This window comes from Enhydra lutris, unplaced genomic scaffold (assembly GCF_002288905.1).
Source record: "Enhydra lutris kenyoni isolate GAN:26980312 unplaced genomic scaffold, ASM228890v2 scaffoldscaffold15, whole genome shotgun sequence".
Lineage (NCBI taxonomy): Eukaryota > Metazoa > Chordata > Mammalia > Carnivora > Mustelidae > Enhydra > Enhydra lutris.
Genome location: NW_019154099.1, coordinates 19,065,346 through 19,137,434, shown reverse-complemented (window position 1 = coordinate 19,137,434; position 72,089 = coordinate 19,065,346).

The window sequence follows — 72,089 nt, the reverse complement described above, 5'->3', positions numbered from 1 at the left end:
AGGTATATGAGAAGTATCTGTACCTTCCTCTCAATATAGTTGAAAACCTAAAACTTCTCTAAAAAGTTAAAGTGTTAAGAAAAATCTATTCATTCCACTGAGTATCTTAATCTCTGGTAGGTAGTAGTTTTAGTCAAGAAAGAACGCATAAATAATTCAGAAGTAACAAAAACTATGAAGTTAAACTTTAGACCTCCCCACAAGCAGAGAGTATCTGATTTTCATCACATTGGAGAGAAACTTTTATTTAAAAATTGGCTGAATAAGTCATTTCTAGTTCATAGTCAGTAATCTAAAATACAATTCAAAACTAAACATGATGCAAAACTCTAAAAATAAAATCAAAATCACAACAGTATGGTACTAGTACAGAAAGATCAGGGGAGCAGAATAGAGAGTCCAGAAATAAACCCATGTTTATATGGTCAATGAATTTACAATGAAGGAGACAAGAATAGACAATGGGGAAAAGACAGTCTTTTCAACAAATGGTGTTAGGAAACTTGACAGCTACCTGTAAAAGAATGAAACTGAATCACTTTCTTATAGCATACAGAGAAATAATATCAAAATGGATTAAAAACTTAAAGGTGAGACTTAAAATCATAAAACTTCTAGAAGAAATCATAGGCAGTAACTTCTTTGACATCATGTGTAAGAATGTTTTTCTAGATAGGTCTCCTCAGGCAAAAGAAGCAAAAGCAAAATTCAATGCTTAGGATTACACCAAAATCAACAGCTTTTGCATAGTAAAGGACCCATCAACAAAACAAAAAGGCAACCTAATGAATGGGAGAAGATATTTGTAAATGATGTATCTGATAAGGAGTTAATATCCAAAAAATACAAAGAACTTATAAAACTTGGCACCAAAACCACTACTAATCTGACCAAAAATGGGGAGAGGACCTAAGTAGACATTTCTCCAAAGAAGACATAAAGATGTTTTAACAGATACATAAAAAAATGCTTAACATCCCTAATAATCAGGGAAATGCAAATTAAAACCATAATGAGACATCACTTCACAACTGTCAGAATGGCTAAAATAAAAAAGACAAAAAATAAGTGTTTGTGAGGATATGGAGAAAAAGGAACCCTAGTACACTGTTAATGGGAAGGCCAATTAGTGCAGCCACTGTGAAAAATATTAGGGAAGATCCTCAAAACATTAAGAATAGAATTACCATATGATCCAATAATTCTACTACTGGGTATTTACCTCCTCAAAACAAAAACACTAATTCTAAAAGATATACATACCCCTATGTTTATTGTACTATTGTATTATTATTTATAATGGCCAAGATACAGAAGAAACCCAAGTGTCCATGATAGATATATGTATCTCACATGTATATTTATTTTAATTTATATAAAGATGTGGTACACACACACACACACACACACAGTAGACTATTAGCCAGAAAAAAATAATGAAATCTTGCCATTTGCAACAACATAGATGACCTAGTACATATAATGCTAAGTGAAATAAGTCAATCAGAGAAAGACAGATACTATATAATTTCACTCATGTGTGGAATTTAAGAAACAAAGCTAATGAACAAATGAAAAGAGAGAGACAAAAATCCAGACTCAAATACCGAGAACAAACTGGTGGTTTCCAGAGAGGAGGTAGGTGAGGGAATGGGTAAAATAAAGCAGATTAAGAAGATATTTATCAGGGCAACCTGGGTGGCTCAGTGGGTTAAAGCCTCTGCCTTCGGCTCAGGTCATGATCCCAGTGTCCTGGGATCGAGTTCCGCATCAGGCTGTCTGCTCTGTGGAGAGCCTGCTTCCTCCTCTCTCTCTCTCAGCTTGCTTCTCTGACTACTTGTGATCTCTGTCTGTCAAATAAATAAATAAAATTAAAAAAAAAAAAAAAGAAGAAGATATTTATCCTGATGAGCACGAGAAATGTATAGAATTCTTGAACCATTCGTTATATTGTACACTTGAAACTAACATAACACTTTATATTAATTATATTTATAAAAAATATCAAAATCATAAAGATTTTCATTTGAAATAAATAGTATGTATTTTAAATTAACATTACCAACAACATAGGAAGAAAAGTAAATGGGAGTGCCTGGGTGACTGTTGTTTGAGTGGCTGACTCTTGATTTTGGCTCAGGTCATGATCTCAGGGTTGTGAGATCAAGCCCAATTTGGCGGGGCGGCGGGGCGAGGGGGGTGGAGGTTCGCACTCAGCAGGGAGTCTGTTTGAGATTCTCTCTCTCCTCCCTTTGCCCCTTCCTGCCCTGATCTCTCTCTCTTTCTAAATTAAATAAATAAATCCTTCTTTTTTAAAAGTAAATATAACAGAATTTTATTTTTCCAATTTCATAAGCTTTCAAATTGTTTTTGATACTATAGTGATTTTCCAAGTAAGTCACATTTTGTTTATTGAGGTATAATTGACATGTAACATTATGTTAATTTCAGGTATATGACATAAATGATTTGATATTTGTATACATTGTGAAATGGTCACAATTAAAACACTGGCAAAGAATTTCTAGAACTTCCTGTCAGAAAATACAATGAAACTCTTAAATAGCAATTGTCCCTGAGAGAAAATATCTGGATAAAATGCATTAGAGAAATTTTATATCATTCAGTAGACCAATTATAGTTTGATGTGTAGCTAGTCTAACTAAAACTGCATTACTTCATATACTGTTTCTGTTTCAAATTTAGTGACAGATAAGAGAACTTAGAGAATGGATAAAAAAAAATTAGAGGAATGTGACCCAGGGTGTACTGCAATGTGCAAAAATATGTTTTGTTCAACATTGTCACAACAATTTTGTGTATTAACCTCACAGCCAATTAATTTAATTCCTCTGAATGGCATACTGGACATGCTGCAAAAATTTTTTCATTATCTTGTGAATGCTCTAATTAGCTTTTACATTGTTTTATAAATCATTAGAATACTAAACAAGCCAAAGATTCTTTATTATTAGCCTATATGCTTCATCAACAACATAGTTCTGTCTCTGATCACAACCTACCTACACCACACATCACAACCCAAATGACTGCTAGCACCAGCCTGCCTTTTTATATTGTAATGTCACTTGCTTTTCTAAATCCCCAGCCTCATAATTACCTTTTTTTCAGTTAGCTCTTAGTTCTGTCTCTAGTGGCATTATAACCTACACTATATTCTTTCCTCCATGCTGTGTGAATATCAAGACTCATCCACTGATATTATCCCAATATATGCATATACGCCCTTAAACACTCAAGTACCCAACATTTCTGGAAGAAGACAGGGTATATTTGTTTTCGGTAGCTTTACGTGTGTGCTTTGCTTCCTCTGGTTAACTCTTATCATTCTCTACACTAATCATTCTCTTACATACTTCAGAATTGTATGTACTCCTCAGCCATCTTTAAGAGTCAAACAAACAAGAAAAAGTTCTCAATATGGGCTACACCTTACTTTGTAACCACCTCTGCTCTTCGGCAAATAATTGGCCGTCCTTCTCCAATTCCTGAAACTGAATGATTATTCTCTTTTCTTGTTTAATTAACTGTTGCAAATGCTTGACTTTTTCGTAAGGGCCATTTCTGTCATATCACCAGTGACTTCCCTGAAGGTGGGAGAAGATATTGTCAAGTTTTTGTTACCACAGCCAAAACATTCACTCATTTCTACAAGTCATTACTACAAGTTCTCAGTTAGCTTTCCCACAGGATGAATGCATTCCAAAATCATCCTTTTGCATATATTTTTCAATGCCAGTGCATAGGATTATACGCTTTACCTCCCCAAAGAACTTTGAGTAGCTTTCAATCACATTCCATAGCAAGAAAATATCAGGCTAGTCTATCTCATAATAACTAATACAGTAATCATATATTCTGGCTTATACTAATCATTTTTAACACAAGCACTTAATTTTAATTTCATTAATTTTTACTTCATTTCTGAATGTATGTACTCTATTTGTGAAATGTGTTTTTTGACTGTATTTTATGGGGTCTTTAACCTATTTGTTTAAGGGCTACCTCAGATGATATTTCTTTCATAACCCTGGCCTAATTTATAGGCAGTGACATTTTTACCCTTTATTTAGTTATTCCTGTTACCGTACACATTGATGTTTTATCCAGAGCATAATGTATGTTCATTTTTTAACAATTCCTCTTACATGTTAATCCTGGTTTGCCCAATTCTTCTTTTATAAAGCTCAATATGATACTTCTTTTGACATGTTTATGTATTTATCTTTTTATTCCTTTGTTTAGGACGTAAGGTCCCAGATGGCAAACATGGAATCTACAAAATTTCTTTTGCATAACACCTGCAAATAAACTCAGATTTTTGTCCTAGTTTCAGTTAGTTAATATAGAACTATAAGTAATCTCTTGTTATTTTTAATTTTAACCTCTGATTTTTACCTCTGAAAAATCCATTATTTTTTACCACCTTTCAGTAAAAATAATCCTCCCAATTGTTACTTTTCCACAGGCAGTGATGGGTCAAAGGATTAACTATGCTCATTACTTCAGTACTTTACATGATTCTAAACACAAAATGAGCTTTTATTAAGCATTTGTTAGATGCACTAATAAAACAGATTACAAAGACTCCAGGATACCAAGTAAAATTGGTTATACAGAACGACTTCACCAATTTTATTGAGGTCATTTTTTTCTTCACTGAGAATGACAAGCTTTGTATTTTTTTTTTTTCATCCTAGATGTACAAGCAAAGGGCTTTGTCTCAAGTAGGACCAATATGATCTTAAAATACCACCTTTAGAAACATACTTTTTTTTTCTGCCTGAAATACAGCACTTATTGAAAGTCTAAATTAAATACAAGTAGAATGGCTTTTATAAAATTCTATTATGGCTCAAAATTGAAGTCTGATAAGAAAGCCCATCACAGGACACTACTAGATGGTAATTGATGAGCTACTGACATTTCAGGTTTTCGTCCTTAATGCATAGGAAACCAATTATTATCCAAATGACAACATATTTCTAAGTCTCTAAAGGCTGAGAACCACATATTCAATCATTCAGCTTTTGATGGTTCTGTAGCTTTCTTTTCATCCCTATTTATTGTTGTACATTTGTGTGTATCTAAACTGTCCTTTGTGCACATGGAACAAATGAATCATTCATTCTTGATTTCTTGTTTTAAGAAATATACTTGGCTTAAAAAAAAAAGAAAAGAACTTGACTTTTCTAAAAAATGCTAATTTACCTCCAAATGGTAGTAAGAAAGCAGCAAAATGGTATCTTTTAGAAATGTTATTCTTAAGCAAAAATAGGTATGCTTTAAGGAACATTTTATTGATACAATAGAGATCTAGAAGAAAACCAAAAATGAATAGCACAGACAGTTTAGAACTATGTTTTTCAAAATTTACCCAAGGAACTCCTTCCTTAGGTTATTTAAAATGTAGATTTCTGGTCTTCATCTCCACTGACTCCTCGGTATCATTTTCTTAAAATGTGGACTCAATTTATTAACCAATTTTTAAATGAAAGATTAGGACAAGTGATTTATGCCATATCTGTGGTTTGTTTTTTTGCTTGTGTTTTCTCTATGGAAGTGGTGATAGTGTGCTTTGGAAAATGATTTTCAATATAACCAGTTTTGCAGTATAGACTTAGGAATATTCTGGAGTATTTTTCTACATGGTATTTTATACACCTTGGAAAGATCATAGTCAGAGTCTACAAAATTACCTGGGAAGGCCAAAATGTTTAGGAAGACTTCCTAATAATAGGATGGTACATTTTAATGTTGGTATCAGGATAATCTATGTCATTGTGTGACATAAAAAAAAGTTCACAAAAATGTCTTTACATTTGTTTACATGGCTGTAAAAGTAAATATTCTGTAGCATAAGGCAAAACCACTCCTATAAAGAAAGGCTAAAATTAAACATGACTAAAGTGAGATCATAAAGAAAGCTTCCCCAATATTCTATGAATTTTCTGTATATCAAAATACATATACGTGTGTGTACTTAATGTGTCAATGTTGCAATAGTTTAATAATTAACCTTAAAATAGAGTCAGGTTTTTAAAAAGGTAATGAGGTGTTTGCTAGATTAATTAGGACTCAAACAGGAAATAGCACAGATTATACAAATATAGCATATGACAAATGGCATAGCACATGGTCTTTTAATGCACTATTAAATTGCAACTGTCCTGGGTAAAAGAAATATACATAAAGACTGTCAGGAGAACTTGAAGTAATATATCATCTTCTCATAAATAATAGTTAGCTGTCAACATGGAACTGCTTTGTGTGCAGTAATTCAAGTTAAAGAGTTGTGTTTCGATTGCCTATGTACATGCGCTGTTCCCATATATATTTTTTGAATTCAGTTTCAGAAGCACTTAAGCCACCACTTATGACTAACAATAAAAGCATATACATGGTTTAGACAGGGAAGTTTAACTATCATATAGTTAAAAAAAAGTCATTCCCCAGTTTCAAAGCATTCTAGTCAAATACTTCATAGCCACCTGGCAGATACCATGAAAATTAGAATCGAATTACCAACATTTAATTTTATTTATTCTCACCTTCATTTAATAAGACTGCTTTTATAATATCATCATTTATTACACATATATAATTCTCACAATGACCTTTGTATGAAATTCAGTTTTATGATATACTACAATGAAGTCTATGTGGATGATAATGATACCTATAAAGGTTCAACAACTTATATAATGTAACAGATGAAATATGATTTCAAAGGGTGGATTCAAACCCATTTCTGTTGCAATCCAAAGGCTTAGGTATTTCCAAAACATCACATATTCCTTTTGTTTTTGATGTTGAGTGACGAGGTAATAATTCTCTGTGAAAGTGAGCCGAACATACTACTTGCAAAGAAAGATGGATTTTTTTTAATTAAAAAAATTTCCAAAAATTATTCTGATTAGATACTTCATTCGCTAAATGAAACTTGGATTAAAGAGAAACATGGGATAAATAAGGTTTTGAAACCTCTTGATGTAAATACAAACTAAAAATTACTTTGATGGAAATGTTGAGTAAATTTGTCAAATGCATTCTTACTAATCCTAAATTTGTTCCACAAGAGAGTACATATCCTTTGTACTGCAATATTGAAGTATATATTGGGGGGAATTTATTTTGAGTAATAAACTTACTGGAAATAATTTTAGTATCTGTGTTCTCTAGGTCACTGAGAAAGAACTGTATTTCCATTGTAAAGCACTCTCTGATTTCAATGAGGGTGATGAAGTCTCAGAGTACTACATAACGTACAGCACACAGCAACCAGGGACATTGTAGTGGTCACAATAAACAGCAGAGCCAATACAGTTATCAGAATGGTAGAACAATATGTATATACAAAAATGACCTAATGGTCATGGTATCCAAAGACAAAAATAGATGTATCATCCATACTGGAATAATAAAAAAACTTCCTTCTCAATATTTTTGTCAGCCAAAAAATTTTTAGAACAAGATAAGCAAGACAATTAATAACAACAAAATCCTTGAATCATCCCAAAGACTTATGGTCCCTACTAAATTTACCAATTTTGTGTCAGTTCTCAGACCCAGAAATCCTTGAATAATGGGAAAATATCCTGGAACAGTGACTCATGTTTTTTTGCTAACATTTTTAGCAAAATTTTATATTATAAATTTATATTATAAATATCCCAGGCATTTTCTGAAAGGACTTATACAAGGTACCAGATACCTACACAACCAGGGTAACTACATTAAGGAAAGGAAAATAGTTAATCATTTTAGTAATTGAAGATCAAAGCAAATATTGAATTTGGTCTATTTTAAACTTTTAGTGAATCCAGTAATTCTGTAAACACAATCTGTCATTATTTTTCTAGTTTCTGAATACATAGTTGGGATGGATTTATAAAGCCACTGGCACAGTCCTCCTACTTGCTCTCTTGACACAAAAGAATCTGGCATATCTTGCTTACCTGAAGAAATGCTTCATCAAAGATTTGAAAGAAGCAAAGATCATGAACTTCTTATCACATACCCATTTAAAATACCTAACTGAATTTACTGTAACCAAATAGTGACTCCATTTACAGTGGCTGTTTGAGATGTGGTTTCTGAAAAAAGTATTAAAAATATTACTGTCCCAGCATTTTGTATGTCAGCAGTTGGTCTGGATTTATTAAACCCAATAAATAGTACTAGCAAGGATAACAAGCCACCTTCCACATTTTGCCTCGGGGCCAATCACCTTTCTGGATTAGTGACTTATTTACACCACAGTGTTTAATCATCTCTTCATTCCATAGACCCTCACTCATATCCACTACATTGGGACATTTTGTGAAGATAATATGTTGATACATACTGTTATTGGGAAAACACTGGTACTCAAATGAACAATAAATCCCACCCAAAATGATGGATCTGTCATTTCAACAAAGTTACTTAGTGTCTTATGCTCTGTAGTATATTAGGATATACTTTCCAAAGGGAAAGGCAAATTTCTTCATTTGAATCACTTGCCCAAAGAAAGTGTCATAATGCTTAAACTTCTTATATTTGGAAGAAATGTGTAACTCTAATCTATGTATTGCCTTGCACGTTAGGCTACTAGGTTTGAATAGGGACACCAAAAAGAATAGTTGGCTGGCTTGTATTCACTGAGAGAATCCAGTGGTACACAAAGCATCAGCCACCAACACGTTTTGATAAGAAAAATAGAACAGTTGGCTACATATAGTGCAAGGATTTGTAGGAACAAGATTAGAAAATAAAGAACTAGACTAGGAGATTGAAAAGAATGAATTCTGAAGAAAATTATATGGGTAAGTTTAATATAAGTTGTAAATAGCGAGACCATCTGTGTTCCACGTAAGTATTCAAAAAGGCCTAAACACTCTCGATAATTACCTAAGATATCTTACCTGATAGATATTAATTGACTTTTTTTCCCCAGTCACAGCAATATTCACATGATAGTTGTATGAAAAAAAGATGGCACAGAGGTGGAAAAATTGTGCATGCAAAAAAAACACATGAACTGTTTCTCACCAAGACTGTCTTGGCTACCTACCACTACTGAGTGCCTTACTTGCCTATAATAGTAACTAACCAACTACAGGCCCCCAAATGACTGTACTGGTGGCAGGGTGATTACACTGAACCCATGTTATTATGTAAATGGAAGTGGTTTATCTCGCTGGAGTAGAATATTGATTTGTCTTCCTTGCCATCTATGATTCTGCCAGAACCATCATTTGGAAATTCAGTGAAAGCTTTATCCATCACCATCTTGTCCTGTTAGCATTGTTTCTGACAATGGGAAGTTTTCTGGTAGTAACTCAAATAAGTCACTCAGTAAGCTGAAGATTTTATAATTCATTGATTTTAAGCTCTCCCATCATCAGAAATATCTGACCAGGAAAAATGCTCCCCATTATTTTTGGTCTATGAAGATTCAATTTAGGGGCACGCGGGTGGCAGTCAGTCAAGCCACTGACTCGGTTTCAGCTCAGATTGTGGATGCCAGGATCCTAAGACTAACCCCACATCAGGTTTCATGCTCAGTGTGGAGTCTGCTTAAGATTCTCTCTGCTCAGATGCCTGGGTGGCTCAGTCAGTTAAGTGGCTGCCTTTGGCTCAGGTCATGATCCCAGGGTCCTGGGATCAAGTCTGACATTGGGCTCCTTGCCCAGCAGGAAGCCTGCTTCTCCCTCTGCCTACTGTTCCCCCTTGCTCTCTCTCTCTGAGACAAAATGGTAAATAAAATCTTAAAAAAAAAAAAAATTCTCCTGCCTTCTGCCCTTGCCCTCTGCTCTAATAAATAAAAATCTTAAAAAACAAAACAAAACAAAAATACTTTCAGTTTATCCTGCAGATAAGGTACCCCTTGTTGAGTACAGGGTGTTTACCAGCAGGATGGTGCCTATGTCATTATCCCATGTACTATACAGATGATGTTTCAACTATAGCCAGTATGCCTAAATGCAGGAAACAGACAAAGATAAAAGTAAGGCAGCATATGATTTATATCTCACAAAACTAAAAGTATTGCTTCTTGTACCCTGTGATTTTGTCCTCTCAATTTTTATAACCCTTGGTACCTGAGGGAGGAAAATCTACATTTTATGTGTTAACATTTATCTGTTAAACTGAAATTTGAGTTTTCCTTCTGGCCATTTGGAACTTCTCATATCACAGATGAAGCAGCCAAAACATGTGATTAATACACTGGACGAGGTGACTGGTCTTGATCAGCACAGGAAATACATGATTGTGTACAACGGAGTGCAACAGAATGTTTACAGGGGAGTTCTTTCTACACTGTCGTGTTCCATGTTAAAAGAGATTGATTTTATCTCTGAAGTATAACATTTTCCTTATTTATCTTATTTCATGGAATAAAACATGAAAAAGAAATCCCTATTTTAAGCAGGTTACTTTTCTACTGTTACAACTCTAAAGAGCAGCCTAAATTGCTCAACTATCAGACACTAAACACACGGCTTTTCTTTCAAGACACTAAGTTTTGTTGGTTGCTCATTACACAGCAAATACTAACTGATAGACCACGTGAAAGGTAAATCTTTCATGGCAGCATCAACATTATTGGACCTTAGGGCAAGTCAAAAGAAATGCCAGAGAAATTCTTATAATATCAAATAGTAATCAATTTCACTTCTTTGTTTTCAGTATTTGTTATTTAAATTTAAATGATTTAAAATAATAAAAATAATAAAATAAATGACTTTAAGTTATTTTACCTCACCTTCAGTGGGAAACATTGTTTAAATTTAAATTCATTCCAGGGGCGGGCGCCTGGGTGGCTCAGTGGGTTAAGCTGCTGCCTTTGGCTCAGGTCACGATCTCAGGGTCCTGGGATCGAGTCCCGCGTCGGGTTCTCTGCTCAGCAGGGAGCCTGCTTCCCTCTCTCTCTCTCTCTCTCTCTCTGCCTGTCTCTCCATCTACTTGTGATCTCTCTCTGTCAAATGAATAAATAAAATCTTTAAAAAAAAAAAAATTCATTCCAGGGGCACCTGGGTGGCTCAGTGGGTTAAAGCCTCTGCCTTTGGCTCAGGTCTTGGTCCCAGGGTCCTAGGATCGAGCCCCGCATCCGGCTCTCTGCTCTGCGGGTAGCCTGCTTCCTCTTTTTTCTCTGCCTGCCTCTCTGCCTACTTGTGATCTCTGTCTGTCAAATAAATAAATAAAAATCTTAAAAATAAATACATTCCAAAAACAAATAATACATGAATGTTTTTAAAAATACATTTAAAAAATCTCAAGCCTGTCATTTTCTATAACAAATAGATCAATAAAGAAGAAAGTTTGCTTAAGTTGAAAAAAAAATGAATTCTTTGCCTCACAGAGCATCTTACAGTATGTACTACAGATATCAGAATTGAGACTTCATATTGTTTTAAAGTAAGGGGCAAATTATTATTCAGCTTTTAACTGTATTCCATCTTGCCTGAGCAAAGGCCTGGAAAATATTTTCTTAAATTGGAAAGCTAAATAGAGATATGTTTATGTCATTCAAAAATTACTCAATTTAGGAAAGAGGAAAAGTATAAAAAACATAAAATCTGGAATGACTGAAGTAAACTCTTTTTTAATAATGGTAGAATTAATATGTTTGGAGAATACCCTCAGTCGTGATCATTCTAAGAATCTCAGAAATCTTTATATTATGGAAATTGACAGAGAATAGCTTTCTAATTGTATGTGTATATTGTATGCCACATAGGATGGGAATTCTAGGATAGAAATGATAGAAGCCATAGAGAATGTAATAGGTGACAGCAATGTCCTTGGATTCTAGGACTGGGAAATTATAATTGCCCATGGTGAATAGAATGTCTTTCAAGCAGTTATTAAACACATTTCTAAGGAATATAGGCACACGTTTTCCAAACTGGTTTTCATTTCTCAAAATCTCTTCAATGATTGTTCAACAATATAACAAATCTCATGTATTCCTGATTTCTTAGGAAGACTGTTACTGGTAATACCAATGAATTAATATACAGCCTCTACCTTACACTTTTCTGGTAATCTGTGATTTTTTAGACTTTTTACATTGCTGAGGCATGTTCAGATTCTTGCTTTCCTATAGTGTGTGTGTGTGTGTGTGTGTGTGTGTGCGCGCGCATTCTTATTTAAAGTATTTTATCTTGATAGTGCATAAATACCTCTATTCCCTAGTCTACAGATATAATATCTATCTTTCTGTTTTTATCATTTGGCTTTTTCACAGTAGTTTCCAAAATACTAATATATCATCTGAGACACACAAAACAAAAAACAAAGAAATATCAAACACAGGCAACTTCTGTAAATGGTTCCTTAAAACACAGCCCTTCGAAATTTTCCAAAAGAGCTTCTACCATGAGAAGCAGAGAAGAACATGTTTGATTCTCAATTAGAATAGTTGACTTATCTTTTTTTCCCATTTGTAAACTTTCCCTAAATGTTTAGCATTAATTCTTTTCTATACTGACAAAATTCTGTAAATATTTTGAATTTTTTATTATTGGCATATTTTAAGGTAGTGCTGACTACATTGGAATATAATTTATCATTTTAATTTCAAGACAAGTTTGTCTTGCAATAATAGAAATAGCCTCATTTTTAAGGATTTCATCAGAATTGTTATCTTTGCTATAGGATAACACATTTACACTATTCTTTATAAAAATTTTTGACAGCAGAATGAAATTATCAGTGTTTAAAATTTTAAGTATTTTATTCTCATATCTTTATTGGGTAATCACTGAAGGGGTTCTTCTACGAGGAGCCCAAGGTTTAATTCAGTTTAAATCATAGGTATTCCTTTCACATAAGTCTTATCAAGGTTACACAGCTTGCTGTTCTTTGAGACATTGTTGCTGCTAAACAAAGTACCCATTAAAATAGCATTAAACTGGTAAGAGAGTGTCAAAAGTGATAACATACCTTCATGTAGGTAATTTTTTAAAATTTACTTTGTCATTTAGGTCACTAATAGTATTGTGCAGTTCTAAGGTAAATTTCAAAAAAAAAATATCCATCTTTCTTTGCAAGTAGTATGTTCCAATTCCTTTTTACTTCAACTAGAAACTGAAAATAACCTAACATTTCTGGGGAATGAGAATAGAAATCTTAGATACACAAATGAATGAAAGTAATTCAGGGCACAATATCTATTAAAAATACTAAGTAATACATCTATACTTAGGATTAAATACGGTATCTAGGCTCAAAAAGTGCACTCGCTTCTGTAAACTAACAAGCTGACATCAAGACTTACACCATGATTATTTCCAGGAATTTATAAGCTTCACATTTCAACAAATAGCTATGCAATAATTTTGGTGGGATTGATTTCCATATAGAATCTATTACTGTTTTAGCACCAGTGCTAAAACAATAGCTAAAAATGTTATTCAGGACCCCTTCATCAGTAACTCCTGTTTATTTTTCTAACCCATCATCTTCCACTTCTCCCTTGCCTGCTTCACAACTAAAATGAACTACTTGAAATGCCTAATTGTGTTTCACATAACCAAGAATTTTTGTTTATTCTCACTCTGTCTCAGGCCATTTCTCTATTTTCATATATATATATATATATATATATATATATATATATATATATATATTTCTTTTATATATTTTATATATATTTCTTTTACAATTTATGTTTTTTTCTTTTCAGTGTTCCAGAATTCATTGTTTATGCACCACACCCAGTACTCCATGCAATATGTATATGTTCTTTTAAAAATTTTCTCATCACTCTAAATCCTAATTCAATAATCATTTTAAGTGATAATTTTTTCTAGAAATCTTCATTTTGTGACTCCATTTCAAATCATTTCTGCACTATACCCTGTCATTCCCTCCTTTTTATACCTCTTTTAGTTTGTGACAAAATTGTCAGCTTCTTTAGGGTAAGCACTCAATTCTATAGTATTATACATGTATGTTTCCCAGTTGATGATGATTCTTTGATAAAGTAACAGCCATTGATTTCCTGAATACTCTATGATATAATTATAGTGAGCTTATTTTAGCTGTAAATCTAATTGCTTATACTCATTTTTAATTTGGTTGGAGCATTTCCCCCAATTACCTATTATTCTATAGTTTGGACAACTTGGCTGAGTATTTCTTTTTTCTTAAGATTTTATTTATTTATTTGACAGAGAGGGAGAGCGTAAGTAGGCAGAGGAGAAGCAGGCTCCCCACTGAGCAGAGTGCTCATGTGGGACTCTACCCCAGGACCCTGGGATCATGACCTCAGTCGGAGGCACTTAACCATGAGCCACCCAGACACCACAGCTGGATATTTCAATGTAAACCTTTTATCACTGGTATTTCAGAACTCTTTCCATTAGAAAGATATTGGAAAATTTCAATTAAATAGCTTATTTATCTATAGATTGAGTGCCAATAAATAGCTCGGATGAAGTCAAAAGAAAAGCACAGCAACATATAGTGTAATTGGAAAATAAACCTATCACTGTTTAAGTAATCAGTTCTTACTCATCTGAATAATTACTCTAACATTATTAGGTTCCTTTAATAATTTAATATATTGCTTTAACACATTTTTAAAAATTGTAATATGCAATGAAATATTTTTTATCTTTAAGATGATAGGGGATTTTTTAAAAATAAAACATAATTACTCTAACATTATTAGGTTCCTTTAATAATTTAATATATTGCTTCAACACATTTTTAAAAATTGTAATATGCAATGAAATATTTTTTATCTTTAAGATGATAGGGGATTTTTTAAAAATAAAACATTACAAAAGAAACATATAATGACATTTAGATAAATGCTCAGACACGGAACAGAGTGCTGTCAGTGGACTGAATGGCAGAACCTTACACAGCCCAGAGGTTTAGGAAAGAGTCCTAATGGAAGCAGAGTTTAAGTTGAAAGTGTAAGCTGGGAACAGAAGTTGAGTGGAAGATGATTAAGTTTGAAAGTGGATATACGCTTGAACCTTTTCAAAAATAAAATATAGACATCACTTAGTACATACTCAAAACATTTATCAAGCATGGTCATACAATATGCCAATCACTCTCAAGGTGCTGAGAATCTAGAGGTATTAAAAAGAAACAGCTTATTTTCAAACAAAATATTCTAACAAATGAAAACCTCAGTGATTGTATGTGTCATAATCACCACTGGTGAGTTGGATTACAAAAGTTTACAAGATATTGTGGGGAAAAGAGGTGGTTTAGAGAAGGACCAACTAATTCATGCAATGAATCACATTTCAGGTTTTACATATTTATTCCATGAACACTTGTTGAAGACTTACTAGGTGACAGACACTAATTAAGCCCTTGGGATGCTAGGATGCTCAGGAAAGAGAAAATGCCTGTTACTAAAGAACTTGGGTCTAACACTCTTAAACTTGAAAAGCAGTTCTAGAGTATTCATGGACAAGTTAGAAGAGGGAATTGCAAGTTTTCTGGACACCAGGAGAAACAAGCTCTGTAATAAAGGGACTAAGTTGTATCCAGAGGAGAGATGGGCATAGCAGGGCTCATGTATTATCCACACACTACTGCTCACTGATGGAGAATAATTCAGAAAGTATGAGGAAAATTGAGAAAGTATGCCATGGACATTTTCTCCTAGTCCAGTTTCCTATGGACTAATATCTGATCGCTTATGAATTTCTAGTATTTGTGTCCTAAAGCAGTTATACTCAAAGTATGGTCCATTTCCTGGAAGAAACTTCAAAATCTGGGCACTTGTTAAAGACGCAAATTTTATGGACATACACCCTAGACCAAGTCAAAATCTCTGGAGTTATTCCCATGATTCTGCTGTAACAAGTTATACAAATTATTCTCATGCACACTAAAGATGAGAAGTACCCCATAAAACATCATACATGAAATGTTAAATCTACAAAAGAGAATACATTAAAATAAATAATATTTTCAAAATTGTCTTGTGAAATAGTTATATTTGCCATGTTTTAAGTTGGTAATTCCCTTTTCGTGAATTATTTGTCATTTCTTATTCATAAAACATCTCTTTTCCATCAGACTAATCACCTCACAGTTCTTATGGTATCTCTTCTAAAAATTTCCTTCTTCAAGAAAGTCAAATGTAACTTTGAAAAAAGTAGGCAGAAAAGAAAGAAGTGTTCTTATTATCTATTCATAACATTCAGCTTATCCTTAAGTTTGAACATTTTTTCTTTCACTTAAAAACTTGTACATCCTTGTTAGTGTTTGTATTAAAATTTTTAGTCAACAGTAAAGTAAGATACATTGATGTAAGATACATCAATTACATTGATTTGGCATCTTGAAACACTTGAAAAATGGCATTTGGTAAATACTGACAAAGGAAAATATGGAAATATACTAAATTAGCAAAAATGTATTTTATAGTTTGTAGCACAGCATAACTTGATGTACATAACCCTCCATATATTACATATGCTATGATTTGATGCTGGAAGATGATGTTACCTACTATAATATTTAGAAGGAATTGAACGGCATGTGATTGATTCTCTTTTTAATTAGGAAAAATATGACACAATGTAGCTTTCACTGTAAGGTTTTTTTGAGTTTGCTGATACTCAAAAAGAATGGAAATCATTGCATCTTTTCCAAAATGACAGATTTTTTCCACTCCAAATAGAAATTGTGGAACACAGAATTTGGGATACTAAATCATCAAGGAACAACTGAATATTTCAGGCACATGATGGATGCCAAATTCCTGGTGGGGATCAAAATCTGTCAAGGACTGGTAGCTGATATCATCAATCACTTCCCTGAAGTGCCTGGTTCTGCAGTGACTTACGAGTTTACAGGAAGTCCAGTGGTGGGAGAAAGTAAAAAGACCAAAAAAAAAAAAAAAAAAAAAAAAGTCAGCATTTCCTAAGTGGTACCCCAGGCCGGATGATATAAAACTCAACATCTATGCAGTAAGTCAAGGGGAAAGAGAAGCACACATGAAGATTTTAATTAGAATAAATTCACTACAGTTTATCAGTGTATGAGGCATATACTGTCATCCTACTAGAGAAATATGTTATTATCAAATTTATGAAATTGTTTTTAATTCACAGTTGGAATGTCATTGATTAAAAAGTATATCTGAAACAATGTATAATTTGTAATTTGTGTCTTGTTTTTATGCCTTTATTTTGTGCTACATCATTTCAATAATAGAGTATACCAAGGACAACAAATTCCCATCAATTTTAACGCTTTTATACCTATTTTCGCACAAAATATCAGCTAAGATAGTGTATGAAGGGTTTTGAACTGGTATATCTTTACTGTTTTCCTTTGGTAGTTCAGATATAAAAAGCTGTCTTTCACCAGATATACAGGAGCTCAGTTATTATATTTATGTGATTTCATATTTTGCTCAACTAGAGAATTTAAAAATTCTCTGCAGCTTATTTATTTCTTCTACATGTAATACAGATTGTCTCTCAATTTTTAATTCTCTTTTCTGTTTTCCTTCCCTTTATTAATATTTATAATCCATTTTCTAGCATCTAAAACTGCATTTGGCTAACACTCCATTTTTTAATTATTGTTGAGGTAGACCTGACATAAAATTATATTAATTTCATGTGTACAATGTAATTTTTCAATATTGTATACATTGTACTTTTTTTGTAATTGTATATGTACTTTTATTAGATCATGCCAAATTCCTCTCCATTTTGTGGATTGTTTTGCAATTCCAGCCACAGTGTATGACAGTGACTGTTTCTCTACAGCTTCCTTAACAGAGTATATTGGTATGCTTTTGAATTTTGCCAATCTGACTAGTAAGAACAGTACCTCAGTGTAATTTATAATAAATCTAGTTACTATGCATCACCACACAAAATTACAGTTTTTTTTTTCTTGTGATAAGAACTTTTAAGATTTACTCCCTTGGCAACTTTCAAATATGCACTAAAATCATATGGACTCTTGTCCCCATACTGTACATTACATCCCCATGATTTAAGTATTTTATAATTGGAAGTTTGTACTTACACCTCAACCCCAATTCCCCTGGAAACCACCACTGTATTCTCTGTATCTCTGAGTTTTGTTTTGTTCGTTCATCTGGGGTTTTTTTTTGGATTCCACATAAGATGAAATCATATGGTATTTGCCCTTGATTTATTTTGCTTAGCATAATACCCCCAAGTTCCATCCATATTACCCTCAATGGCAAGACTTCATTTTTTTTTATGCTTGAGTAGTATTCCGTTGTGTATATATACCAAATCTGTATCCATTCATCCATCAGTGGACACTCAGGTTGTTTCCATGTCTTGGCTATCATAAATAACTCTCCAATGAGCACAAGGGTGCATATATATTTTTTTAATTAGTTTTTTTTTGTTTGTTTGTTTTCTTTGGATAAATAGTCACAAGTGGAATTCCTGGATCACATGATAGTTCTATTTTTAATTTCTGAGGAAACTCCATACTGTTTTCCACAGTGGCTGTACCAATTTACACTTCCACCAATAGTACATGAGCGTTCCTTTTTCTCCACATCCTTGCCAACACTGGTTTTTTCTTGTATTTTTCTTATTAGCCATTTTAACAGGTGTGGTTGTGATTTTGATTTGCATTTCCATGATGATTACTGATTATTAGTGATGGAGGCTTTTTTTTTTCCACGGGCCTGCTGACCATCTGTATGTCTACTTTGGAAGAAAATCTTTTGACTACTGATTCAATCTTCTTACTAATGATCAGTCTATTCAGCTTTCTTATTTCTTCATGATTCAATCTTAGAAGATCTTTATGTTTCTAGGAATTTATCCATCTCTTTAATGTTATCCAATTTCCTGACATATAATTGTTCATAGTCACCTCTTATGATCCTTTCTATTTCTTTGTATCAGTTGTAACTTCTCTTTCATTTATTTTATTTATTTGAGTCCTCTCTCTTCGTTTCTTAGTGAGTCTACCTGAAGCTTTATCAGTTTTATTTTTATTTTCAAAGAACCAGCGTTTAATTACACTGATGTTATCTATTATCTTTTTAGTCTCTCTCATTTTTTCCTCATGATCTTTGTTTTTTCTTCCTCTCACTAAATTCAGGCTTCATTTTTTCTTCTTCTTCTAAATCTTTTATGAGTAAAGTTACATTGTTTGAGAGTTTTCTTGTTTTTGAGGTATAGGACTATACCTGTGAAATTCCCTCTTAGAATTTCTTTTGCTGCATCCTATAAATTTTGGTCAAGTGCATTTCTATTTTCATTTATCTTGAGGTTTTTTTTTTCTTTTTTTTTTTTTTTTTGGTCTCTCTTGTGATTTATATATTGATGTTGTGGTTGCTCAGTAGCATGCTGTTTAATCTCCACATTTAAAAAAAATTTTTCTGACTTGCTTCTTGTAATTGATTTCTAGTTTTAAACCACTATGATCAGAAAAGATGCTTGATATGATTTCAATCTTAAATTTACTGACTCTCATTCTGTGGTCTAACATATAACCTATACCATAGAATGATCCATTTGCACTTGAAAAGAATGTGTATTCTGCCATTTTTAGATGGAATGTCCTGTATATATCCATAAAGTCCATGAGGTCCAGGGTGTCATTTAAGGGCAATGTTTTATTTTATGTCTGGATGATACATTCACTGATGTAACTGGGCAGAAATCTCCAATTATTATTTTATTGCTGTCAATTTCTCCCTTTAGATCTGTTAATACTTGCTTTATATATTTAAGTTCTTCTAAGTTGGGTACATGGATATCCATAGTTGTGATATCCTCTTTTGTACTGGCATCTTTATCATTATTTAAACAACTTCTTTTATTTGTTTTAAAAGTATTTTTTCTGGGTTGCCTAGATGGCTCAATCAGTTAAATGGCTGGTTCTTGGTTTCAGTTCAGGTCATGATTTCCAGGTTCCGGGATCAAGCCCCATATCAGGCTCTGAACTCAATGGAGAGTCGGCTTGAGGGTTCTTTCCCTCTCTCCCTTTGCCCCTCCCCCTGCATGCATGCTCTCTCTCTAATAAATAAATCTTTTTAAAAAAATAAAGTGTATTTTTTTCTGATATAAGTATAGCTACCTCAGCTTTCTTCTGGCTTCCATTTGTGTGGACCACATGTTTTCACTCCTTCACTTTCAGTCTTTGTGTGTCCTTACATCTGAAGTGAGTCTCTTGTACATGACATATAGATGGGTCTTGTTATTTTATCCATTTAGCCACTCTATATCTTTTGGTTAGAGAATTTTGTCCACCTACATTTAAAGTAATTATTGATAAGTATGTACTTATTGCCATTTTAAAAATTGTTTTCTGGCTCTTCATTCCTTTATTCTCTTGCTCTCTATCTTTGTGGTTTGATGATTTTCTTTACTGTTGTGTTTACATTCATTTCTTTCTATCCTCTGTGCATCTACTGAAAGTTTTTGTTTTGTGGTTACCATGAGGCTCACATATAATAGCCCATACATGTAACAGGTATTTTAAGTTGATAGCCACTTAAGTTTGAATGCATTAAAAAAAAAAAAAAACTACATTATTAGTCCCTCTCCCCATGTTTTATGTTTTTGATGTCATATTTTATGTATTTTTATTTTGTGTCTCCTTTGACTGATTATTATAGTTATTTTTACACTTTTTTGTCTTTTAACCTTCACACTAGCTTTACAAGTGATCAATCTACTACCTTTACTGTATATTTACCTTTATCAGTAAATTTTATACTTTCATTTTTTTTGTTATTAATCAATGCCCATCTTTTCAGCTTAAAGTAGTCCCTTTAACATTTTTTGTAAGCAAAGTTTAGTGGTGATGAAGTCCTTTAGCTTTTGCTTATCTAGAAAGCTATTTATCCTTCAATTTTGAATGATAACCTTACCAGGCAGAGTATTCTTGGTTGGTAATTTTTTCTTTCAGTACTTTGAATATACTGTGCCACTCCCTTCTAGACTGCAAAGATTCTGATGAAAAATCTACTGATAGTCTTATGGAAGTTCTCCTGTACATAAGAAATTGGTTTTTTTCTTACTGCCTTTTTTTTTTTTTTTTGAAGATTTACTTATTTATTTTAGAGAAAGAATGCAAGTGGGGGAGGGGCAAAAGAAAGAGGAGACTCCCCACTGAGCATGCAGCCCAATGCAGGGCTCTATCCCAGGATTCATGAGATCATGACCTGAGTTGAAATCACGAGTCAGATACTTAACCGACCAAGCCACCCAGGCACACCTATTTTTTTTTTTTTTTTTATCTTACTGCTTTTAAAATTCTCTCTTACATGTAGCTTTTGACACTTTAATTGCAAATTTGTCTTGGAGTGAATCTTTTTGGGTTTATCTTATTTGAAACTCTCTGTGCTTCCTGGATCTGGATGTCTGTTTCCTTCCCCAGCTTAGAGAAGTTTTTAACCATTATTTCTTCAAATACATTTTCTGTCTCTTTCTCTCTCTTTTCTCCTTCTATGACTCCATAATGTGAATGTTCTTTCCCTTGATGTTCTTTAAACTCTTTACTTTTTAAAAAAGATATTTTCTCTTGTTTTGCTTCTCTGCTGGAGTGAATTCTACCATTCTATCTTCTAGGTTGTTGATCATTTCTTCTGTTTCATCCAGTCTGCTGTTGAACCTCTTTAGTTTGTTTTTCAGTTCAATGATTATATTCTTCAGCTGTGTGACTTGTTTGGGGCTTTCTTATATTTTGTATCTCTGTTGAAGTTCTCAATATATTCAATCATTCTTTCTCAAGTTAGGTGAACATCTTTATGACCAATACTTTGAACTCTTTTTCAGGTACATTATTTATTTCCACTTAATTGAGGTTTCTTTCTGAATTTTAATCTTATTCTTTCATTTGGAATATATTCCTCTGCTTTTTCATTTTGTTTGAATCTCTGTGTTTTGTTTCTACATACTAGGCAAAACAGTTAACTCTCCCAGTCTTAGGAGTGGCCTCATATAGAAGATGAATATTATTGTTCAACCTTGCCCTAGTCCTTGGTTGTCTCTTGAACCTTTGTGGTTGTTAAGCAGCCTGATTTACTTTTGTTAAGTCCCAGCTGATGAGATTGTGTGAAGACCTGTCAGTGTTGCAAAGGGAAGGATCTAGTTTCAGGCTGATTATAAGCTAGACCCCTGAGCTGCAGCTTTGAAAGTATGCAAATATATCTAGTCCTGTAGGACTGCAGTCACAAATCGTGCTGGCCTCTAGACTGGATAATCTCATGTTCCCTGGGAGAAAGTTGCAAAAATCAGGGCTTCAGACAAGTGTACAAGCTTCTTTATAGAAAGTACTAACAAGCTGTAGCAAGGCCAAGGGAGAGTGCAAAGATGGCAACTCTCAGCCTACATTCCCTGAGAGCAACTCTGTTGCCTGTAGATGTGTGGCAAACCTGAAGACTGCCCCTCAAGCTGAAGCTCCAGAACAATTAAATAGAGCTTTTTAATAGAAAGACTGGGAGTGTGCCTCAGTCTGCTTTCTGTGTAGTGAGTGACTTGAGGATGGTAGCCTGCCCAGAATTATTACTATTATTGTTATAGTCCCATGGGATCCAGAAACACAACCCCCCTGGCTGGCCAGAACCTAGTGATTAAGGAGTGTCTCCTGTGTGGACTGCACAAGCCTGATGAATTTTGTAGGAACCGTCGGAGAGCACAGGGCCAGAGTGTACTTAGCCACTTTAGTGGGGCCTCAGGAGAGCACAGGGCTGAGGAGAGTATCAAAGTAGAGGGATAGCACAAAAGTAGCACCTGTCTCTATCCCAGCAGGCTCTTGCCTTTCCAGTAGATGCTTTAAGATTAGCAAATAAGTCCCCTTCACTTACAGTAGGCACTTTTCAAACTGCTGCTTTTGCACTGGTCCCTGGTGCAAGTCAGTCTGCGTAGAAGCTCTCTGAACAAAGTAATATCTCAATTCTCTACAGCCCTTTGGGTCTCCTGGAAGTGAGCACCATAGATTTTCAGACCCAGATGTGTTGAGGGCTCATCTACCCATTGCAGATGTGCCTGATGGCACAAACCTCTTGGTCTCCAGGAAGAAGCTCCAGAATTGTGAGATCCCTCCTGACTGTGGGTCACCACACTGGGGATGGGTTATTGGTGACTGTGTCTAAGCCACTCTTACCTGTCTCAATCTGGCACTGAAACTATTGTTATGAAGGAGCTGTTCAACTAGCGTTTAGGTCTTTTTCAGAGGAAGTTGTTCTATAGGTAGCTGTAGATTTAGTGTGTCCATAGGAGGAGAGGAATTTAAGATCTTCCTATGCTGTCATCTTGGACTGTCTCCCAACATTTCATTTTTGTCATATATTATTTATCATTTCATTATACATGTACATATATAGATATTATTTTTCTCTGTTATAATGAAATACAAAGCTTCAAAGTTTATTTTCCATTATGAGAAATGTTTAAGAAAAATTAGTTATACTTGCTTTAGGTAACATTTTCATTTCTTTTCAAATGCATTGCAAATAAAACAGTAGGGCTACATCAGTGGAAAACCATATAGACATAACAAAGTGTTATTTTTTTTCCTTTGTACTCATAGCTTTAAAATTTAAAATCAATTATTATGTGGGCAATAGGAGCCTGAGGATACCAACTGAGTCAACACAGTTTTATTGATACAGGCTTGTCTTTACAACTGAAACATACTTTAGCGGTATGTCAATCATACCCTAACTGCAAAGCCTTTTATTATTTTTCTCTAGATTATTACTTTCTTCTCAGTTTAAATGGATTGGAAAATTGAAATGCTATTTTACATTTCCTGCCTCCAAGAAAAAAAAATAAGTAATCTAAAATGAGGCAACCAGCAACATATCAACTTTGTCAATCACTATTGACATAATATTTAAGTCTATCTGTATGCTAATATCGATTTATTTCTGGAAATGTATTTTTCAAATATAAGTCAACCAAGAACATGGAGGATTAATATGATTCCAGTGAACAAATATGGATAACTTTTAGCAACAGAGTGTCAGTGATTATATTTTGGTATAATTCAGATAAAAAGCAAAATCACTAAAATCATTTCAGAATTTGTCTACATTCATATTGAGTTTTAGAGCTATTTTTGGAGTCCAAAGTAGTAGCTACCACAAGAAATATTCTGGTGCACACTAATAGATTATTAAAACATCTATCTTCATCATAAAGGAGTTTTTAAATAAATATATTACAGGTGTTTTATAAGTGAAATAGTATTCATCAATGTTGTTTGTACACTTATTTGAAAAAGGGGGATAAACATCTCTAGAGTTTCATTTGTTATTTTTCTCTAGTAACTAATTTTATAGTGGAACAAAAAAATTACTTATGATTGTTATATGTAACCTTTAATCAGATTATTTTGATCTAAGGTGTCAGGTAAAGTACCAGTTAAACATGAGACATGAAAGTTACCAAATCATCAATTATTATAAAAATGCAGAAATGGAAAAGATAAAGCTAATTTTGCCCTCAGTAAAATACAGTAAAACTAACATGAAAATATTTGGAAATCTGATATATTTATTCATAATATAATCAGTTTTGTTCCTCAAACACATTGAAGGCATTTTTTAACTTGTTAAAGATGTTAAATGTTACTTTGACATTTTCTCAGATGAAAAGAAAATAGTTTGTAGAGTAAGCACACTGTTCTCAGTAGCTGTTAAAAACAATCAAATATATAATCTGTATGATTTTATTTTAAAATTATTAATTTTTTAAAAGGTGAAATGAAAATATAATAATAATTATGGCCATAGCATCAAACACTGAGCAGAAGCTGTCAAATTATATATGTTACGAAAAAGGTTAGTGAATGTTGGTGGGAAGGCAAACTTGTGTACCCACAGTGTGAAAAATTATGGAGGTTCCTTAAAAGTTAAACACTAGAACTACTCTATGATCCAGTAATTTCACTAGTGGGTATTTACCCCCAAAATACAAAAACACTAATTCAAAGAGATAAATGCACCCTTATGTTTATAGCAGCATTATTTACAATAGCCAAATTATGGAAGAAGCCCAAGTGTCCAATGATAGATGAATGGATAAAGAAGATGTGGTATATACCCACAATGGAATACTATTCAGTCATAAAAGGAATGAAATCTTGCCATTTGGAATAACATGGATGGAGCTAGAGAGTACAATGGTAAGTGAAATAAGTCAGAGAAAGACAAATACCATATAATTTCACTCATACATGGAATTTAAGAAACAAAACAAGGAAAAAAAAAAGAAAGAAAGAAAGAAAGTGAGAGAGAGAGAAAGAAACCAAGCAACAGATTCTTAACTGTAGAGAACAAAGTGATGGTTACCAGAGGGGAGGTGGTGGGGGGATGGGTAAAATAGGTGATGGAGATTAAGGAGTGCACTTGTTGTGATGAGCACTGGGTATTATATGTAAGTGTTGAAACAGTATATTGTATACCTGAAACTAATGTAATTCTGTATGTTAACTATACTGGAATTAAAAGAAAATAATGAAATTTTTAAAAATCTTATATATATATATATATATATATATATAGAGAGAGAGAGAGAGAGAGAGAGAGAGAGAGTTTGGTTTGTTCCCTCAACGGCATGTTATTATATGGTAGACACCTTAGAAATAAATAACATGGACCACTGATATAAATATGACTATCTCTCTGGAAGTTTATTGTGTTTCCTTGAACATAAAGTAAAAACAAATGAAAATTCATTAACAAAAAGTGAGGGTTACATAGCCCCACCTTTTACTGCAAAAATGAAAATAATCAATACCATCATCATCATCATCATTGGGAAAACCTCACTTTAATCAAAGAAATCAACACATGTAATCATCTAACTGATGTATACATGTAAGTGCCTGTAAGGTCTAATGAGATTAAGAAGGAGTTATTCAATTAACAGAGCCAAGAAGCTAAAGGAAAGGAAAATCAAGCAAGACTTGAGAATATCAAAAAAGAAAGCTCTATGTTTGTCACGAATGTATTCCAAGTTCCTCAGGGGGATGCTTGAAACCACAGATAGTACTGAGCTCTCCATACACCATGTTTTCTCCCATACATACACCCATGATAAAGTTAGTCTATAAAGGGCACAATGAGATATTAGCAACAATAACTAATAATAAAACAGAACAATTATACTATAATAAAAGTTATATGAATGTGGTTCTCTTCAAAATGTTCTATTGTAGTGTACTCACCCTTCTTCTGGTAATGATGTGAGATGATAAAATGGCTAGGTGATGACAAGAAGGGAGGGGAATGATGTAGGCACTGTGATGTAGCATTAGGCTGCTTGTGACCTTTTGATGATACATCTACTTCTGGAGTGCAGTTGACTAGAGGTAACTGGAACTGTGGAAAGCACAACCACACATAAGGAGAAGCTACTGTATTACTGTGTTCAAATTCCAAATTGCTGAGGTATTCTCTGCTTTCGTAATTTTGAAATACATACAATATGACGTAACAAAATTGATGAAATCTATGGGGTATCTGGGTGGCTCTGTGGGTTAAGCTTCTGCCTTCTGCTCAGGTCATGACCTCAGGGTCCTGGGATCAAGCCCTGTTTCAGGCTCCCTGCTCAGCAGGGAGTCTGCTTTTCCCTCTGCCTCTGCTCCTCCTTCTGCTCATGCTCTCTCTTGTTCTTTCTCCCAAACAAATAAATAAAATCTTAAAAAAAATAATTAAATCTACAAGTGTAATACTACAGAATAAGTCACACCAAAATTCAGTAGCTTGAGACTACAATAACTTACTTTTCTTCATGTGCCCACTGGTCCACTTAGGCTCGGCTGGATCTAGCTCTAAGTACATGTTAGGTTCATTTTTGTGCCACTAATCCCTTATTCTCTTTTAACCAATAGCTTAACCAGTGTATGTTCTTCTGATAATAATGGCAAAAGCACAAGAAGGACAAGAATTCTCATGATGACTCTTAAGGTCCAGACTCAGAACTAAGCCAAAGCAGGCTGGGGAAATATACTTTATCTTTACTGTAATGAAGTTCAATGTGACATGGCAAAAGGTGTAAATACAGAAAGGAATGAAGAATTTGGGGGAATAATGCAATCTGTAATAGAAATGATAAATGTGATTTCTGGTAGAAAAGATTTAATTATAAAAATTATGTCACATACAAAAATACTGATGTCTAAAATACAGGTGGATGTGATAAAATGATTTGCACTCTAAAAACAATTCTCGAGTTTCAGAAAAAGTACACAACATGGTAATGAAGAACAAATGAAGATTAAGATGTTAAGTTTAAATCACTAAAATAATAAACCCTCTACCTTAATGCATTTCTCAGAATCACCATCTTTTCCTTCTATTCATGTTTTATTACTTGGCATTTATTACATGGCCCCAACCTAAACACAAGGGTTACAAGTGAAGCAAATATGCCTTTTCTTAATTACCTAATCACAAAGATGTTGTAGGAAATGGTCTTCTAAATATTGATGTTTAAATATTTATTGAATGCATGAATGGGAAAATAAATAAAATATCACAATCAAAATTGACTAAAGCTTAATGAAAAATTAACCTCGAGGTTATGTGGGAAACAGTGAGAAAAGCACATGTTTTCTTAATCATCAATAGAAGAAAAGAAGTCATAGCTTTTAGGAACAATATACCAACTGCTTGAATTTATCACCAGACCGACCCCTTGTTGGCTCAATATTTAAAATATAGGTTAGAATATTACAAAAGAAAGTGATCTTTGGTGGCAAACTGAGTACACTACAAAAATAACCTCCAGATAAGCTGGTTTTAAATAAATAAATACAAATTAAAAAAAAGTATACTTAATAATAAAATACATTAAGGAAATACTAAAAGTATTAAATCAACCCTTTTTATAAAGTTTCTTAATTTGTCTTTCAGGACACTATAGAAATGCTTCTAAGAAGTACCCTGACAGGGGCGCCTGGGTGGCTCAGTGGGTTAAGCCTCTGCCTTCGGCTCAGGTCATGGTGCCAGGGTCCTGGGATTGAGCCCCGCGTCGGGCTCTCTGCTCTGCAGGGAGCCTGCCTCCACCTCTCTCTCTCTGCCTGCCTCTCTGCCTACTTGTGGTCTCTGTCTGTCAAATAAATAAATAAAATCTTTAAAAAAAAAAAAAAAGAAGTACCCTGACATATATTTAAACATACACACATACATCTGTGTATGAACAAGCCTGGTAGACATTTTCTAGTAATACAGTATAATGAATGCACTACTTGAATAACAAACTGAATCCAGCAATATATAAAAAAGATAATCCATCACACCACATTAATTGTTGCTAGCCCCATAATGTAAAATTACTATAATATTTGAAAATAAATCAATGCAGGGACACCTGGGTGGCTCAGTTGGTTAAGTGTCTGACTCTCGGTTTCCACTCAGGTCATGATCTCAGGGTCATGAGATCAGCCCAGCATTGGGCTCTGCAATCAGCATGGAGTCTGTCTGGGATTCTTTCCTTCTTTATCTCCTTCCCCCCACTTGGAGGTATGCATGTGCCTGCTCACACTCTCTCTCAAATAAATAAGTAAATAAAATCTTTAAAAAAATGCATCAGTGCAATTCCCCATACTAATAGAATAACAAAGAAAATCCACATGATCATATTAACATTCAAATAAAGTATTTTATCAAAATCTATGTCCAGTCATGGAAATGCTCAGCCAGCTAGGAGTAGAGGAGAATTTTGAAATCCAATAAAGCACATCAATGAAAAACCCCACAATTTATATCAACCTTAGTTATGAACAATGTTGAAAGACTGAATGTCTTCTTTCTAAGAACAGAAAATGGGGGAAAAAAAATACCCACTCTCATCTTTCCTATACAACATAATGCTGAAAGTCCTGTCCAGGGAATTAAACATGGGAAAACATACACACACACACACACACACACACACACACAGGCCTCATTTGAAAAGAAAGAAGCAAAACACTGATGACATGATTGTGAATATGGAGAAAATCTTAAAGAATCTATAGAAAGACTACCAGAATTAAGTAAATTTAATAAAGCCATATGATAAAAATATAAAAATCAAATATATTTTTATATAATATGAATATGTAGAATATGAAATTTTAAAATAACATTAACATAGCATTCTTAGGGATAAAGTTAACAAATACATACAAGACATCTATACTAAAAACTGCAAAAAGGGGCACCTCAGTCAGTCAGTTAAGCGACCACCTTCAGCTCAGGTCCTGATCTTAGAGGCCTGGGATTAAGCCTTGCATTGGGTTCCCTGCTCAGCCTAGAGTCAGCTTCTCCCTCTTCCTCTAATCCCCGCTGTGCTCTCTCTCTCTCTCCTCTTAAATAAATAAAAATCTCTCTTTTTTTTAACTAAGTTCAATCAGCCCACATATAGTACATTTTTAGTTTTTGATGTAGTGTCAATTATTCATTAGTTGCATATAACACCCAGTGCCCATCACATCACATACCCTTAATACCCATCACCTGGTTACCCCATGCCCCCATTCTCCTCCCTTTAAACCAAAGACTATAGTAAGAGATGTAGAGGACATTTATCCATACTTAAAGGGTCTATCTAACAAGAAGATCTAACAATTGTAAATAAATAAAAACCTTAAAAAACAAAGAAAACTCTAAAAAGTAAAAAAATAAAAACTGCCAAACATTGCTGAGAAATGTTAATGAAGACCTAATTTACTATAGATGCATAACATGTTTATGGTCTCACAACTCAATACTGTTAAGATGTTTATTCTCTTCAAAAGGATCTCTAGATTTAGAGAAATGACAAAATTCAAGCAGGACTTTTTCTGAGGAGATTAGCAAGTTGATTCTATAACTTATATCAAAAGGGAAAAGACATGGAAGAGCCAAAACAATTTTGAAAGGATAACAAATTTGGAGAATTTACATTACCATGATACTTACAAGCTATACTAATAAAAAATCTGGTATTTCTGTGTGGAAGGACAGATTAGTAGAAGAGTGTATACAGAACTAGATTCTGGTATGTATGAAAGTATGCCTGATGGAGTTTCTACAGAGGTCCCAGAAAATTTTAATGAAGGAAAGAATATTGTTTTTAATAAATTGTGCTAGAAAAAAGAATTGAGTCCTCTAATAGAGAAAGAGGACCCTCGGACTTTATACCACACCACACACAAACATTCACTCAAAAGAATCCTAGATCTATGTAAATCTAAAACTATTAATGTTGAATAAGAAATAGGAAATCACTTTCACAACCTTGGTATAGTCAAAGATATCCTGCACATGAAAATACAAAAACTAACCATCAAAAAAAAAAAAAAAAAAGATGATAAATAGGACTTCTAAATTTGAAACTCCAATCCTTGAAATTTCACTATTTAGAAAATAGTAAGGAAGGTACCAACTTTGAAAAACTATTCCTAATGCCTATACCCAAACCTGACACTAGACTTGTAACTAGAATTGATAAAATGATAAATTCTTGCTATTCAATAGAAAATGTCACACTACCCTTGCCCCATACACACACAATTGGGAAATAAACTGACATTTTACAAAATATGATGGTCATTTGATGCATGCAAATATGATATTTCATGTAACCCTTGTGTACTGTTGGTGGGAATATAAACTGGTATAGCCACTGTCAAAATAGTATGGAGGGTCCTCAAAAAATTAAAAATAGAAAACACTATATGTAATCCAGTATTTCCACTACTGGGTATTGACCCAAAGAAAATGAAAAAACTAATTTAAAAAGATTTATCTACCTTTATAGCAGCATTATTTACAAGAGCCAAGATGTAGAAGCAACCCAAGAGTCCATCCATAGATGAACAGATAAAGAGATGGTATATATACATACACACACAATGGAATAATACTTGGCTATAAAAATAAACGGGATCGTGCCATTTGTAACAACATGGATGGACCTAGCAGGTAAAATGCTAAGTGAAATAAGTCAGTCAGAAGATGACAAACACCATATAGTTTTACTCATATGTGGAATCTAAGAAACAAAAGAAATGAACAAAGAAACAAAGCGACAAAAAAAATGACTCTTAATTCAGAGAACCTGATGGGTGCCAGAAGGGAGGTGGTGGGGTAGGGATGAGTGAAATACATAAAGTAGATTAAGAGGTATGAACTTCCGGTTATAAAATAAATAAGTCACAGAGGGGTGCCTGGGTGGCTCAGTGGGTTAAAGCCTCTGCCTTCAGCTCAGGTCATGATCCCAGGGTCTTGAGATCGAGCCCTGCATCAGGCTCTCTGCTCAGCAGGGAGTCTGCTTCCTCTTCTCTCTCTGCCTGCCTCTCTGCCTACTTGTGATCTCTGTCTGTTAAATAAATAAATAAAATCTTAAAAAAAAATAAAATAAATAAGTCACAGAGATGAAAAGGACAGCATAGGAAATAGAGTAAGATTACAATCAAGTTGTTTAGTGATAGATGGTGACAGCACATGTGGTGAGCACTGAGGAACATACAGAATTGTTGAATTATTATGTTAAACACTTGAAACTAATATAACACTGTATGTACATCAATTTAAAAAAGGAAAATATGATTTTCAACATTTCTCCATTCTTTGAACCAGAAGATGTAGAACTATTCTATACCTGTCCTATCAGTGTACATGGCATGTACTGGAAGTAAGTATCTTCTTTGTTTAGTTTCAGATCCAAAAATGGAAAACATTTTTGGCCCAGGAGTTGCACTTAATGGTTTATACCAGGAAGCCTCATCCATACTTGATGTAGATGTAAATAATTTCAATGATAAGATTATGGGCTTGAACTGATGAGATTTAGTTTTAAGTGATATGATTTGGGACTTGCCCCAATGCAATGAGACTGGTAAAGAACTGGGGAAAGAGTATCTGCATTTGGGAGGAAGGTGAATCACTGAGGGCCAGAGGATGGATGGTAGGCAGAATTCTAAGATGGACCCAAAGATTCCTATTCCCTAATGTACATGCCTATATAATTCTCTTTCCTTGAAGGTAAGCAGGACCAGTGAATATGATGGAATATCATTCTTTTGATTGTATTTCATTAAATGGTTCTTGCAGATCTAATTATGGTTACTCTAATTAAGGTAACTCCAATCAGTTAATCATTAGAATTAAGGTTATTAATTAACCACTTAGTAATTACCTACTAATTACTAAGTAGTTAATTAGTAATTACTATTAGGATAATAGTAATTAAGGATACTAATTAAGATAACCAAAAGAAAGATTATCTTGTTGGGTCTGATCTAAACAGATGAGCCCTTAAATAGGACTGGCCCTTCGTGATATAAGAAGATATGATGTTAGAGAGATTCAATTGCTGGATTTGTAGGCTGAAGGGGCATACATGACAAGGATTTGAGAACATCCTATAGGAGCTCAGAGCAAACTCTAGCCAACAGAGAGCAAAACAGTGTTCTTAATATTACAATGACAAGGAACTGAATTTTGCCATTATTTGCCTTATATAGGCTTGGGGAAACAACCCAAGTTCCAGACAGGAAAATGGCAGTCGACACACTTATTTCAGCCTTAGGAGACATTGGGGAGAGAAAGCAAAGCCCAGCCTGGCCTTCTGAACTACAGAACTGTGAGATAGTATGTGTTCTTTTATGCCCCTGTTTGTCATCACCTGATACATAGCAATAGAAAGCTAACCTTGCATAAGAAGCATGATATGGTACATGCCAAACACTCACTTTCATTTTGTGCACTGTATTATTTTTCTTCACTCCCTTAGATAAAGATGATAGGACCGTGTTTGTATACTTGACCAATGAGGAACTTACTTGTGGCCAGTGATATGCTATAACTATTGTCTGAGACAATCATGTCCCTATGTGAAAAATTTGGAATATTGACCTTCAAGATGTGTGATTCATTAGTAACAGACATATAATTCAAAACACATATAAAGATAATATACTAATAGGATCATTATTACTAAGAGTTGTCATACTATAATGAAAAGCAGAAAATGTTTGACCACGTGCAATAAAAGCTGAAATTTAGGAAATCATTCCATTGAGAGAAGAATGATATGCAGAGAAACTAATACCATTTGGTCCCAAAGGGAGGGATAGAGAATTTTCATAGCCTGGTGTCCCTGTTTCACTTCTTATAAAGTATTATTGTATAGGAGGGTCTTTTGTTTTCCCGTAATAAGGACGCTTGAAATGATTCACGTTTTAGTGACCCTGAGTGAGACTGTTCCCTGGAACTCAACCAAGTTTTAGGAAGACATTAAAGTAAGCTAGGAATAGGGCAAATATAGAAATGCATATTATGTTTTGTCTAGAGAATAGTAAACACCTTCCACTCTGGGATTTAATGTTGGGCTGAATTGAGACTTTTCCACCTGGAGCAGTCTAAATTTTTACAATATGTATTATCATAAATATACAATAATTTGACAATATTTGGCAGGGATCTTTGGAATAATTTTATGCAATAGTTTTATGCAAGGTTCGTGTATTATACATGCAGGGAATAAAATACAAAAAGTAAGTATAATGCTGCTGCACATAGACCTTTTTGCCTCAGCAAGCACAGGCTATAAAATATTGCCTTCCTAAGGGTCTACATGCAGAATAAGTTGAAAAAAAAAAAAAAAACAACTGGCTAGGAGCAAGATTAGAAGCTATATATCCAAGGAGAAGTAGCAATGACATGATCATGTAGCCTCAAATATTGTATAAAACACAAGCATTCATTTCTAATGATTTTCCAACTATAAGTTTTACGAGAACTTGTCAAATCATGATTGCTTACATCAAATCACTCTGATAACTCATTATACCTTATAATATTGTCTCCTTTTATGAGCTAGCATAAGTGACTCCATATTCGTGCTTGGTACTGAGATAATGTAGAGAACATGGCCTCTTTGGGCCTTTTATTCTTAGAGTACCTGCAGAAGAGACTATGTTCACCAATATTTAAGTGTTTTCCTTCTTCCCTTGGATGCAGTTAGACCACACTTGGTCAACGCCCTCACTGTGAGCCTTGGCCACCTCAGTGAGTTCTGGCCAATATAATGCAGGCCCAAGCAATAGGTGCCTGACCCACTCCATACAAATCTTTTTTTTTTTCTTTTTCCTGTAGTATTCTCTCTTCTCCATCAGCAGTATAAAAAAGAAAGAAATCGCATGTCATAGAAAATACTGATCCACAAGACTGAGGAAGGATTGCTCCTTGAGTTACTGGTTTGGAACATGCCTATTGAACACTCCTTAAATTGTTATGACAGCAGGAATAAATTTATATTGTGTTAAGTCACGTTGATTTTGGTGTTGTATGCTACAAGTACTCTTCCCTAATGCAAAATTCTATTTTTAAGTAGATGCATTAGCACAAAAATACATTTAAAAAATGAACTTGGATTAGTGGTAAAGTGACAGGGAGCATAGCAACAAAGATCGAAAGTGGTAAGAATGAAGAGTTGTGATTTGCTGTGGAAAAATATTTGCTAACCTGTTATCTTCAATTACCAGAAGGGAGGCCCATGTGCAATGCGTCTGATGCCCTAGGCAAAGAGGTAAGAAGGAGTCAGCATGAGAGTATGATAGTATATGTTAGTTCTTATTAACTACTTATGTAGGTTTCTATGCGAAGGAGATGAGCAAAGAAAAAAAAATAATAAGCCATTTTCAAGCAGAAATTTAGAAATAGAAAAAAAAATTTTAGAGATAGAGAAAATCTAGAAATATGGGTCCTTATAGTATTAAATGTCCTTCTAGAATCCAAATGAAATGACTGACAAAGCCTTTGAGTGACAAAAGCCCACCAGAAACTCATCTTTGAAACAAAGTTCAGATTAAGGATGTGTCTGCCCTTCCTAATCCTGATGGCATGGAGATAGCCATTATAAAATTAGGAGGGAGGCATGGAAGTGAGAAAGCATTAAATTATCAAGACTGACAATAATATTTAGGGATATATTTTATTGTGATTACTGGAACTTGGAAGTGACTGAAAGCAAGTACTAAAGGAGTTCATGAAATCACTATCTTAAAAAAAAAAGACTTTTTGATTAAAAACAGTTTTGAGTCTTCCTTTTAGACCAACAGGAAGCACTTTATAGTTATAATTCAGAGAAACAGATTTTATGGAGAAAAGTGGAACTTTTATGAATGATAAGAGAAAACTTTATCTGGTGGATCAACAGTAATAACATAAAAATGCAATCATTATTTATGCATTTTGTGTGAACTTGCATATGTATTGTTACTTTGCAACAAACAGATTAATCACATACAGAGCATGTGTTTGCCTGTGCACACACACAAACATGTACACACATATGCACATGCACACACAATATGCATTTTGGCATTCTGTCAGGCATATATTTATTGTCATATATATATTTAATAACTATGATTATATACGCTAATATACACATGAACATAAATGTTATGTCCACATATTAATATAAATGTTTACTATAAAGTATATGTGTATTAACTGTATATGTGTACCTATATATAACATATGAATATATACATAACCTTATAAAAAGTATATGCCTGTTGTTAGTGTCTGAAAGTTTGTGTCTCCAAAGGTTCATAGGTTGGAATCATAAGGCCCAATGTGATGGTGTTAGAAGATGCGTCCTTTGGAAGATGATTAGGTCACAAAGGGGGAGCCCTTATGAATAGGATTAGTGCTATTAGAAAAGACATCTCAAAAGAGCTTAGTCCCATCCACCATGTAAGGACAGAGTGAAATGGAGGTGGTTAGGAGCCAGGAAGATGGCCCTCACTGGACCAGGCTGGCACCCTGATCTTGCACTTTCATCTGCAGAACTGAGAAATACATTTCCATTGTTTATAAGCTTCCCAATCTGTGGTATTTGTTAAAGCAGCCCAGAAGGAGTAAGACAACCTATTAAAGTATAATTATTCTCTCTCTTTCTCTCTCTCTCTCTCTCACACACACACATTTTTGTTCAACTCTCAGATATAATGGTCAGCCTCTTTTCCCATTTTTTTTAAAGATTCTATTTATTTATTTATTTGAGAGGGGGGAGATTGAGAGAGAGCATGAACAGGGGCAGGGGCAGAGGGAGAAGCAGACTACCCACTGAGCGGGAAGCCTCATACAAGGCTAGATCCTAGAACCCTGGGATCATGACCTGAGTCAAAGGCAGATGCTTAACCAATTGGGCCACCCAGTCACCCCCAGCCTCTTTTCTAAACATGGTTGCAACTGGAAGCTTTAAAAAGTTAAGAAGTAGGAGATGGTCGGTTCTAGGTTCTGATAACTTAGAATAGGCAAATCCACTTTTTGTCTTAGAAAAATGACTACAGATGCTGCTGATGATAGGAAAAGTTCCAAAGTTAGAGTTTGCCCTGGTGTGCTGATTATAGGGCTGGCATAATTTTGTAAATTCTGCTACAATAAAACCCCTACCCATTACATATCAATTTTAAAATTAATCAAAGCAGAGAAGGGACAGATCTCATTTCACTATGCTCCACTAGAATGACATTAGATCAAAGTCTGCAGGTCCAATTCTTCAGTTGGAAACTGAAGAATTCAATCTCCACTCAATTTCACACCCTGAGAAATGAAATCTAAGAGTGCCAAAAGAAGGAGTGTCCTCATTACCTGCAAATATTTAAATACTGGGTCTGGTTAAATCTCTCTTTTCTCAAAAATAAGTAAAATGAAATAAAAAAGCATGCTCTTATGGAAGAATCCTACATCACAAGAGGATACTCAGAAAGTCACAATTCAAAAAAAAAAAAATTCTCTACTAAACAGAATGAAATTTTAAGGAGTATTTACATTCTTATTCTCAATACTATCAGCCTATGTGGACTTTCTGTGTTAGGATTAGGATGCCACATGTATCAAACAGGCTGCAACTGACTGACTTGAAAATAAAGTTATGAGAATTAGGGAAAAATTATCTGCACAGATCCAAAGTAATGTAATACAATTAATATCTGAAATAATGACAAAGGTTACATTGTAAAACTTGTAATCACTGCTAAAAAGGACAAACTTCTTCCAAAAGTAAAGGACACATAAAATTGTTTTAAAAATGAAAGGAAATGGAGAAAGGAATGACACTTTGAAGATAAAATATGTAGATAATGTTTTATTTTAAAAAGAAATCGATGACCACCATTATATGAACTACCAAGAAAATAATACAGAACAGTAAAACTGAACATCATTGTGGCATCTGCCATTTATAAGGCATCTGAATTTTTAAGGTAACTTTTTAGAGTTTTCTTGAGATTTTATAAGATCTAAATGGATTTTATTAGATCCAAATGTATATTTAATAGAATATGTATTATATATTATGTAAGATCTAAATGGATTATATTCTAATGGACAATTTTTGCATGTAAGCATCTTAATTGTGTTAATTCGATACAAAAAATGTTTTCAAGCTACTCTAAGAGGAGAAAAATGTTCCTATGATGCATTCTTTTTTCCTTCCCCCTGACGACTTCTTTGACTGAAACACAATCCTCTTTTGGAATTTCAAGGAAAAGGATTAACCCTGTCTTGTAATTGATACTCTGGGTACATATTTATCTTGTTTATTAGATAAATAGGACTTATAAAGGCCACAGACCATGAATAAACAAATTCTACTCAGAGCTTAGCACTGAATCTTGCTTTTAATAAATGATAATTCATAAATAACAGAAAATAAAATATTTGAGTTTTTTGTGAATTATGTTTCAGTGGATTCACTGAGAGGGTCACTGAGAGCCTTCAGCACCTGTGTGGACTGATCACATCGAGGTTTGAGCAAATGTAATAGTTAGAATTAGCTTTCACTCATTAACCAATCTACATAGAGTCACAGAATTGTACACCATAACTAATACCCTTGGACTTTCTCCATTAATTATAGTAAGAAAGAAATGTTGTTTTGTTGAAATTGTATTTCACTGACATTATACAGAATTGGAGATTCTGGGGTTTGTACATTTATTTGTTCACAAATTTCTTTGGCTTTGTATATTTAGTTGGGATATGTGAGTGGAAATAAGTTTCTTGGAAAATTATTTCTTTTGGAAGTTATTGCCAGGTTTTGAGCAGTCCCTTTAAAAGTGCTGTCAGAACAAATACATCAGGTCACACAGCAGGTGGTTTATCTCTGTGAAAGCCTGAGCATTAAAATAGAAAAGGCTGCAGACTAGTAATTAGGTATTGATTGGTTTATCTAACACATTCTGCACATTTCTAAACAAATGCAACATCCTTTCTGATTCCTTTCTTCTAAACCTTGAAATCTGTCAGTGCATTCATTGCCAAGATTACAAAATATGAAGTGCAGTTTTTACAACTGATTCACTGATCTCACTTGAACCCAATCAATAATCTTCACAAAATGATTCCATTCTTAGAAAAATGTCACAAAGATCCACACAAGCCCATCTATACCTTCAATAAGCACTTCTACTTTATGTCATCAGAAATATGTATTTTAAACATTACCAAAGACTTACACCCACAACCTTTTCTTTTAGAAACATTGAATATCACAATGTCCTGCAGAGTTAACAGAGATGTGTGCCATCACAGAGCCAATTACTAAGGGTCACACCATTAACCAGGGCACCAAGGTGAAACTATAAATGAAAAAGTAAAGTTTGAAGAATAAGTGCATAACTAACAGATACAAATGTGAAAAACAAGGGATTATAACAACAAAAAGATAAATATCGTAGTTAAAAACATTAAAAACCAAGATTCACATAGATTTTCAAGATCATCATAGCATTTAGTGTTACAGAATTTAAGTTCTTATTTTGCTCAACAATGATCACAGTCTTAAAGGATCAGGACTAAAATATTAAGGAAACACAAGGAATCTGACTTTTTAAAATAATTAGTGTTTTTTTCTGAGAGTAAGAAAATAGAAACAGATAGTGGAATCAAGAAAAACAAAACAAAAAATGTAGATTTACACTGTGATATCTTCTACACTAATACAACTAAAGGCTCCATCTTTTACTGATAAAAGCTTGCAAATACTATCAAAAATAACACAGTGGGGGCACCTGGGTGGCTTAGCGGGTTAAGCTTCTGCCTTTGGCTCAGGTCATGGTCTCGGGGTCCTGGGATCTAGCCCCGCATTGGGCTCTCTGCTCAGCAGGGAGCCTGCTTCCCCCTCTCTCTCTGCCTGCCTCTCTGCCTGCTTGTGATCTCTCTTTGTCAAATAAATAAATAAAATCTTAAAAAAAAATAACACAGTGGACTTAGTTTAGATATAGAGATAAAAGAAAACAGTAAAGGTGGCTCTCACAAATTTAAAAAATGAAATAAAACTATAGTGAACCTTACACATTCTCATTTCATATCTCATTTGCTCCTTCGAATACCCACACTGTTGGTGGGAATGCAAGTTGGTGCAGCCACTTTGGAGAACAGTGTGGAGATTCCTCAAGAAATTAAAAATAGAGCTTCCCTATGACCCTGCAATTGCACTACTGGGCATTTACCCCAAAGATACAGATTTGGTGAAAAGAAGGGCCATCTGTACCCCAATGTTTATAGCAGCAATGGCCACCGTCGCCAAACTGTGGAATGAACCAAGATGCCCTTCAGCGGACAAATGGATAAGGAAGATGTGATTCATATACACTATGGAGTATTATGCCTCCATCAGAAAGGATGAATACCCAACTTTTGTAGCAAATAACAAATAACATGGAGGACATGGGGAGATGGAGAGGAGAAGAGAGTTGAGGGAAATCAGAGGGGGAGATGAACCATGAGAGACTATGGACTCTGAAAAACAATCTGCGGGTTTTGAAGGGGCAGGGGGTTGGGAGGTTGGGGGAGCCAGGTGGTGGGTATTAGGGAGGGCATGTATTGCATGGAGCACTGGGTGTGGTGCATAAACAATGAATTCTGTTACACTGAAAAGAAATAAATAATAAAAAAATATAATAATACTAAAAAACCCAAAAAGCCAATACCCACTCTAAATAAAAAGAAGCTATATGCCTTGTCTGAGTCATCTAGGGGGTGTGACAAAATACAAATTGAACCCAAGTAAATATACTTTATTTTTTTTTAAAGATTGATTTTTTTACTTGAGAAGGGGGAAGAGGTAGAAGCAGAGGGAGAGAGAAAATCCCAAGCAGACTCCCCGTTGAACCCCGTTGAATATGCAATCTGATCTCAGGACCCTGACATCATGACCCTGAGACAAAATCAAGAGCCTGATGCTTAACCAACTGAGCCACCCAGGCACCCCCCAGCCCAAGTAAATGTACTTTAGAACCAGACTTTCCACCATTTTTAAAAATTTAGTGTGTGTGTGTGTGTGTGTTCCAAAATTCATTGTTTATGCACCTCACCCAGTGCTCCATGCAATATGTGCCCTCCATAATCTCCACCACCAGGCTCACACCACCCACCATCCACCTCCCCTCCAAAATCCTCAGTTTGTTTCTCAGAATCCACAGCGTCTCATGGTTTGTCACCCCCTTCGATTTCCCCCAATTCACTTCTCCTCTCCATCTCTCAATGTCTTCGTATTATTCCTTATGCTTCATAAGTAAGCGAAACCATATGGTAATTGACTCCCCCTGCTTGACTTATTTCACTCAGCATTATCTCCTCCAGTCCTGTCCATGTTGATACAAAAGTTAGGTATTCATCCTTTCTGATGGAGGCATAATACTTCATAATATATATGGATCATATCTTCTTTATCCATTCATCTGTTGAAGGGCATCTTGGTTCTTTCCACAGTTTTGTGAATGTGGCCATTGCTGCTATGAACATTGGGGTACATATGGCCCTTCTTTTCACTCTATATGTATCTTTGGGGTAAATACCTAGTAGTGCAATTGCAGGGTCATAGGGAAGCTCTATTTTTAATTTCTTAAGGAATCTCCACACTGTTTTCCAAAGTGGCTGTATCAACTTGCATGCCCACCAACAGTGCAAGAGGGTTCCCCTTTCTCCACATCCTCTCCAACACTTGCTGTTCACTGTCTTGTTGATTTTGGCCATTCTAACTGGTATAAGTTGGTATCTCAATGTGGTTTTGATTTGAATCTCCCTGATGGCTAATGATGATGAACATTGTTTCATGTGTCTGCTACCATTTGTATGTCTTCTTTGGAGAAGTGTCTGTTTATATCTTCTGCTCATTTTTTTTTTTTAAAGATTTTATTTATTTATTTATTTATTTATTTATTTATTTGACAGACAGAGATCACAATTAGGCAGAGAGGCAGGCAGAGAGAGAGGAAGGGAAGCAGGCTCCCTGCGGAGCAGAGAGCCCGACATGGGGCTCGATCCCAGGAACCTGGGATCATGACCTGAGCCGAAGGCAGAGGCTTTAACCCACTGAGCCACCCAGGCGCCCCTCTTCTGCTCATTGTTTGACATGATTATCTGTTTTGTGTGTGTTGAGTTTGAGGAGTTCTTTTTTTCTTTTTAAAGATTTTATTTATTTATTTGACAGACAGAGATCACAAGTAGGCAGAGAGAGAGGGGGAAGCAGGCTCCCTGCTGAGCAGAGAGCCCGATGTGGGGCTCGATCCCAGGACCCTGAGACCATGACCTGAGCCAAAGGCAGAGGCTTAACCCACTGAGCTGCCCAGGCGTCCCGAGGAGTTCTTTATAGATCCTGGATATCAGCCCTTTGTCTGTAGTGTCATTAGCGAATATCTTCTCCCATTGCATAGGTTGTCTTTGTTTTGTTGACTGTTTCCTTTGCTGAGCCAAAACTTTTGATCTTGATGAAGTCCCAAAAGTTCATTTTTGCTTTTGTTTCCTTTGCTTTTGGGGACACGTCTTGAAAGAAGTTGCTGCGGCCAATGTTGAAGAGGTTACTGCCTATGTTCTGCTCTAGGATTTTGACAGATTCCTGCCTCATATTGAGGTCTTTTATCCATTTTGAGTTTATCTTTGTGTATGGTGTAAGAGAATGGTCGAGTTTCATTCTTCTACACATAGCTGTCCAATTTTCCCAGCACCATTTATTGAGGAGACCACCTTTTTTCCATTGTGTATTTTTTCCTGCTTTGTTGAAGATTATTTGACCATAGAGTTGAGGGTCCATATCAGGGATCTCTATTTTGTTCCACTGGTTTATGTGTCTGTTTTTGTGCCAGTACCATGTTGTCTTGGTCATCACAGATTCGTAGTAAAGTTTGAAATCAGACAATGTGATACCCCCAGTTTTGTTTTTCTTTTTCAACAGTTCCTTACAAATTCAGGGTCTCTTCTGGTTCCATACAAATTTTAGGATTGTTTGTACTAGCTCTTTGAAAAATACTGGTGGAATTTTGACTGGGATGGCACTGAAAGTATAGATTGCTCTAGGCTATATAGACATTTTAACAATGTTTGTTTATTCTTCCAATCCATGAGCATGGAATGCTCTTCCATCTTTTTATGTCTTCTTCAATTTCTTTCATGAGTCTTCTGTAGTTCCTCAAGTATAGACCCTTTACCTCTTTTCCACCATTATTCTTGAGGATCTCTACTACTAAGGAGCAAATCAATCTAATAAATAAAAATGTTTAGAATTTAATCCATATTTATATAGAAGTTATCTGTTTTTCATTACCCATTTTCCTCCATGGCTCCAAAGAGGAGAGCCAAAACAATTGAAAATATGTTGTATTCTACATGCGTATATACAATTCTTTTTTCACATACAAAAACTAAATTTATGATGAAACTTACATTGGTCTCCCATGGAGATGGCATGTGTGTTTGTGTTGAGATATACATCATATGAGGGGCCCAGACATGTTGTCTGTTTAGCACTTATGAAACTATTATATATCAAATATAAATGTGTTTTTCAATCATCTTATTGCCTTATCTGTATGTTTTACAAATTGGTTTTATATCATCCTTCCAATTGGAATACATTTTAGAACAAAACCCAGAAATAAACTGTTAAGATGTTTCTAATGTGATACAAATGTAGAAAATTACTTCTGTTCACTGGCTTCATCCAATGTGTTCCAATGCTTTATTGTTTACTTGTATTTTGAGAAAATCATAACCCAATGGAAGTAGGATATAAATATGTAGAAGGTTGCCAAGGTAGTCATACATTTTAATATAAGAGAGGGGCACCTGGGTGGCTTAGTGGGTTAAGCCTCTGCCTTTGGCTCAGGTCATGATCTCAGGGTCCTAGGATGGAGCCCTGCTTTGGGCTCTCTGCTAAGCAGGGGGCCCACTTTCCTCTCTCTCTTTCTCTCTCTGCCTGCCTCTCTGCCTACTTGTGATCTGTCAAATAAATAAATAAAATCCTTAAAAAAAATAAGCCATATTGGGAAAAATACTTTTCTTTTTGCTCTAGGTGTAACAAGCTTATTTGAGGCTATATAAAAACATTAAGGAAAAATGTGCATCTTTCCTCTTCTCTTTTTAATCCCTCTCTTTGTCATGGCTGAAAGGATTAGCAAATAGCTCATCCTTACATATTGTCACAATGACTACTCACTGCTTGATTTTTATGCAGAAGACAGATGAATCTTTCACTCCACATGACTGCACAAAACAAACTAGATTTAAAAATGTGTGTGTGTTTAGCACACACACACACACACACACACACACACAGTAGCTATTAAGGAAAAAGTTGAATGTGTTTCACTCTGGCCAGCTAAAATTTGTATGAGTGTCAGTTGATAAGAAATTGAAAAAGGGAACATGTTGTATATACCTTTTGAAAGGATGAATCTACATATGATAATACATCCTACACATGATTTTAAGTAGGCTACCACACTACAAAAATGGAGAAACACTGAGATGGGTGATGTGATCATCTGTAATGGAAGATTTTAAAATTCCATGACCAAATAAATGTTTTGACATAAAATCTATAAATACTAGTAGCTGATAATGCTATAGTGACCCAATTGCTTATTAAAACACTTTCTCAAAGTACATATTCATTGAGTACTTACTAGGGTCAGATACTTCTATAAGTACTTGAGGTGCATCAGTAAAGAAAATGGACGAAAAATACATAATTGTGTGGAGTGCATGTCCCACTAGAGATATTACTAAGTATGGAATCTTAGAACAGGCTTTTAAAATTCATAAATATAAAATAGATCTTTTAAAGGATGTTGGCATTGTTAACAATACGTGCAAAAGTGCCTTTTGAACTCTAAATGTCTGATATTAAAGAGTATTGTGAGTATGGAAATAATTGCTCTATTTACTTAATGCATATTTGTTAATTTAAATTCGTTGGCACAATACTGTTGAAAGTAGAGTGATTTTTTAGTTGTTATCTACTAAATTTTGTTGTTCTTGTCAGTAATACATAAAAGTAAGAAAGGCACTAAGGAGAGTATACATAACTGAAAGAATAGGTAGCACTCCTTGGTTCCATTATGGGAATTCTTTGTAGACTCTTTAATAATAATATTCTTAATTACTTTTGTAAAGAATAAATATTTGTGACTTTATATAAAATGGCATAAATGCATAACTGAATCCTTTTTAAAATGAAGTTTCAAGCCTCCCCTCGATTTCTTCACATTTGAGCCCCTGACATTATTTCACTTCACACTTAGCTGGTGCTGGGTCTGCTCTTGTTTTCTTATAGTTCTCTGAGCAAATGTCTCTCTCTTTCTACCTGAAGTGCAAGGCCTGGAGCATTTCACTCCCACCTCTTGCTCCCTCAATCTCTGTTCTCTCTGTAGGAGTTTCAATCATATACTTCCAAACTTCATTGCATATTAAAACCACCAGGAAGGTATGTTTAAAACACAGGTTCCGAGATCTCATACTGTTTCTGACAGTATGTCTGGAGTCAGGTTGGAGACTTTCCATTTCTTATAAGTTCCTGTGTGCTTTCCAGGGACCACACTTTGAACACCAACTTCTTACGCTTCAACTTAAATATGAATTCCTTACAGAGATTTCCCCCAGCCTCTTAGTAGGTTCAAATATTCTGTTACTCATCTTCAGTGTTTTCTATTTTTCCTCTTCTGTGGTATTAATCTGATCTTTTTTATTTAAGATACATTAGCTCTGTTCACAATCTCTGATAAAGCAATGATTCTGACACTTCTGTCCTCTAGATTCCTATCCATTACCATCAACAGAGGAACACACCATGTGCTCAATAATTAAATGGAAATAATCTACGTTGATCAATTTTTGGTATGAAATGTGAGGTAGAACTTAATCTGTGGTGTTTCAAAATTATTAATTCTTTCATAAAAGTAAAATGTATAATTTAAAAATTGTGGACCATAAACATAAATGGTATGCCATTTAAAAATTTTGCTGATCATGGTCCTTGTTTGAGTCGTATCTGACCTATGATCTCTATCCTGAGATAAAACTTACCAGCATATATAGACATACATGTTTATTAAATTAAAATCTGACACCATAGGTAAATTAAAATCAGTAAGTCATGTAAACTGAGGTAGTATTTTAAGGGTATCATTACATTATTCCAAAGCATTAAGCTCTATTAGTTTAAAGTTTAGCTCTCATATGCATGTAAGTTTGCCTCTTAACCTCTGTTTTGGTTTTCTTTTTGTTATAGCAACTTATTTTAAATTTCAAATAAAGTCCATGTTACTGTTATAATAGAAAGGAAGCCATGAGGTTATATAATGAGTTTAAATAGGGAAAGGGTATAGATTTAAAAAGCTGCAAATTACTCCATGTGTTTCTTTTCTTCTAATTTATCCCATACCATACTGTGAGATTAATCTCCAAAGGTTCTCCAAATGAGTCATTACTCAATGAAAACTCTGACTAAAATAAACCAAACAGAATTTATAGAGCATAAGAATTGACCTCCAACATATTTTTAAATCATTTGCTCTTATATACCCCCATTTATACATTCTAGGCACAATGAAATTCTATGCTGCTTCCATTTCTTAGAAATGTCACTTCTTCCTTTGCATTTTGTCTTTATTTAGGGTCCAATCTCTACCTAGGTTATTCTCCACATGCTATCACATCTGATAAAAACCTCTCATCAAGGCCCAAAATAAATGTTATTTTATTCCCTTGATTGTATCTTCCTAGATTCCAGACCTAGCAATATTCCTAGTGCTTTAGAAAACTTCTCAGTATTTTACTTACTTATATTTATGCCTAGAGATCTCTTTAGATTGCAACTTCTATCAAAGTATCTTTTAAAAATTATTCTCATATCTTTCTCATGTTACACTTGAGAGCATATGGCCTTATTTTATACAGCAGAAAGACATTTGATTTAAAAATCTGTGGAAATAGTAAGTGCTAGACAAGGCTATCTAGAATCCAGAAGGGCCCCCAAAATCTAGTCAGCTAACATACAGCAGAATTTTCTTGTGGGAGTGTTTTGTTCAAGTTCATGTGTTATACGTACAGATAAAAATGAGCTTGGACATTTGAATTTAAAAAATGAAATGAAAAACAAATTTTAGTTAAATCATATCTTAGGGAAACAAAATAATGCCATCATATTTTTATTAAAAGAGGATTAAAAATCAACATGAAGTGTGTATGTGCACTGTATTACCTCTTCTGAGTTTTAAAAATTTAAGTCCATGAGTAACAGAATATTTTGTTCCTTTAGGATATTACAACACTGAGGAAAAATAAAATTATCCTTTCCAATAAAAAACATAATGACAATTGCAAGGTTTTTACCTTTATAAATAAGGGTGTTTGGTGCAATGTCATTGGTGGAATAACGGATTTTATAAAGAGTGGCTTACTTGTCAAAGTTTGTAAGCATCATAGTAAGTATGTAAAACATTTTGATAATATTCTGTGTGAGAACTCTAGATGTAAAAATATTCTATGATATTAATAATCATATTCATTATTTGGCATCATGCTAGTCAGAAAACTGGCATGAAGATTGGAGAAAAAATAAAATATTTTTGTTCTGTTCCTAATTTTAATCTTTTCACGACACTTTAAATAACATAAGGTTTATAGATATTTTGTGATTAGTTTGCAGAAGTATTTGTACTGCTTGCAATAATTCAACAGAGTACTATTATTTTATTACTTTTTAAAAGAACACATTTAACAGATACTCTCAGAACATCAATATGCTTATATATGAACAAAAAGCTTTTGGAAAGGATTGTTTTCATGATAAAATGGTGGAGAAAATGTATTTTTATCGAATACTTGTTATTTCTTCTCCTAAAGAAGAATGACACTTTAAATATTGACAATGAAAAACATGAATGAACCGTTTATTTTTCAAGCACATGCTTCTTCCAAACATCTAATTAGTTGGCATGACTAAAAGGAAATCTTCACATATGTGTATCTGGAAAAGATTGCATTTACCTCTCAGAGTAGATAACAAGTTACTCTGTGTGAAAAAGTTAAGGATTTGAAGATTTGCTTTTCTATAATCCTTCACCACAGGAGAACTTCTTGATTCAAAGATGACATTTTCTGGAAATCCCAGAGGAGTGTTAAGTTACCTTGAAATAAACTGAATCATCAGTGATCATCTTAGCTGTCAATGACCTATAGATGACATTTGTATCTAATTAATTAGATGTCTTCTTTTGAAAGAAACAGTGCATTGTGCATAATTAGAAGAGACATCAAGGTTGGAGTCATTGGCTCATTAATCTAATGAAGCTAGCCTATGGCATTTATATTGCTCAGTGGTGATGTTATTTGCAATTAACAATGCTGTATATAAATGCTAATTCTTGATAAAGAACATGGGAATTAAGCACTACATAGCTTTTCAGAGGAAATTTCATATTCAGTTGTTTGACACGTGCCCTTGACAATTATTTGTTACAAAAGCATGAAAAACTGGGGATATTGTTTTGGATTGACCACTCTCTCACACTCACACACACGCCATCTATTCACAATACTCATATTCATAATATTCTATGTGCCACCTCCTCAGTAATGATGTTGGTCCAAGGTGTAGGCTTGTGACATAATCCAGGTATGTTTGTGTCCTTCCCTAGGAATTTTCAATTGTTTTGATAATAAAATACCTCCTTTTCCTCTTCGATCGAGAACTACAGATCTTTTTTGATCATAGAACTGTAAGAACACAAACCTGGAGAAAAAGCCAGCCATGAACTTAGCTGACCTGAGATCATGAAGTCATGAAAGAACAACAGAGATGAGAGGATAAAGTTCCTGATTTCATTAAAAATCTTGAGCTAGCCATTTCTAAGACAGACATCATGTTTTGTTTTGTTTCTTAATTAAGAAATATAACTTACATCTGTTGTTTTGGCTTCTTAGAAATGGATTTCTATTAATTGGAATCGAAATAGGCTTGATTATATAAGATATATTTGATTATCATACAAATTCAGAGTGAACTAATACAGAAGAAAGGAAGTAAAGATGGAAACAAATAGAGAGTAGTATTGTACTGCAAATTAATCTTCAATTATCTCATTGTATACAAAGTTTATTTTTTCTCATTACAGAGAAGAAAATTCTTTGGTATCCATGAAACTTTGTAACACTTGAAACTACATGTCAGAAAGAGGATTGAGACCCAATTCCATTTGACTCCAAAATCCATACAGTATACATAATAACATTAAAAGCTCTAAAGTAAAATTAAAAAAAAAAATTCTTGGGTGAGGAAAATAGCTAAGTTTATATACACACAAACATGTGTGTATATAAACTTGCAAACATGTGTGTATATAAACTTGCCAAAAAAACACATAGTAAATACCTCTTGTTTAAAATCATCTAATTCCTGTTTTTTTTAAGATTTTTATTTATTTTTTAAATTTCTTTTCAGTGTTCCAGAATTCATTGTTTATGCACCACACCCAGTGTTCCATTCAATACGTGCCCTCCATAGTACCCACCACCAGGCTCACCCAACCTCCCACACCCCTCCCTTCCCAAACCCTCAGTTTGTTTCTCAGTGTCCACAGTCTCTCATGGTTCATCTCCCCCTCCTATTTCCCCCAAATCCCTTCTCCTCTCCATCTCCCCATGTCCTCCTGTTTCATTAGGGTTACCCTTTGCACAAAAGTGGCTATTTGGTTTTTCAGTCTTACCTCAGTTATTGTGAATGTAGGCTCAAAGCTGGAACATGTAAATCTGAAGGTACTTATAAAACCTAAAAAGAAGAAAAATGAGGTATGTTATAAATCCGCATAGCAAAAGCATCAGCAGTGATTTAGATCCTCTTAATGTGGGAACAAACCACTTTATATACATCAAAGATCACATACTATTAGCATATTACAACAGTACGTGTGCTATATAGCTAGCACAAATAGAAAATACTATGTCATACCTGAAAAATATTTCTTCACTAGGATAACTCCAATTAGAAATAAAGCAAGTTTGAGGCTCAGACGTGTAAACTTCAAATATTTGCAGAATGAATATACATGGAAAGCATTATTCCAAGAATAAGCAAATGTGTATATCATTAATGTATAGTTGGCATTTTCTGAGATGAATGTGTTCCGAAGGAATCCTTGCAAAAATGACCAAAAATGGTTGTAAAATCATAACTTTCCTGAGAAATAATAAACAAAATAATAGAAAACCTCAGGGTTTGACTCTCGGCAGGTTCATAGTTTACAACATGTTTAACTTCTGTCAAGTTTCTTAAGTGCTCTAAGCTTCAGTTTTTTATTGGGAAGATAATAGTATCTCCTTTAGAGGGTTGTGTAAAGATTCCATTTGGCAATGTGTGAAAACCATTAGGCACAATTTCTACTGCATAACAAATTATTCATTAAATATAAATTCCCATTATCAATTGTATAGATACTTGTATTCAATGAAATTAGTATTTGAAGATTCGCTGAAGATTTATTTTCAAATCATCACTGAATATAACTTATTAATACCAAATACATAAAAACATAAAAATGATTATAACATCGAGGAATTTAAAATAAATGATTATCTGCAGTAGAATTCAGGGGACACTAAGGCTGACATTTCTTTTAGGCCTTTAATATACCTTTAATACAGTCTATAATCCTTAATAATGTTAACTATCAAAGCAAAGATTATGCTGGAAAATTTAAACTGGTAAGAAAGACTTTATTCAGGTGCCTGGGTGGCTCAGTCGTTAAGTGTCTGTCTTAGGCTCAGGCTCAGGTCATGATCCCAGGGTCCTAGTTTCGAGCCCCATATTGGGCCCCCCGCTCAGTGGGGAGCCTGCTTCTCCCTCTCCAGCTTCCCTGTGCTTCTGTTCCCTCTCTCACTATCCCTGTCATAAATAAATAAAAATTGTTTGAAAGAAAGAAAGAAGAAAGAAAGACAGACAGACAAACAGACTTTATTCAAGGCTATTGCACTTAAAGATAGACCAGAGTTTGGTCTCAACTCCACTGGTAGGAAGAGCAGGAGAATTTTCAGGTGGGTAGGGGGGCTTGAAGACTACTTATGTTTGCTAACTGGTCTTACCCAAGTATCTCATGACATTAGTCACACCAGTGGAGCAAGGAAGTGGTACAAGTTAGGATCCTACCTTCCCAGAGAAACTGACAGATCAAGACACTATCTTGCCTGATAATTACATTACAAAGTGATGGCTCCCAGGTCCTTGAAAAAGATATTCCTGGGTTATAAAACTTTCAAGAGGTTTTTTAAAAGGAATTATGTATACTTTAGAAGGACAAAGTACTTACAAATTTTCTAAAGTAAATAGTCTAAAAAATGGAAGGGGAGGGATCTCCATGATTAGGGCATCTGGATTATAGAAGAGTTGCTGGCAGAGGGAGGTCAGGGAGCAAGAACCTGTCCAGGGTGTAGTCAAGCTAAGGGAAATGCTAAGGCCATGTTGTTGGACATTATCTCTTGGAGTTAGCTTAGAATTCCTGGACTTGCTGATTTTAATATTCTGGCAACTTTTACTGTGGTAAATAGAAAAGAAAGCAATCTTAATAAATTCAAGTTCAAAGTGACATCAAATAGTTCTAAGAATTTGAATGTTAAAGAGACACAACTAAATGCCACCATTACCATATGCATGAAGTCTCCTATTTTATATCTATTGTTTGATACCCATGGATTTATCATCTATATTGAAGCCTGGAAAGTCTTTAATTTGTGTGCCATTAATAAATTCCCTAGCAGTAAGAAATGTTTCATGTATTTTATTGCAATTGTATGAGGAGATATTCATCAGGGATGTGAATGTTTGGGTGGTTCAGTGACTAGGAGACAAAGCCAAAGCAACCAGGGTGCTGTAGCCAGTCTTATTTCCTTAGGCCTCTGACCTCCAATTAAGAAACTATCTTAAGTCTGTTTATGAAGTATCTGAGAAAGAGGAGATAGATGATACAGATGAGTTACCACTAGATAAAGCTGTAAAGTATGCAATATTTGCTTTGTGTGTTTTGATTCTAGTTGTGTTGTTTCCTTTCCCTCCTTGCCCTTCCCTGAGTGTGTTTGTGTGTGAACTGTAATCATGAAGCACACCCACACCCATCCATCTTTTCATGGCAAGGATGGTTTTGTTTTTTTCAGTTTTTTATTTAAGTTCAATTTAGTTGACATGTAATGCATTACTGGGTTCAGGGGTAGAGTTTAATCATTCATCAGTTGCATCTAACACCCAGTGCTCATTACATCAAGTGCCCTCCTTAATGCCCCACTCTCACCAGCCCCCTCCCTTCCAGCAACCCTCAGTTTGTCTCGGAGTCTCTTATGATTTGCCTCCCTCCCTGTTTTTATTTTTCCTTCTCTTCTTCCCCTATGTTCACTTGTTTTGTTTCTTAAATTCCGCATATGAGTGAAATCATATGGTATTGACTTATTTCACTGGACATAATAACCTCTAGTTCTTCATGGCAGTGATTCTTAAGAGAACTTCCAAGAAAGTATGTAAGAAATCACTTGTAAATGTTTCCCCCCAACTCCAAATCTCTGACCCTTCATTTTCCTAATGTTTATTTCAGAGTCTTCAATTTCCACTTGAAAATCAATTCCATAGAGGGAACTGTGAAATATTTCTCAACTTTGCCAGAGTGGTGAAAAGAAATTTGGGGATCAGTATGGCAATTTAGTAATTGATAATCAGGATGCTACCAACAATGCTTCTTTCTTTGTGCTTTTCAACATAATCACATCATGTTTTTTTCAAGGATATAAAGAATATAATATGAATACTTTGGCATTTCAAAAAAGTAAGGTATCTTCTTACTAGAACTATGTCTGTGCCTTAGAAGATAGCTTAGAAATTATAGATGTAAGGGTGAAAATTAAGCTCTAAATTCAATATGCAAAGTGAATTAGCATAAGTAAAATTTTTCTAAAAGTCACATAAGTCAACCATAAAGAACCCTATTAATTAGGTTCAAGAGTCAGTTTTTCTTCTGGCATTGAAACAGATTGAGGTTTCTTAAGATAATTAGAGATAAAAATTAGTAACCAAATGATACGAAAATCTGTATTATGCATTTGAACACAAATTACACACCACATTGGGAGATTCTCAAACACTTACAAATCTTGAAGGAGTTGAATTTGATCAAGAGAAAGCAGTTTTCTATCTTGCTTTTCATGCCCACTCACTAGCATAAGCTCACTGAGTGACTCACATGCCAGCTTGTACATCCTATTTATTTATTTAAGGTTTTACTTACTTATTTGACAGAGAGAAAAGAGACAACACAAGCAGGGAGAGTGGCAGGCAGAGGGACAGGGAGTAGCAGGATCCCTGCTCCAACTCCTGAGATGATGCCCTGAGCCTGAGGCAGATGCTTAACTGATTGAGCCACCTCGGTGCCCCTCCACCATTTTAAATCTCTCTGTTCCCTCTATTTAGAGCACATATTTACTTAAACTAACTACACCTGTGATAAACTTCACTCTAAAAACACTGTTCGTATCTAAATCTTATTTATATTATCATAAATATGGGCAATCAATATATACTAATTTAGTATAATTACTAAATTTTACTAATTTAGTAAAGTTTGGAAATGTAATATATAGGTAAATGACTAATAAAAAAGTTACTCTCATTTACTATGGAATACTGTATACACTTATGAATGACAGTATTATGTCACTAATATGTAAAGGGTTTGTTAAATGTCAAATGATTTATCATAAATAAAATAATTGCCTTGATGAAAATAAACAGCAAAAACAAAACATTTCTCTATAAGTTGTTCAAGGTTTATTTATGTTTAACAAGAAAAATTCTCCTATTAGTAACTTTTTTTTTTTAAATGAAGTTTGGGGAATTTTTTTTTTTTTTACAATTTTATTTATTTATTTGAGAGAGAGAGAGAATGAGAGAGAGAGAGTAGAGAGAGACAGAGAGAGAGCATGAGAAGCGGGAGGGTCAGAGAGAGAAGCAGACTCCTTGCTGAGCAGGGGGCCTGATCCCAGGACTCCAGGATCATGACCTGAGCCTAAGGCAGTAGCTTAACCAAGTGAGCCACACAGGCGCCCCCTACTAGTAACATTCAGCCTAGATTCCCTAATGTTAAAGAGGAATTGATACAAATAATAATGGGTGGCATTCAGATGAGGTGACATATTCTTCTAGAGAATATCTCTGTATTTTCAAATAATTAAAAATTATTTTCCTTGCTACTCATTTTTTGTTTGGCCCATATGAAAATAGAGACAAGGGTGAGTGAGGATGCATTAGATTTCTATGAATGTGACTATATATCTTCATTAATTGATTTGATAAACAAGTATGTATTGATTGTCTCCCTGCATTAAGCAGTGTGATAGGTACTGATGCAGAGTACTGAAAAACAAATAACATTGTTATTTATGTATTTACAGTTAGTGCATGACATTCTTTATAGAATTCAATTCTCTTTAGGTATATGTAAATTAACTATCAATTCACAAGAGCAATACAAAAATGAAAAAAAAAAAGCACTGGGACTATTCCTAAATTTTTAAGCAGATTAAATAGATCAAGTAAAATCAGTTCTACGATAATTGAAAGCCTAACTATAGTGTTTGATTCTAACATTTATACTGCAATCAAAAACACATGCTTCTATGACAATATCTACACAAAAGTATTTGTAGAACGATGAGAAAAATCTTATGGATAAAATCTGCAATCTCTTTTCTAGATTTGCGTCATATATGTTATAAAGATTTTGATCCCTCAAGTGGAATAGCTAGATAAATTTTCAGCTCTGCCAAGTAAATATATTTCTGTTCTTTCGTATTTAAGGAAGCCAGTGCATAAAAACCATATATTGAAAACCTTATAAACAAACTCTTGCCCTCAGATTCTAATAAAGGATATATGACTTCTCTTTGGAAAAAAAAAAAGAAAATTCTTTTATTGCAGTACACAACCACCAAGGACTTCCCTTTTCAGGTATTTTTATCAGCAATACTTCTGTAAATCTAGTTAAAAGCGGCCTTCCTTAATGAACAGGTACAAAAAATAAAAGTTTTTATAAAGCAAGCTATACATTGTGGGGTTTTTCCCCCTTTACTCAGAGGAAGAACACAGATAAAATGGACAAATGTATTTTCAGTATAGTGAAGCTTTACATCTCCCCTGTTACCACCACCACCCCTGGTTGTATTTTTGCAACAAATAGGTGAAGCGTGTCTTTGCCAGTCTCTTTAGTGACATCTCCTGGAGAGATCAAACACTATCATCCTCAGTAATTGCTACTGAACTGTGACTAGGGCATGCTGCTCCACTCCACACTTCTGCAATTTTACCGTTTGCTTGCAAAGGACTAAGAGAGCTTTGTGGATTTTTTTTTTTTTATACTGTGCAAGCATGAATGCAATTTTTTTAAACAAAAAATGCTCCCCCCCCTTAACATTGAGAAGTAATAGGTAAACTGAATGAATTTGATCTTCTTGACAGACGAGAGTACCATTGATGTGAATTCTGAACCCATTCACCTGTAATAGTTCTGTGGATTGCTAGATCCCTTTCATATTTAACAACCATAAACAAAAGAAAGCTAACCAGGTTTTGTGAAGACTTCAGAACTCACTGTAAAGCTGTGGATTATTTCACTTACTGCACTTCTGAAACCTATTTACCATACCTATTCTTCATTCTGGTTGTAGGGAAGGATAAATTCTCATTTACAAACTATATAAGCAAAATATCATAGAATCTGAACGTGGCTACAAGGGGCTACTCACTCACAAAATACATGCCAAAGTAAGCTTAAATTCAAATTATGTCCATGTCCATTTACCATATCAGTTAACACATATTTGATTTTAATCAAGTGCGAGTATTTCCAATCCCTTTCTCTGAAGTTCTGAACTAATATGATTAATCCTAATTAATAATCAGATTGTGCGATTATCTCTAGAGTTGATACTTAGCATCTTTTCTCCTGTATAGAGAGGTCCACCGTATATCTCCCCAATCTGCTGCAACTTAATGGACTGGTTTACATCCTGGCTATAACTGGCTGAGTCTATTTCCTTCTGTGACCCCTTCATAGTCCTGGCATTAGTGCAGTGACTGGCACCTAGAAAGAGATCAATGCATGTTCACTAAATTGAATCAAATGCACCAATTTTGAAATGTAAAACTGACCTTCAAGAAGCTGTAAACTTTAGTAAAAACTCAATGCATCCATAATGCATTCATTATTCATAACACATGGATGCTACTGTAACAATTTTAAATGCATTATGCCAACATGTTATTCATGCAGTAAGTTAGTTTGGTTAATGCCACTTGTTCTTCTGTTCAGTTGGTTTACCAGCAAGAGAACTGAAATTCTGGAGAGATTCATGCTCCCACAAGCAACAATTAGGTCTAGCAAAACAGTGGACATGTTCAGTGAGTTGCAAGGTCCTTCATGTACTAGATACTTTATACCATTGCTTGAATAAATTGATGTACTTCTTACAAGGGTAATTTTCAGGATATTACAGATCAACATCTTAAATAGGCACCCTAGATAGAAATTCAACCTTTTCAGACTATCATTTCCCTGACAACGTATGGGATGTGTAAGCACACATTTACACATATTCTATCTCACAACTACAAACTATCATGTTTGGATAACCCGGACAGAAGGCCATTTTTTAAAAATAAATAAACATCTGTTTTCAAACCACATTAGTTTTTCGGCTTCTTAATAGTCCCACTGAAATTACTGAAGTCCTACATTTCCACCTTCCTTTTATGGTGACTGCTACTGCCATCTCTTTGCCTCTCTGTCTTTGTTATCATTTATGACCAATCTGAAGTTGACCCTGACTGCAAATTTGTTTGAGTCACAGTTCTATTTAAATCCCTTCCTGGCTCACCTTTCCAAGTAGAAAACTCTAAGCATAGTACAAAATGACCTCAATATTTCATCTCCTGTCCATCTTTCTGTGTATTAGAATGTTATCTTCCTCTTAAAGGCAGAACTACTTTGCATACCTTTAAGTAAATTTATTAGAAGTTATTGTTTATGTTTGTAACAGGACCTGAGACCTATTAACAATAAATACAATTTATCCCTATAACATATTTAATCTATTATCTACATCACACATAACATTATAACCCATTACAACCAAAACAAAATAATTTGAAGTTGGTAAAAATAATTTGAAGGTAGCACTATTTGCTACCTCCAAATCATGTACATAAACTTCTTACACAGAGGCTTTGGGCACTCGGTGGCTTGCTCATTCTCTAGCTTGCTGTAGTTCAGAAGTGATGCATTAGCTCCAATTTATTACATTGTTATAGAACACACTACATTCTAGGCCCTCCCAGACCAACACCACCATTTCCTCCCAATAGACTTAGTAAAGCTGATTGCATTTCCTAGGTGTTGCATGTTATAGGAAGTGTTTTAACTGGAACATCCTAGTCCATTTTTCACAACATTGCTATTAAGCATTATTATTATCCATAAATTAGTGATAAGAAAACAGATGGAGAGATACTGGGACAACTTGTAACTGGGTGAGCCCCAAAGATTCTGCTCTGTAACACTTGGGTGGTGGAGGTCACCCAGAGGACATGACCACCCTCTGACCTGTGAGCAGAACCTAAGCAATCAGTGGTCCCCCTGCCCTGGCCTTGGAATATACATTCCACCCACATTCCCACACTAAAAGATGCTACCAAGATGCAGTGTTGAGAGAGTAATGTGTGGTAGAGACAGTTTGGACTGAGCACAAAACTGAAGCCCATTAAGGCCTTTGTATAAACTCTTAAAATCCTGGTTGGCAAGTGTGGAGATCTATTTGTCTTGCAGCTGCCCAAGACGAGCCTAGTATGTAAATTTGCTGGTTATTAAACTTTACTTCCATCCACCAATCAAGAGTGGTCTGGCTCTTTCTTTAATCTCCCCTTGCCCTCTGTGCATGGGAACCAGTTTTGATTTTCATCCAGGTAACTTCCAAGATTTTAAACCAACAGACATCCCTGTTAGGAGTGGAGGCATATAAGGGCAGGCAAAGGACAGCTGTTCGTGGTCAAAGGGAAAGGAATCTAATCAGAAGGAACACATGAGGCAAGAATTTCCCTCTTATATGCTAACATTTCCTTAAATTCTAAGATATGAAAAGAACCTGATTTAGCAAATAAGAACCTCAAGAATACCAGAGACGAGAAAGAAAAAAAAAAAAAAAGCTCTTGAAAAAGTTGAATAACTAATAAAATGTAAAATCAAATACTTTATTAAATAGTAGCACTTAAGAAGTTGAAATCTCAGCCTGTCTTTTTAAATCAGATTTGTGACAATGAACTCTGGAGAAAATTTAAGAGACAGAAATGCTGTTAAGAAGCTGCACAACATTATGGAAAAATCAAAGGAACACTGAAACAGATTGGATGATCTGATCTGATTACAAAATTTGACCTCTCTCTCCTTAGGTCTGAGACATTCTCATTTGGAATTCAAGATCCCTTTTTGGTAAACACTTTCAGTTTTACGAAAAAGCCTTAATCATTAAAATTAGAAAAAACTTGGGGCGCCTGGGTGGCTCAGTGGGTTAAGCCGCTGCCTTCGGCTCAGGTCATGATCCTAGGTCTTGGGTTCGAGCCCCACATCGGGCTTTCTGCTCAGCAGGGATCCTGCTTCCTCCTCTCTCTCTGCCTGCCTCTCTGCTTACTTGTGATTTCTCTGTCAAATAAATAAATAAAATCTTTTAAAAAAATTAGAAAAAACTCACTAATGAGATAGAAAAGTTTAAGGGTAAAAATCAGAGGGATAAAAGGTCAGTCTGACCTCAGATTGGCAGAAAGATCAGGAAAAAGAAAATTCTGTACTGTACAGTCTGTGTCCTCAGTTCCAATGCTGTTCTCAATGTCAAGCCTGCCATGTTAGAAATTTGCTCTTGAAACAAAACAGTATTCAATAGGAAATTGTTGAAAACCAGACTTTAAAAGACAAATGGGCATTCCCCTTTGAATCATTCCACTTCAACTGTTTTCTCTCTCATCTACTACTCTTAGAGATCATTGAGGAGGCAAATAGATAATCTTGATTGACCTAGGCTTTAAGTTTTCTTTTAAAGAAAAGTTCCAACAATTAAGCATGTAGAATCTATCTCCAATGGTATTTGGAGAAATATTTGTTTCCTGATAGTCCTTTAAAGGTTCAAATGGCTTTCATTTTATGATTGACTGTAACTGAAGAAAGGCTCATGATAACTTTTATGTAATAAAATGGGGTTTCTTTCTCAATTATTTTAAAGCAATACTTTAACTCTCTTAAAAGTAAATTCTGTGTATTTAAATTCACTTGAGTCTTCATAATCCCTAAAGATATCACCTTTATTAAGTCACTATTATTTGTTTTCTTCTTTACATATGAAGACAAAGCTTGCTGTTACTTAGGATGTCGGGCAAAGTTACCCATATTTGGAGCTGCAGGTCTCTACCTTGTCCTCTGAGCCACAATATGAATGCAGGGTCTTGGGGGAAGTCGACCAAAAACGACTTTCTGCCAAGGACTTTCTGCACTGAGTGTTTCGTTGTCATCAGCAATGCACCAGGAGCAAAAGTCTTGCAGATATTAAAGAAAGAAGCCTTTTCCTTGTCACAGAAAGGAAGTCATACACAAGAATTTACTTATGAAAGAATACACAGGGGAAAAAAATCCTTGGATATAGCACCTCATTCTACTTTCTATGCACCCCCCTCACCCAGTACACTTTACTGACACTTTATTGAGAGGTACAGAGCAGAATCAAGGTTGAAGGGTATGGTGTAAGAATTTCATACCTCTATTTCCACCTGCCCCCAACCAAACCCCCAATATTGCCCAGGTGTGCGCTGCAAGAAAAGGTGGGATGGAAAAGCATTCTCACTTTGCTTCTTTCTTAATCATCTGACCATCTGGAAATGTAAAAAGGGAGCGGATCGTGTGAGTCAGCAAGCAGGCTTTACCCATGTACACTTGTTCCAGAATACTTGTATAGCTCTAGCATGGGAATTTGCTATTTGAATTGAAACTCCATTTGGAAAGGAGAGAGGTGTCGGAGCACCGGGTGTCAGAGACACCGAAGCACTGAAACAGGACAAAGAAGCTTTCTTGCTTGTGACAGCCATGGGAAAACCACATTCATCCAACTCCTGCCTGATTAACACCAAACCTCTCCCGCAGTGAGTTTATGTTTACAGATAATGGGGAGTTCAAGCAGCTGTTTTCATGGAATTACAGACACAAACAAAAAAGCATTTACTTATTGTATGAGCAGTTGGATGAAAATGGTTTTGAAACTGCTCAGGGAGCTGGGCTTTAAAAGTGAATATTTTGAGACAGAAGAACATACCTAAAATAAGACAGTGAGAGGCTTCTGCACACAGAGAAGCCAGAAAATTATTTTCCAGGTGTAAGCGTTTTGCAATACTTCTATGTGCCCATAGCTCTGGAATGCAGGAGGTCATTACTGGGGGCAGAACAAGGAGCCTGTGGGCCTTGTATCCTCTTTGTCAGGAAATTTTCTAACATTAAAGCCCGGCCATGCAGAAAAATGGTGGATTTACTATTCTGTTTGATTCCTCATGTGTGAAGTTTTTGCTGTGCCGACACTACCAGTTTTTTTGTTTTGTGTTTTTGTTTTTGTTTTTTTGCTTAGGAAGTCTCTTTAAGAATCATCTAAAGTCTCTTTTGTGAGCTGAATATACAGTTCCATTGCTTTCGTATTTGATAGGTTTCCTTCACTTCAAATTTCTGATGAAGTGGTCTTTCGACTTGTAATCCTCCCCAGGCCCTTTGTTCTGATCTCTCCATTACCAAGCATCTATTAACTTCCCACCCTCTTCAGCTCCTGGAGTGTTTCTAATTTTCTCAGTCCTTAATCCTCCACTAGAGAGATATCCCTGCTTTGCAGAAATCCAGATTATGTCATTCATATTGAATCTTTCCCTGGAGAGGATAATGGAGATTTACAGAAAACACGGAGCCTGGTATGGAGGGAACTTCTCTCCAACTCCTCCTCTGTAACACTGTAGACATTAGCTTCTGTGGTTGTGCCTTCCCACTGTCCAGGGTGGTCCACAGCTTCAAACAGGACTCCCCACACTGATCATTCTGCTGTCATCAGCAAAGCACAAGGGAGCATAAACTAAGATAATTTGCCATTCAAAAACAGAGTAAGTTCCTAGAAAGACTTTGACAGATACTGATGAGAGGCCTTTTTCTTACAGTCGCAGAAAGGAAGTCATACAGATGAACATACTCGTGAAAGAACAAGGTGGAAAAAAAGCCTTTGGTTATAGCACCCCATTCTTTCTGTACCCTATTTTCACCCAGGAGACTTTGCCAGAAGACTACTCCATAAAATAAATGCCAAACACTCTCATTCAGCAAAGACTGAGCACTTGCTAAGTGCCAGGGGTTGAATAATGTACCTTGTGTTTGGTAAAGATGCAAAACACACAGGTTCCCCTGAAGGGGTGCTTGCTGTCTCATGGCAACCTCTGCTTCCTGATTACCAATAACCTATCAGAGTAGATCTTTTAGAGCTGGCTCTTAGGCACTATGTTCTAGCCATACATGTTTTTTTCTTCTTCTTCCTTTAAAAGTATCCTATCAGTACCCACCCCCCTTCTCTTTTTTTCCTGTATTTCTCTCAAGGATCTGATGAACTAATCTGACCCAATGTGTTAATAAATTATACTGCCAGTGCTTGCCTCCATGTATTAATTTTTATATATTTTTGTAAAATAAGTAACCTAAAGAAGTAAGTAATGTGATCAAATGACAGTAGAGAAAGCATATTTAACTCCTGCTCTTTTGTTGTAAGACTATGTGGAAACACCATTTATACAAAATTAGAAATGGAACAGCACCACTCACATTGAGGACCTGGTTTCTCAAAACAGGTATTCATGCCTGGAAGAATTTTCCAAGACTTGCCAAACCTAAACTTGTTACATGCCAATAACGGAATTTTAGAGCTATCTCAAAATGTTCACACCTTTTACAAAAGGGAAAAATGTCAAAGTGAAATTGATTAATTAATCATGGATTACTAAACTATATAAATTGGGATTGAAGGATTTTGGATAAGTTTAAATCTAATATAGTCCAGATCCATACACACACCTACACACGCACACACGCACATATACAGGAAAACAAAACAAAACATCAGCTCCCAGGTGGGCCCTTCACTGGCTTTCAAAGAAAGGGCTCAAGGGTGGAGTAGCTCATTTTAATGAAAGTCCTACGTACGGTAAAAGCTACGAACAGATTTGTTAAATAGAACTAAGTCTGTAAAAAATAATTTTATTTCACATATTAAAAAGCTTTAACTTTTCTTGGAGGGTACCTAAAGAATTACATAGCATGAAAATTTGGCACTAGGAAATGTAACTTGAAATACATGATTCTGACAGGGTGCCAGCATTTCATGGAGGCTAAAAGCAACCATTTTATTCAGAAGCTCAGCTTGGTGGTGAACAACCTAGGCCTTTGAAGACTAAATAGGAAGGCTCATCCTAAGTAGACTTCTTTTCTTTTCTCCAGGATCCCAATGGGCTACTTGAAATATCTACAAGTTGTTCATCCAAACAGCAGTACATCATTACAAGAACTAATTGCTCATTATTTTTGCAGCCCAGCTTAAAAGGAATACATGAAAGATTTCTCAGAGGGTTCGCGTTTCAGTTTTGAAGCCTGGAGTGAAAGGACTTCAACTGTGATCCATTGTGAGAGCTGACTAGCAACTAGAGCCTGTTGCAAACACCCACTGTGCCCCGCATCCTAAAAGAATGCAAGCTTACTGTGTCAGCAGTTGTACCACGCACACATGAATGAACTTTCAGGATGACCGTTTTATTATGTGTATCTAAAAATGAGACAGACCCATATGCCTGGGGTTTGGGTCTTCAGAAATGAGGATGCATCAAGGCCCGTGGTTTGATTGAGCATGTTACCTTATTTTAGAAGGGATGGTGCCTGTGAGATCAAACTAAGACGGGTCCTTGCTTGTTCTCTATGAATCTGACATGCCTTCATACAGAGGGGATACTAATAGGCTGCTGAGCTATTAATGAAATCCAATTTCAAACCATGTCTCATGGCCATCCATGCTGGTAGGATACAAGAACAACAATCACAGCACTTTTAACAGCCCTTTCAGGTGACTTAAATAAGGGTGATAGAAAAATCCCATGTATAACAAAAAAGCATTGAATAATGGCGTCGGGATCAGGTGGCAAGGTAGTTCATTGTCAACATCTTACAACCTTAGAATATAAGGCTCTATCATGTGTGGGCATTATGTGAGTCATGAAATGATGAAAAAAATGGATTGAAATGCAGTGCACTTGAATTTTTTTTAATTCTTAGTGTTATACGATAAAAATGAAGAAACTATTTTTGATACCACAAAATGCCTCGGTGGAATTTCACTAAAGACTGAGCTAACATTTTACCTCTTTGATTAACTTACTTTATATTAATAATCAGAGACTTTTTTCACTTTTCAATTAAATGTGATAAATGGTAAGTAATGTACCATTACATTACATATAATATTTAGATCCCTTCATTTAAATTATAACACAGACATCCCCCTTTACTTCTCTCCTCAGTAGGGTTTAATACCTGCTTTCATTCCTTCTATTACTACAAATTTACATACTGTTTAGACCAATATTCTTATATTTATCCAATTAATATTTCCAAATATTTAGCCACTTTTGGTTTCTTTCTTCCTATATACTTCATATACTTTTTGTATATTATAAATAAAAACACTCTTTACCTCTAATCATGATTGATTAGAGGATGCATTAATTTGAAATCCTTTTCTTAATGTGGGACTATTCCTTTTCAATCCTAGCTTACCTTTTTTAAAAAATTATTTTTATTAATATATAATGTATTATTTGCCCCAGGGGTACAGGTCTGTGAATCATCAGACTTACACATTTCACAGCACTCACCATAGCACATACCCTCCCCAATGTCCATAACCCAACCATCCTATCCCTACCCCCCCAAACCCCCAGCAACCCTCAGTTTGTTTTGTGAGATTAAGAGTCTCTTATGGTTTATCTCCCTCCTGATCCCATCTTGTTTCATTTTTTCCTTCCCAATCCTAGCTTATCTTTAATATTCACATGTTTGGTTGTTTGAAGCTTTCTTTCTATCTCTGTTGTTTTTGTTAGAACTCAACAGAATCCTAGAAATGTGATGTCAAGGGGTCCTTGAAAATTATTTATCCCAAACTACAGTTCCCTGGAGCAGAGAAGTGGGTTCAGAGATATTCAAGGACAAGCAGTAGGGGTCAACATCATATTCCTAATAGAAAGTGCTGGGAAGCAAGTATCTTTAGTTCTAACCCATTGCTATTTCTATAATCTACACCAAATACTGACAATGAGCAAATAATATTTTAAGATACATTAAGTTGATTATTCTTAGTTCAGTGCTCTGGTTTCAAACTGCTCACTGCTTCTCAGGTGAACACCCCTTAAAAACAGGTGTCATGGACTTCAGATAGAAAAGAAGTCAGAATCAGTACATACATACCAAGAGATCTTTGATGACTCTTTCACCCTTCTTAACCCGGACTAATTGATTGGCTGAGTGACTTAACCAGTAGTGAGCATTCCTGATGCTATCTGAATCCTTTCCTGTTTCTGATTACTAATTGACCTGCTTGCTATCTCTAATTGCACTCTGTGAGGACAACTTGGTGACCTGCTTTGTGAGCTCATTAACAGTTCTGTTCATCCTCAGGGAGGTTAAGGCAGTCATGCAAGGTCATACAATGTTTAATGGGGAGTCTGGTTTCAAACCCACATGGGACTACAATCAGTTCCACTCTGAGCTCAAAAGGCACATTGCTGCTGAAAAAACCTGAATTATCTCTCTGAGGGACAGGACAAAAGCCCAGAATTTAGAAAAGAAGCAATGACTGAATAAGTAGATATTTAATTCTTATTTATGCACAAGCAGATCCTGGCTAGAGAAAGAAAACATGAGATTTGGGTTCAATTAGGCAGGAGTTTCAATCCTACCCTTGCTGACTTCTAATACTTTAGGAGTATCTGAACTCTCATAGCTTCTGTATTTTCCCCAGTTTGATATATACAGGTCCCTTGTACATACTGTATTCTCTATGAAAGTTATATAAATGGCTTATTAATGAGGAATGTATTCAGTTATCTCCACAGCTTAGCAAATTCAGTATATTTAACAGAATAATAATCAACACACACAAACCAAACCTTCCTTCAGGATATCTACTCTATTCTAATTTAAAAATAAATACTATACTTCTCCTTATCAAGGCCTGAAACTTAAGAACCAACTCGAATTCTTAGCTTTTCTCATGATAACATTTAGTCAGGAAGCAGATTGTGATAATCATACCCCATAGTATCTCTCACATCCACGTGCTTCTTGCTTCCCATTCTCATTGACTCATTCCTTAGTGAGATGCAGGCTACAACTTGAATCACATTTTTAAGTTACCTTCCTTTCAGTTAAAGCACCCAGGTTATGGTTAAACTATACCATATCCAGTATCTGAAGATTTTGGGAATCCTGCTTCTGCTTCAATTTTTATTAGTTAGTTTTATTGTTTCTGATAAGGGTGAACAGGAGAAAGCCAAGAACAAAACCTGCAGAAGTTAACTAAAACTTTTCAGTCCACGTTTAGAATAAAGATTCTGTTCCAGAGTGTCTTATGAGAAACTCTCTTTTGTTGCAATCTTAACTGATACATACCTATGTTGTCATAGGTTTTATAGAATTGATCAGATGCACACTTAGAAGTGAGGTTTGCTTGGTATAATCTTTCTTGGTAAACCCGTATTAGCTATTGATCCTTTTAAAAAATTCAACCAAATCATACCTTCTAAATGATTCTAGAATTTTACAAGTGACTTAGCACCAAGGTGCTTGGTCTCAAATTCTTGCATCAACAATTAACACTGTATCAGAATATTCTCTACCTGCTCTTTTCTAACTTTTCTTGAGTGCTTAAATTTTGGTGACTATTGTTCATTGAGGGAAGGATGCATTTTCGCCATTGGTTATTATAGTTTTCTTGCTGTTGTTTTTAGAGTCTGCCTTTAGATAATATTTTTCAGAAATTAGAAACAATTTCATTTGGGTAAGTCTTCACTGAGAATGTCTACATATTTTAGACATTTCTTCCAGTTTTTATAGTTTAAAGATTATTCTATTCAAAATAGGTATTTCAGATATAGTTAAAATACTGACTTTCCCTTAAAATTTTTGTAAAACTTGAGTCCTATTTGGCCTAATCTTTATACACATTTGTTTTAGTCATATACATTTCTTTGCTAAGTCTTCCTAAAAACATCCTCCTCTTCCTCAGTAGCCTTCTAATATGATTTATCACAGTCTTTGGGCTACAGCCATTCTATTTACATATTTCCTTTGTCCAACTTTGATTCATTCATGATTAAGATGTCATGCATTTTCTCAGCAATTTCTTAGCAACCCTGAGCTATTTTTTTTCCTTTTAAAGTCCCAGAGAACCCTAAAAATATTGTTTTCCTGTTGAATTTCTACTGCCACCTAGAAAAATAGCACACTGCTTCTTTCATTTTGAAGATAGGTATTTATCAAAATTATTAGTAAATATGATTTTAACACAACAATTTTTAACATAACAATAATTTAACAAGAATGGTCAGTTTAATCTGATTGGTCGGATTCTAGAACAAAAATAATGCCGTTTTCATTATCTGGGTTCCTTTATAAAATAACTTAATCCATGACATCTTGTATCTTTTGTACACAGGCTTCAGAATGGAAACTGGATTCATGTTCTTTAATGGGAGAGTCAAACACTTCCCTCTTGTCTCCTGCAACCCAGGACACTTCCCTCTAACTTTTCTATTCATTTTGGGTATGAGCTGTAGAGAAGAAAAAGCTAGGGAAGGTTTGAGCCTAAGCCAAGTTTTCTGATTTGCTACAGTTTCTTGCACTGAAATATAGATATAAGCATAAATTATCAAGTGTTACCTTACTTTCATTTCTGATTATTATTTATTTGTTTGTTCTCCAGACGATTTCTGGAGAAATTGGAACTGTGGCCTGTAATTCTTGTTATTCTTGGGTTTTTTTTTCTTCCCATAATGCTATAAATTACCCTAAGTAATAATTGTTTTTATATTTATCAGTGCAATGGGTAATATGAGTATAAATATTTCATTCTAAAACTGACTTAACAGCTGTTGGACCTTAAGCAATTAATTTTTTTTCATTCTTTGTCAAATAGGTTGATTCTATGATGATCTACCTGATAACAGAATCTGTTCAATAGATATCTGTAACCCTTAGCAATACGTCTCTTGGGTTATAATTTCTGAAAATATTTTGACAAATATTTATATTTGTCATACTTCATGACACTACTTTCATAGGTGCTCATATAGCTTTTATAGTTTCTTTTATTTTATAATAAGTTCAGCCTTTCAAATGAATCCAGATTAACTTATATAGTTATAATTCTAGAATTAGAATTTACAGCACATGCATCAGTCCCAATAGTTTCTAGTTTCTCCTGTGTATCCTCTTAGTGCAAAAAATACCAGTGCCTAAATATAACCCTCAATGTTCCACTTCAGCCAAGTCCCTTTAGCAGAAAAATATTAGCTTTCACGGAAGTTTTTTAAAAATGTCTTGTTCTTCCTCACAGTGTGACAGTTTGCCTTGTCAGTGAATAGATCTTCTTCATTTTGGAATACACCACACTATGTTTTCATCCTCTGGCAGTGCTTTAAATTTAGATACAATTTATAATAACACTAAGGTTGAGTCTATCCTTTAAAAGAATGGAATGTAAAACATACATATAAAGTATGCATCTGGGTCCCAGTTGCATTCTTTTCAAGTATTCTTATCCGTGCTCATGGGAAAATCTAGAGCTTTACGCCTTGTTTTGATTCACAGAGCAAAGAGAAGAGCAACTTCAATAAGTAATTCCTAATTTTACCCACAGTGTTCATTACTCACCATGATCAGAAAGGGAATGTTCTCCACAATTATGAAATATCACACACAGACATGTGAATGTAGCATGTACATTAGTATTTAGTTTTGTTTTACTGAGAGCACTTTCTTATGAGGCACAGAAAATATTTTCTTAGCTATAACCTTGCCCTCACACTTTTAGCATAAACAACAGTGAGTTTTCAGGTCTGCCTTCTTGGTTCTTATTTGCAAGTAGGCGAGGCTTTGGGGCAATTTAGTTCTGCTTCACCTGTTTTCCTTCTGGGACGCAGGCTGAAGAAAATGTGTTTGCGGTATGTTTTTCTCATGGCAGAGAGTGAACATATAACAAAGGTGAGTTGAAGCTTTCCATGATTCTGACAGCATCAGCCTGCAACACTTACTCTGCCACTTCCTCTTCTCCATCTCATACTCCCATGGTCAAAGAAGGCCAAACCCCACATGAAGGGATTGGGATAAATACTCATCTAACACTAATGGAAACCAAAGCAACATCACATGACAAAGGCAGTAGAGGTTCACTTGATTTTCAGAAAGGGAGTAAAAGAAGAAAACAAGAATACAATCTATAGTAGACAGAGAAGGTAGAAAGGGTTGCTATGAATCTGTAACATAACAGAAATAAAGATCACATAAATAGCACTCGTTGCTATTTAAGGATGTTCTCATTTTTCTTGGGAATTCTCCCTTAGCAGTGAGGCATTCTTATACAATAACTGAGGAGTTGAAGAGGTGAAGTTATTAAGTGAAAGCTATCATTGTTACCCCTTCATTAGAACATTTCTGGATCCTGAATATCTCAGTATAGGTCAAAGCGGCCCATCCTTACATCACACTAGGCACCCTTAAGCAAAACATGCATCGGACAGGGAATGACACAATGCCTTCTCAGCTTCACAGCACCTTAACTAAAAGAAGTGCTTGCAGAAACAAATATGTTTGATTATTCCCTTCATGTTATGTTCCAGCATACTTTATAACTAGTGGCAATTCATCATAGAAAAATTCTACATGGGTTAAAATTAGGGTTCTCTTTGTTTACATGCAAAGGACAACTATAAAGGGCAATGTGCACATTTTCAGAAAGCAGTCCTAAGAAAGAACACGAATGAAATTGAAAATATTGAAACTAATTCTCGTAAAATCACTCAAGTCTAGGTAGTCTTTGGGGAGTTTTGAACATTTTTAAGGATTATGTGTATTCCAGTTTGAAAACCAATTAAATATGGTATATTGAGAAGTTTGAAGCTGAAAAACTATGATCCTCACAAGTAGATGCTTAAAAATAGTTAGCAAATGCCAACAATCATTTGTTACTTTTAGAAAATGTAGGAAACTAGAAATAAAATGTTTTCAACTTAATCAAAAACCTGTATTAAAAATAACCAGTAAACCTGTCATTGAGGAATATTGTGAATTGGAATAAGAGGAATTTAGCCCTTTCCACCATGTCTATTTAGCGTTGTATTAGAGGTGCTGACCAATGCAATAAAATCAGAAACAATAGGTCATGACTCATAAGAATAAAAACTTCTTTGCTTTCAACTGACTACACAGAAAATTTAGAAACTTAAATATACAAACCATTTGAATTAATAGGATAATTATGCAAGTTCGGTAGCTAAAAATTAGCATACAAAATGATTATCATTCTTCGAAGACAAAGGTCCCATTCATAACTGACAACGAAGTCAAAATATAGCTAGGAATATATCTAGCCAAAGACACACAACATTTGTTCAGAAATAGTTACAGAAATAACCGAAAGACGTAAAGACAGCCTGTGCGTTCAACTAAAAGACTCAATGAAGTAATACATTCAGTCCTTCCCTAAATTGATCTACATAGGTCTCAGGACTTATTCTAGAAGAGATTTCTATCAATTTCAAAAATTAAGAGTGTAGAATTGGCGAGAAGTAGGAGTAATCAACGCAATAGAAAAAATTTTAAATTAGACCAATCAAATATAAAAACTTGATGTAAGGCAATGGTTGTACTATAAATCATTGAAGAAGGGTTAATCAAAATACATCACAATTAGCAATTTCATAAGAAGACTTTAAGAAAAAAACACACACTAGGTGGTAATATTAAAATACATAAAACAAATATCAATACCCAGAACTTTTACAAATCAAACTCATTTAAGCCACTCAATTTCCCATATAAGAAAAAAATAATTAGCTTGGATTAGTATTACTAGAAAGGTGACAAACTGTACTTGAAAATTCACAGGCTGATAACCAGTGTCACTCAAACATTTCCCAAATAAGAGTCAAGACAGTAAAAAACCAATGATGTACTAGATGTTGGCTAATTGAACATAATAATAATAATAAAAAGTCAAGATAGTGATCGAAGTTCTCTGGTACATCATTAAAATAAAACAAAACAAAAAACATTGAAAGCTATACTTGCCTTAGAAAAAAGAGATAAGCATGGACCTATTTTATGTTTTGTTCTGTCTCTAATGGCATTATTTTTTTTTTTAAGATTTTATTTATTTGACAGAGAGAGACACAGCCAGAGAGGGAACACAAGCAGAGGGAGAGGGAGAAGTAGGCTTTCCGCCAAGCAGGGAGCCAGATGAGGGGCTGGATCCCAGGAATCTGGGATCACAACCTGAGCTGAAGGCAGACCCTTAACAACTGAGCCACCCAGGTTCCCCTGTCTCTAATGGCATTAGAAGATGGCCATTTATTGACATAAATATCTTACTATACTTTGTATTAGAACAACTTCTGCCCAAGTGTCCATCTACTGATGAATAAAGATGTGGTACATATGTACACATACACCCCCCACCCACACACACACAATGCAGTATTACTCAGCCCCGAAAAACAATGAAATCTTGCCATCTGCAATGACTTGGGCGGAGCAACAGAGTATTATGCTAAGTGAATTAAGTCTAAGACAAATACCATACGATTTCACTCATATGCGGGATTTAAAAAACAAAACAAATGAGCAAAGGGAAACAAAGAGAGGCAAACCAAGAAACAGACTTAACTCCAGAGAACAAACTGATGATTACCAGAGGGGAGGTGGGTGAGGGGATGGTGAAATAGGTGATTCAGATTAAGGAGGGCACTTGTGATGAGCACTGGGTGTTGAGCAGAAATGCTGAAATGCGCAGAAATGCAGAAATGTTGAATCACTATTTTGCACACCTGAAACTAGTATTACACTGTATGTTAATTGGAATTTAAAACAAAAACTTAGAATTTTTCATTATTACCAAATGAAGACATATTGTGAAATTTAAAAAGCATTCTTTTACTAATAAAATTCTAAATTTATAAAATACAAATGAAAAGTTCTAAAAGACTTTTTTATTGGTTAATTTTTTATGGCTGTTACACAAACATGCTCTCCACAAGAAAACCATTATGGATTTATAAAATTTGGTTTCCTATGTGTCATGTTGCTACTTCTCCCTCCTAAACAGAGGAGTTAAAAACACAGCACCTGCAAACTCTAAAAGAAGATGCTATAGAATTCTCAATGCCATCTGTGTTCCATAAGCACTATCCCCCTGTTTAGATTGCCACTGGTGACCCCCCAGTTCTGCCTGTCTCATTCCTGGCCTGCCCTGAAGCAGCTGTCCAAAAACCATTAGTTTATGGACTCAGTTTTGTCCAAGACCTGGACCAATAAGCATGAAGCAATTCTACATATCTGGATTTGTCTCTTTCCTGGTAAAGCTTGACAATATTCTGTAGGCCCTAACCTGTAATCTGAGGTACCAGCACTAAACTGATGATGTCCCATTTTATAATATACTATAGCATCCTCATTTCCTTCTTTTTTTATTTTTTTTTGTTCCCAACCTTATTGGACTTCTGCTTGCATATAAACCTAATTTCCCATTGTTGTCATAACCTACCTTGAGCCACTTTGTGAATTTCTACATCCATCATGGAAAGTGAACTTTGTACTCAAATGCTTGCCTCTAACAGGAGCTCTGATTTAACCTCAGTTAAATTCTTGTAAAACCACAGTTAGAAGGCAGAGGAGAATCAATAAAGTATCCTCCACCCTGAGGAGGCATTTTTTTTTGTTCCTGAGGAGGCATTTTAATACCGAATCACAAAGCAAACCACTCCATCCCACTTATAGTTTTCTTCAGGGTAACTTACTGACAGGGAGGGGCGGCTAGAAGACCCAGATCACTATGCAGCTATTCTCCACCAAGCCCAGAACTCAACCCCGAGCTTTTATAGAGCAAAGGGCATGGTGGTGAGGTCACAGACAGTTATCTAAACTGGAGACTTCTGTGCACCAGTCGTCTCAACTAGTTATCTAAAGTGGTGCTATCTGTGCACCAGAGGGGAGAATAAGATAAAGGGCCAGTGATGAAGTCGGTGTTGTCAACACTCCTACAACCAGTTTGCAAAGGATATCTTCCATGACTATTTACTACTCTGCTTTCTGCTTTTTTTTATTGATGTATAGTTGACATCCCATGTCACATTAGTTTCCAATGTATAATATAGGGATTAGACAAGTTTATGCTTTGTGCCACATTCACCACAATTGTAGCTATCTGTCTCCATACATCTGTCACAACATAACACTATTACAATACCACTGACAATATTCCCTATGGAGTACTTTTTATTCTCATAACTTATTCATTCTACAGCTGGAAACTTGTATCCGCCTCTGCCCTTAACTCCTTTTGACCATCCTCCCCCATCCCTCCTCTCTGGGAACTACCAGCTCTCTGTATTTATGAGTCTGTTTCTGCT